Below are 72,089 nucleotides of genomic sequence, written 5' to 3' on the forward strand. Positions count from 1 at the left end.
AAGATGAGATGGGATGTTGAGCATTTTATTGCTCGCTGCACTACATGTCGAAAAGCTAAGTCACGACTCAATCCTCATGGTTTATATATGCCTTTGCATGTACCTAGTGTTCCTTGGGAGGATATATCTATGGACTTTGTTTTAGGTTTACCTCGAACAAAGAAGGGGAGGGATAGCATATTTGTTGTCATGGATAGATTCTCGAAAATGGCATAGTTTATACCATGTCATAAAAGCGATGATGCTGTTAATTTTGCTGATTTGTTCTTTCATGAAATTATTCGCTTGCATGGTGTGCAAAATACTATTGTTTCCGATCGTGATACTAAGTTTGTTAGCCACTTTTGGAGATGTTTATGGGCTAAGTTGGGGACCAAACTGCTTTTTAGTACTACTTGTCACCCCTAAACTGATGGACAAACTGAAGTAGTCAATAGAACATTGTCTACTATGCTTAGGGCTATTTTGAAGAATAATAAGAAAATGTGGGAGGAATGCTTGCCTCATATTGAATTTGCTTATAATCGTTCATTGCAATCTACTTCTAAGATGTGCCCTTTTGAAGTTGTGTATGGTTTCCTACCTCGTGCACCTATTGATTTGTTGCCTCTTCCATCTTCGGAGAGGTTTATTTTGATGCTAAACAACGTGCTGAATTGATTTTAAAAATGCATGAGTTAACCAAGGAAAACATTGAGCATATGAATGCTAAATATAAACTTGTTGGAGATAAGGGTAGAAAACATGTTGTGTTTGCACCTGGAGATCTTGTTTGGTTACATTTGCGTGAGGATAGATTTCCTGATTTGCGCAATCAACGCTAATGCCACGTGCTGATGGTCCCTGAGGGAGTCCCGGACTAGGGGGTGTCCGGATAGCCGAAGTATCATCATCGGCCGGAATCCAAGACTATGAAGATACAAGATTGAAGACTTCGTCCCGTGTCCGGATGGGACTTTCCTTGGCGTGGAAGGCAAGCTTGGCGATACAGATATGTAGATCTCCTACCTTTGTAACCGACTCTTTGTAACCCTAGCCCTCTCCGGTGTCTATATAAACCGGATGGCCTTAGTCCGTAGGACGAACAACAATCATACCATAGGCTAGCTTTTAGGGTTTAGCCTCCTTGATCTCGTGGTAGATCTACTCTTGTAACCCACATCATCAATATTAATCAAGCAGGACGTAGGGTTTTACCTCCATCAAGAGGGCCCGAACCTGGGTAAAAACATCGTGTCCCTCGTCTCCTGTTACCATCCGCCTAGACGCACAGTTCGGGACCCCCTACCCGAGATCCGCCGGTTTTGACACCGACATTGGTGCTTTCATTGAGAGTACCTCTGTGCCGTCGCGATCAGGAAGGATGCCTTCTCCAGTATTTAAAGACGGCACCGTCATCAAGAGAGCTTTGGCCGCCGGCCAAACTGTCCGGCTAGGTGGTTTTCTTATGACCGCCTGTTCGGCCACCGCTCTGACGATGACCTCGCAGGTCATCAAAAGCGATCTTCACGTCAGCCCGGAATTCGCCGAGCAGTTAGATCCGATTGAGCTCTCCTCTGTAAACGAGCTCTTGGATCGCATCGCCGCCCTGGGAGTCGCTACAGACTACGATCAGATTGGGCTTAAACCCGATCTGAGAGAGATTAACTCTCCTCAGGCCACCCACCACGTTGTCGTGGTAGAGGAACAATGCGGCAACCCTTCTTCTACGTTGAAAACCAACTATGTCCTGATTCCCAATCCCTCCAAGCCGGATTCCCGCGAAGGGACGGACGCTAATCAAATACTGAACTTAGAGTTAGGCATCGGACTAGATTCGTTGGAAAGCATCCAGCAAGTCAAGCTTCCAAATCCAGAAACTTCTTGGCCTTTGAGCCTCAGATCGGGCGGGGTTCCGAACTTGATTCCACCCGCCCACCCAAACATAAGAGATCTATCTCGAATACGGCAAGAGCCCGTTGAAACAGTACATCATTACTGGGCCAGATTCCTCCTGGTTATGAACAGGATAAAGGACTGCTGCGAAGAAAGCGCGATTTCAATTTTCTGCAACAATTGCACGGACAAGGGAATCATGAACGCCATAAGTCGTCGCGAAGTTACACGCTTCATCGACCTAGCGACTATCGTACAAAAATACTGTGCGGTAGATAGTGCCAGGAACACCGAATCTAGGTTTTGGGACAGTCCGGCCTTGACCAAAACCCTAGTCCGAAGTAAAAGGGTGCGACATACTCAAGCACCTGGGTTAAAAACCAAAAAGCAAAGACCCCCTAAAGGGCATGGAACCGTACTGGAGGGCTGGCTCAACGGACCCTGCAAAATCCACAGTATGGAGGGCGCCACTCCAACACACAGCCTTCGAGCATGTTGGATACTACGGAAGGTGGCCAAAAGTGGCGAAGGCTTTTTAGCCCCGGGCAAACAGCCCAGCAGTACCGGTACGGTATTAACAGTCTTCGAGACTTTCGCATCAAATAACATGCGAAAACGAACAATCCGCGGCCTCGCCGAAGTCTACCAAGTAGCAACAGCAAATCCATGGAGTGACACAGCTATCACCTTCAACGCCAGCGACGAACCTAAATTCCGAACAGCTAGAGCACCAGCCGCATTGGTCTTCAGTCCGATAGTGGACAGCTTTTGCCTTACCAAGGTACTCATGGATGGCGGCAGCGGATTAAACCTCATCTACGAGGAAACCCTTCAAAAAATGGATATTGACTGGAGCCGCATCGAGCGAAGCAGCACAACCTTCAGAGGGATAATCCCTAGTCGAGAAGTACGCTGCACAGGAAAAATCACACTAGATGTAGTGTTCGGCTCACCGGACAATTACAGGTCCGAGGAGGTCACGTTCCAAGTGGCCCCATTCGGCAGCGTATATCACGCTTTGTTAGGGCGAGAGGCATTCACAATCTTCCAAGCTATACCCCACTACGGGTACATGAAGCTCAAAATGCCTGGACCCAATGGGATAATCACTCTTGCCAGTGATCCAGATACAGCACTCCGCGCTGAAAATAAGACAGCCGCACTGGCTCTAGAGGCATTGTCCGAAGCCCTAGCGGCAGAGGAACTAACTACGCTGCACTCCACGGTGGATAGGGACGATGTGATACTCGATAAGAGGTCCAAGTCCACCTCTTTTAAACCAGCAGATGAAATAGTCAAATTTCAGGTCCATACAACGGACCCCACAAAGACGGCCTCCATTGGGGCACAATTAAGTCCTGATGTCGAAGCCGCGTTACGAGAATTCCTTCAGGAAAATTGGGACATTTTTGCCTGGCACCCTTCAGACATGCCAGGAATCCCACGCAGGCTGGCAGAGCACAGCCTAAACATCCTAAAAGGATTCAAGCCGTTCAAACAAGCTCTTCGGCGATTTTCCGAACCCAAAAGACAGGCAATGGGAGAAGAGCTAGCCAAACTCTTAGAAGCCGGATTCATTAGAGATATAAAGCATCTGGACTGGCTAGCCAATCTAGTTATGGTACCAAAAAAGGACAAATCCTGGCGCCTCTGCGTCGATTTTAAAGACCTTAACAAGGCCTGTCCAAAGGACCCTTTCCCCCTCCCTCGCATCGACCAAATCATCGTTGCTACCGCAGGGCACGATTCATTGTGCTTCCTCGACGCATACTCCGGATACCATCAAATCAAGATAGCGGAGAAAGACCAGGCCGCAACGGCATTCATTACTCCATATGGGCCATTCTGCTTCAACACAATGCCCTTCGGACTCAAAAACGCCGGCGCAACATATCAGCGCATGATTCAAACATGTCTGGCTACCCAGATAGGCAAAACAGTAGAGGCATACGTAGACGATGTGGTCGTCAAGACCAAACACGTCGAAACTCTAGTAGAAGACTTGAGGGTGACATTCGACAACCTCCGAGCATATGACATTAAGCTCAATCCGGAAAAATGCGTCTTCGGCGTACCAGCCGGAAAGCTCTTGGGCTTCATCGTATCCGGTAGAGGAATTGAAGCAAACCCGGCCAAAATCCGAGCTCTGTCACAATTGGATATTCCAAAAGACCTCAAGCAAGTACAAAAACTAACCGGATGCGTAGCGGCTTAAGTTGCTTCATCTCCCGTTTGGGAGAAAAGGCTCTGCCCCTCTACCGCCTCCTCCGGCGCACCGAACATTTTGAATAGACAGATGCTGCCACAGCCGGACTCGAAGAAATAAAGGCCATACTGGCAACAAATCCGGTCCTGGCCGCGCCCAACCTGGGCGAACCTATGTTATTATATATCGCAGCAACACATCAAGTCGTCAGCGCGGTACTCGTCGTCGAGCGAGAGACAGAAGGGCACATATTCCCTCTTCAAAAACCAGTGTACTACGTATCCACTGTTCTAACTCCATGCAAGTCCCGGTACCCACATTATCAAAAGATTGCATATGCGGTGTTCATGGCATCCCGGAAGCTGCGACACTACTTTCAAGAGTGTTCCATAACGGTGGCCTCCGAAGTACCTCTCAACGATATTATAAACAATCGCGACGCAACGGGCAGGATTGCAAAATGGGCTATTGAGCTATTACCATTTGACATAACCTATAAACCACGGCGAGCTATAAAGTCGCATGTTCTGGCCGACTTCGTCGCCGAATGGACCGAAGCCGAACTCCCTAAAGAGTACGGCGCATACTCCAATTGGATCATGCATTTCGACGGATCCAAAATGTTGGCTGGCTTGGGGGCTGGCGTCGTCCTGACGTCCCCAACTGGAGACACAATCCAATACGTACTTCAAATAATGTACATGGACTCCAATAACGCAGCCGAATACGAGGCCCTTCTACATGGCCTCCGGATGGCAATCTCCATGGGCATTCAAAGCCTAGAGGTGCGCGGGGATTCAAACCTCGCAATATCCCAAGTAAATGGAGACTTTGATGCCAAAGATCCAAAAATGGCAGCTTACCACAACGCCGTCCTAAAAATGTCAGCTCGGTTCGAAGGACTTGAATTCCACCATGTAGCCCAAGATAATAACCAGGCAGCAGACGTGTTAGCACGCATCGGTGCGAAACGAGACGCTGTCCCTCCAAACATCTTCCTGGAACGGCTCTTCAAGCCATCCTTGTTATGGGAAGAGGAGTCCGGAAATAACAATCCGGAGCAAGCTGCATCACCGAACTCAGACCATTCTGACACAATCGGCGGCTCAGCCAACAAAATAACACCTTCAGCTCACGAAATAATGGCAGTAATTGCCCCGTGGACAGAACCATTCCTAGCCTACATAATTCGGCAGGAACTTCTCGAAGACCAAAATGAGGCCCGCTGCATAGTTCGGCGATCTAAAGCCTACAAGGTCCATGAGGGAGAACTTTATAAGAAAAGCACAACTGGAGTCCTTCAAAGGTGTATCTCCGAAGAGGAGGGGCGGAATCTCCTGGCTGAAATTCACGCCGGACTCGGCGGGCACCACGCTACAGCCCGGGCACTCGTAGGCAAGGCCTTCCGTACAGGATTTTATTGGCCGACAGCCTGGGCAGATGCTCAGGACTTAGTCCAACGATGCGTCCGTTGCCAGCTCTTTGCTAATCAGAGCCACATGCCACCCACCGCCCTCAAAACTATACCCATTACTTGGCCGTTCGCGGTCTGGGGGCTTGACATGGTTGGACCCCTTAAAGGGGGAACCCACAAGCACAAATACTTATTGGTCATGGTGGACAAATTCACCAAATGGATTGAGGCCAAGCCGGTTAAAACGGCAGAATCCGGACCGGTGATAGACTTCCTATCCGAGGTAGTACACCGTTTTGGCGTCCCCCACAGCATCATCACTGATAACGGCACGAACTTCACTGCCGACGAGGTTAAACTCTGGTGCAAAAACATGGGCATCAAGCTCGATTATGCTTCAGTCTATCACCCCCAAACTAACGGTCAAGTCGAGCGAGCAAATGGTCTAATCATGAGCGGCATCAAACCCAGACTAGTGCGGTCCCTCAAGGAATCTAACACGCACTGGGTAGAGGAGCTCGACTCCGTACTCTAGGGGCTGCGGACCACGCCAAACCGAACTACTGGATTCACACCATTTTTCATGGTGTATGGCGCAGAGGCAGTTCTGCCTTGCGATATAATTCATGACTCACCTCATGTGCGCATGTACGAAGAAAGAGAAGCCGAGTTGGATCGGCAGGACAGTTTGGACGCCTTAGAGGAGGAGCGGGATGTGGCAAAGGCTCGTTCCGCATTCTATCAGCAGCAGGCTCGAAGATATCAAAGCAGAGAAGTACGGGCCAAAACTTACAATGTCGGCGAACTTGTTCTACGCCTGCCGGACAAGAAAAAGGGCAAACTTAAGCCCAAGTAGGAAGGTCCCTTCATCATCGACCAAGTCCTGATCGGCAGAGCATACCGTCTACGAAAAGCATCTGACAACCGACTCGAGCCGAACCCATGGAACGCAGCCCGTCTCCGAAGATTCTACGCCTAAACACCAGACTCAGAGTTCGTCTCACTCCCCCATCCACCTTTTTATATTTTTTACTGTCTCTTGTCCCCCTCCTTCTTCCCACTTTTTTTCAATAGCTTTTATAGGCTAATTTGCGCTTTGTTCGCGCACACTTGATGTGCTCCTAGCACTCATTATACCTGGGGGCTTCTTTACCAGAAGCTTATTAATACGGGCTTCACGCCCAATACATGTGTCGTACTTCCGCATGTACCTTTTATTCACCATTATATGCATCGATATGACTTAAGTTTTGGCCAAGATGGGTTGCCTGGCTCCTGTGCTTACCCCTATGTTCCCGATTGTTCGGCTAGGAGGTAAAGGGAGCACCTTTGCGATTGTTACTGCCGGGTCAACTGGATGTGTACCTCAGACTGGGTGAAGCCGAAAGCTAGCGTTCTTAAGAGAATATTCGGTCGGTGACTTGAAAGATGATTTATTACTTACTTATTTATAAGCCCCCAGATGCTTTTTCTGCTATTTTTGCAGTCCGGCATTGCACCTTAGGGCATGCCTCCCAGGGAAAGGAACCCTTAACGGAACTATTCTCCCTGGAAGATATTTCTTACTAACCATGTAATATAACATAACTAGTTGGGCACTTGTCTGATAAAGCAATTATGACCCCGACGCCTTGTCTCCATGCATGCCCTGGTTCTTTTATAACCGTAGGGGTATTCGGACACACTCCGGACTGTTGGGTCCCGAGGTTGAAGCGAAACGGTCCGCAAAGACAAACGATCTACAATCTGGCTAGAAGGCATCTTACATGTCATTTCAAATTACATCGTCAAACCGACTGATTGTACTCCTCCTCAATCCCATCTAACAGGTTGTCTAATTTACAGTCCTGTTGGGAATATTTCGCGGCCAGTTTTACTTGGCCATACATCAAGCTCACAGAGATCTCCTTCCCATCAGGCCCCGCAGGTCCGACCTCGGCCATGTGGTTTGGGTCAGCCTTCGGGTAGCGCGTCTTCACCATGGCCCAGGCCTCCCTGGCGCCCTGACGGCAGGCCGATATCTTCCACAAACGGAGTCGTCGCCGTGCTCCCTAGAGCTTCTCAGCAAGCTCACCAAGGCCCTCGGGTAGGGAGACGGATGGCCATACAGCCTGAACGATGCCACTCATCGCCTGCCGAACACGTTCGAACAATTGCACCAGCTCGGGAAGTTGGTCACCTGTTGACCCAGGCATTTCCTCCACAGGGCGACCTGTGAGCACACCTAAAGACATATTTTTGTCAAACGACTTCCTCGCCGAATTCTTCTTTTCAAAGGAATTTGCTCAAGCACTTACTATAAATGCCGCGACGAAGTCGCTGATTCTCCTTCAAGGAGCCAGACAGCTAGGCCCGAACACCTTTCATCTCTTCTCCTAGCTGGGTGTGGGCATCTTGGAGCTTGTTTCTCTCCTACTGCACCTTCATAAGCACCCTCTCGCCAGCCTTTAGCTGACGCAGTAGCTGTTGCTTGTCCGGATCTAGTCCGGCGCCCTCTGCAATATTATTGTCAGATTCACGCCGCACTTTGTTAATTAATTATCTTTTCAAAGTACGTCTTACCAGTGGGGGTCTCTGTGGCTCCCCCTGTGGCGGCCAGTGCGGCCTCAAGTTGGGCCTTGCACTCTTGGAGCTCCTGGGACAGATGGGTATTCTTCTCCGTAAGATCCTGCATAAAAATTGATCCTTAAATCAGTTATTTTAACCATTTTAAGTCTCGGGGGCTACTAGCATATATAACTATTAAAATTACTTACACGTATGTCTTTCACATACTGCTCCATGGCGCTGGTTAACCCATCTTGAGCGGCACGGAGGTGCGCGTTTCCCGCATCAAAGGCATTTAACGCCTCCGGGGAGAAACACGCGTCACGAAGAAGTGTCCGGCGATGCCTGTGACCGAGTGGCGGACAGCCTGTCGGCATCCTCCGTCGGAGGAGCGTCCGACTCATGCCTTGTATTCGCCTCCCCTTCCAGGCCATGCGTTGGAGCATGGCTGGCGGAGGCTTGATTGGCAACCTCTCCGGACACTGTCCGGCGAGCGCTCTTTCTGGAAAAGTTATGAGCATTAATATACCTCCTGGGAATCCTTCCCTTAAAAAATAGCGGTGCTCCGTACCATTGCGGCGACGTTTCAGTTCGCGTCGCACTCCTCTTCCGCCTGCTGGGCCCGATTGACCCTTGTTGGCCTGTGGCCGCGGGCTCGACTTCCTGCCGTAAAGGCGCTTCCTGTCGAACACCATTGGTGCACGGTGGTCAGAACTAAGCATTAAAGAAGTAACTGCGCCAGGACTTCGGTCGTACTCACCGGGGAAGTCGGACACAAACCGGGGTAGTCAACCATAATGGCGACTAAAGCATTATCTATGCTGAGCTGGTGGTACACCCCGTCGATCAGTTCCACCGCTAAGTCCGGATCCTCTTCGGAGGCCGGATCAAGGGACCTTTCTGGTTCTTTGGGTTGTGGGGCTGGGCTTTTTATGCCCTCCACATCCCGACGCAGTTCCTGTGTCAAAATCATACAATAAGACAATTGCCTTTAAAGGCACGGTTCAGATATGCATGCGACCGCTTACCGAGCTCCGAGGGTTGTTCATGGAAAATCCGTTCAGAGGATTCATGCGGAGGAAGTCCTCCTTCTCCCCCTTGTACAAGTCGGACAGGATCTTCACTAGATCGTCGGCCGAGCCAGGTCCCTTGCGGCCGTGACGGGTGGCGTCGTCGTCTCCATTGAAGTCCCACATGGGGTGGCCCCTATATTGGAGCGGCTGCACCCCACGCATAATGCATGTGGCCATGACTCCGATCATGGTTAATCCGGAATGGGCTAGCAGCCGTATCCGGCCCATCAAGTAATGGATGCTACTATCATCTTCTCGTCGAGGGCTCCGTGGGCGCCAACTTAGGCGTTTCTTCAGGGGAGCGTTGCTGAACTCCGGAAGGACGATCCGGACTGGATCCGGCAGCGGAGCGTCCTCCATATAAAACCACTCCGAAGGCCAATCTTCGGACGCCTTCTTCAGTGTCCCGGACAGGTATCCGGTCCCGGCGATGCGCCATATTTCGGCTCCTCCCACTTGATATATCAACCCCTTGTGAGAGCGGGGTACGAGGCAGAACAGCCTCTTCCATAGCGCAAAATGGGGCTCAATGCCCAAGAACAGCTCACACAGAGCTACGAAGCCCGCGATGTGCAAAATGGAGGCAGGTGTAAGGTGATGAAGCCGTAGTCCGTAGAACTCCAGGAGCCCCCGGAGAAACGGATGTATAAGAAATCCGAGTCTCCTTATTAAGTAGGAGACGAAGCACAACCGCTGTCCTTTGGAGGGATTGGGGGCACTCTCCGCCTGCTTCCCACCTTTGTAGGTGGCCAGTCTGGCTCGAATCGGAACCATGAAAGCCGGGGGAAGATATCCCTCTACTTGGAGCGTCACTAACTCGCTGTGCGGGACTGAGCATCTCCTCCAATCTCCTGGCTTAGGGCTGGGAGCGCGAGAAGAGGAGCCGCGTCGATTGTCCATGTTGGAATGGGTTTGGTGTCAGATGCGCCTCGATGAGTGCTTGCGGAAGGAGGGTGATGTGATTTGGATCTGGATCCTCGCCTCTCTTATAGGCAGCTTATTTGCGCAGCTAGGGGGTAAAACATAAAAATAACCTGGCTTTTCGCATTCGTGCGACGCGTGGAAGAAGACCATTATTGGACGCGGAAGCCAAGGAGCGCAACATTTATGAAGCAACCGGACACTATCCGGCAAACACATGGAGCATGAAGAAGAACCCGCCTTGCAAACGCCAAAGACAACATACGCGCCGGATTCGTCGTTATTGAAGCCTGGTTCGGGGGCTACTGAGGGACTCCCGGACTAGGGGGTGTCCGGATAGCCGAACTATCATCATCGGCCGGACTCCAAGACTATGAAGATACAAGATTGAAGACTTCGTCCCGTGTCCGGATGGGACTTTCCTTGGCGTGGAAGGCAAGCTTGGCGATACGGATATGTAGATCTCCTACCTTTGTAACCGACTCTGTGTAACCCTAGCCCTCTCCGGTGTCTATATAAACCGGATGGCCTTAGTCCATAGGACGAACAACAATCATACCATAGGCTAGCTTCTAGGGTTTAGCCTCCTTGATCTCGTGGTAGATCTACTCTTGTAACCCACATCATTAATATTAATCAAGCAGGACGTAGGGTTTTACCTCCATCAAGAGGGCCCGAACCTGGGTAAAAACATCGTGTCCCTCGTCTCCTGTTACCATCCGCCTAGACGCACAGTTCGGGACCCCCTACCCGAGATCCGCCGGTTTTGACACCGACAGTCCCTTTAAGGTGTTAGAGAAAATAAATGATAATGCATATAAACTTGAGCTGCCTTCAGATTTTGGGGTTAGTCCCACTTTTAACATTGTAGATTTTAAGCCTTATTTGGGTGAGGAAGATGAACTTCCGTCAAGGACGACTTCATTTCAAGAAGGGGGGGACGATGAGGACATCAATACCATTGTTACACCCACCTCCCCTGCTGCTATACATACTGGACCATTTACTAGAGGCAAAGGTGTCCCGTCTTTCGATGAGATGATGGATATCACTTTGGTGGAAGTCGACTTTGACGATCCGACTACGAACGTGCGAGGACGTCGCGCCTTAGAAATCGCTAAACCAACTCCGAGAGGTTATTGACCACGCCGGAGCATGTTCAACCTGACCACGAAGGTCTGTTTCCTGCAGGCAAACGAAGAACAGGCAAGAAACTAAGATTACAATCTGGATATTGCGAATATAAGAGGAAAGCTTTAATGATCAAGGTGGGGTTCTGTGACGCCTTTGTCTGGTCGTTGAACACAAACGAAGTACGCGAAGTTGCAGCTATGGCAAACTTTTAATCCAAACAAAACCCAAAGTCTAAACGACGCCCTAAGGGCTGTGTATATGGAGGAAGAGGGGGGAATTTCGTGGCCTTTGGGGAAGGGGTCCGAAACCAACCCTATCTCTTGTTTCCCCACTTATACGGACTCTAAAAACAGCCTATACTCAAGTATTTCGAAAATACATGGGCCTGGCCCAATAATCAGGTGACGCAGCACCTAGAATATCCTCTGGATGAAAATTATGAGGTAACATCTTGTATATTTCGTCCAAGGCTTCATGCACTCATTATGGTGGCTTCAACGTCTTGAAATCATCACTTGTAACTCCGTTCTTGTTCCCCTTGCGCAAGCCATCATCTCCATGCTTTTTCTTGCTCTAATGTTCATCCTTCTCCAAGCTAGGCCCTTCATTTGTAAGCAAAACAAATGTATGCAATTTAGGCAGCATCATATTCTCATGAACATTAGAATCATTACCAACAAACGAAAGTACTTGGTAATTTAATTGGCTTGCGCGAGCTCTTGTAATTGGTCCAGTATGTATAGCAGCAGGGGCTGTGGGTGTAACAATGGTATTCATGTCCTCATCATCCTCCCCTTCTTGAAATGAAGTCGTCCTCGATGGAAGCTCATCTTCCTCACCCAAATAAGGCTTCAAATCTGCAATGTTAAAAGTGGGACTAACCCCAAAATCTGTAGGCAGCTCAAGTTTATATGCATTATCATTTATTTTCTCTAACACATTAAAAGGACCATCAGCACGTGGCATTAGCTTTGATTTGCACAAATTAGGAAATCTATCCTTGCGCAAATGTAACCAAACAAGATCTCCAGGTGCAAACACAACATGTTTTCTACCTTTATCTCCAGCAAGTTTATATTTAGCATTCATACGCTTAGTGTTTTCCTTAGTTAACTCATGCATTTTTAAAATCAATTCAGCATGTTGTTTAGCATCAAAATTAACCTTCTCCGAAGATGCAAGAGGCAACAAATCAATAGGTGCACGAGGTAGGAAACCATACACAATTTCAAAAGGGCACATCTTAGTAGTACAATGCAATGAACGATTATAAGCAAATTCAATATGAGGCAAGCATTCTTCACACATTTTCTTATTATTCTTCAAAATAGCCCTAAGCATAGTAGACAATGTTCTATTGACTACTTCAGTTTGTCCATCAGTTTGGAGGTGACAAGTAGTACTAAAAAGCAGTTTAGTCCCCAACTTAGACCATAAACATCTCCAAATGTGGCTAAGAAATTTAGTATCACGATCTGAAATAATAGTATTTGGCACACCATGCAAGCGAATAATTTCACGAAAGAACAAATATGCCACATTAACAGCATCATTGCTTTTATGACATGGTATAATGTGTGCCATTTTTGAGAATCTATCCACGACAACAAATATGCTATCCCTCCCCTTCTTTGTTCGAGGTAAACCTAAAACAAAGTCCATAGATATATCCTCCCAAGGAACACTAGGTACAGGCAAAGGCATATATAAACCATGAGGATTGAGTCGTGACTTAGCTTTTTGACATGTAGTGCAGCGAGCGACAAAGCGCTCAACATCCGTCTCATCTTTGGCTCTCATCTTTGGCCAAAAGAAATGTGTAGAAAGTACGTCCTCCGTCTTCTTCACGCCAAAGTGCCCCATTAGTCCTCCTCCATGTGCCTCCTGCAACAACAAAAGAAGAACGGAGCTAGCTCGAATGCATAGCTTGTTAGCACGGGACACAAATCCGTGATTAACGACGAACTTGTTCCATGTTCTTCCTTCTTTACAATTCTGCAATACATCTTTAAAATCAGCATCATGCACATATTGATCTTTGATGGTCTCCAAACGAAATATTTTGAAGTCAAGTTGTGAAAGCATAGTATAGCGATGAGACAAGGCATGAACAATAACATTTTCTTTACCCTTCTCGTGTTTAATGACATAAGGGAAAGTCTCAATGAATTCAACCCATTTAGCATGTCTACGATTCAGTTTAGCTTGACTTCCAATATGTTTCAAAGATTCAGGATCAGAATGTATAACAAATTCTTTGGGCCATAAATAATGGTGCCATGTTTCTAAAGTCCGAACAAGAGCATATAATTCTTTATCATAAGTAGAATAATTCAGACTAGGCCCACTCAATTTTTCAGAAAACTATGAAACAGGTGTGCCATCTTGTAATAACACACCTCCTAATCCAATTCCACTAGCATCACATTCAAGCTCAAATGTCTTATTAAAATCAGGAAGTTGGAGTAAAGGAGCATGTGTCAACTTATCTTTCAACACCGTGAAGGCTTCTTCCTGTGCGGTACCCAAAACAAAAGGCACATCCTTCTTTGTAAGCTCATTGAGAGGTGCAGCAATGGTGCTGAAATCTCTCACAAAACGCCTATAGAATCTAGCGAGGCCAAGAAAACTCCTCACTTGTGTGACCGTTTTGGGCTGCGGTCAACTCTCAATAGCTTCAATCTTGGCTTTATCAACTTCAATTCCCTGTGGAGTAACAACATAGCCAAGAAAAGACACTCGGTCGGTGCAAAAGGTGCACTTCCAAAGGTTACCAAACAAACATGCATCACGTAGAGCAATAAAAACGGCACGTAAATATTCCAAATATTCCTCCAAAGATCTGCTACAAATCAATATGTCATCAAAGTAAACTACCACAAATCGTCCAATGAAAGCACGTAAAACTTCGTTCATTAATCTGATGAAAGTACTAGGTGCATTAGTTAACCCAAAAGGCGTGACTAACCACGCATATAATCCAAACTTAGTTTTAAATGTTGTTTTCCATTCATCCCCTAATTTCATACGAATTTGAGGGTATCCACTATGCAAATCAACTTTGGAGAATATTGTAGAGCCACTCAATTCATCAAGCATATCATCTAGCCTAGGAATAGGATGACGATAACGAATAGTAATATTATTAATGTGATGAGGACATCAATACCATTGTTACACCCACAGCCCCTACTGCTATACATACTGGACCAATTACTAGAGCTCGCGCACGCCAACTGAATTACCAGGAACGTTTGTTTCTTGGTCATGATTCTAATGTTCATGAGAATATGATGCTGCCTAAATTGGATATATTTGTTTTGCTTACAAATGAAGGGCCTAGCTTGGAGAAGGATGAACATTGGAGCTAGAACAAGCATGGAGATGATGGCATGTGCAAGGGGAACAAGAACGGAGTTACAAGTGATGATTTCAGGATTTTGAAGCCACCATAATGGGTGCATGAAGCCTTGGACGAAATATACAAGATGCCACTTCATAAATTTCGCTCCGAGGCTATTCCAGGTACTGCGTCACCTTATTATTGGGCCAGGCCCATGTAATTTCGAAATACATAAATATAGGCTGTTTTTAGAGTCCGTATGTGTGGGGAAACAAGAGATAGGGTTGATTTCAGACCCCTCCACCATGGGCCACGAAATCCCCCCCCTCTTCCTCCATATATACAGCCCTTAGGGCATCGTTTAGACTTCGGGTTTTGTTTGGATAAAAGTTCGCCATAGCTGCAACTTCGCGTACTTCGTTTGTGTTCAACGACCAGACAAAGGCATCACAGAACCTCACCTTGATCAATAAAGCTTTCCTCTTATATTCGCAATATCCAGATTGTAATCTTAGTTTCTTGCTTGTTCTTTGTTTGCCTGCAGGAAACAAACCTTAGTGGTCAGGTTGATTGTGCTCCGGTGTGGTCAATAACCTCTCGGAGTTGGTTTAGCGATTATTAAGGCGTGACGTCCTCGCACGTTCGTAGTCGGATCGTCAAAGTCGACTTCCTCCAAAACGATAGCCACCATCTCATCGAAAGACGGGACACCTTTGCCTCTATCAAGTGGTATCAGATTTGCAGGTTGCTCAGTGAGATTTTATAGTTTTTTGTAGTTTTGATCGAGTCTGTTCTTCATACCTATAGTCCACGAAAAAGAAAAAAAAATTAGGGTTAGTTCATCCCATCCGAACCAATCTGAGCCTTTGCATAATCTTTTCTGTATTTGCTTTGTTGAATTTGCGGTTGCATCATCGTGTCAAGTTGCTGGTCTTAGCGTCTAGTCCTTTAGAGTTTCGAGTTCTGTTCACAGGTTGTCATGTCGCCGCTGCCATATATCACCACTGCATCATCATCGTCGCTGCTGCCATATACCACCACCACATATTCACCGCCAATCCGAGTCCATATACGCCACAACATATCCGCCGCCATCACGCCAATCCGAGTCCACCTGCAACATATATCCGTCACCAGTCCGAGTTCCACCAGATTCATCCCCGCCACCAGTCCGAGTTCCACCAGTTTCATCTCCGCCACCAGTCCTATTCCGAGTCCAGTATTTTGTTACTCTATTTTGGATTTCCATATCACGCCATACTCCGAGTCATGACAAATAGGGACTCCCCAACTTCCGTGCTACCCGCAGTAGAGAAATAGTTCCAAACTCAAAAAAAACTAAGTCTGGAAAATTCTGGCTAGGCAGTTTTTAGACCATTTGTAGACTTTTTCAAAAAAAAAGGAGGAAAAAAATAGTGCAAAAAAGGAAAAAAAGAGAAAAAAATTCAGAGTGTGCTCCTCCCTTGTTTACGTGTCGCGCCGTGATTTTGTTGGTGTTCTAGCCTCGCGTCTCTAGCAAAGTCTAGCCTAGGACCAGCACAGTACCGTCGTTGAGCGTTTATTCAACTTGGCATCTCTCAATTGATTATTGCTGACTCTTTTTGCTACCATATTATAAGCCTTCCCAGCTCCACATACATCTACGTCGTCAGTTTGAATCTCCCTGGTAATCTCTCTATCCAAGCTTTGATAGTTTTGACTACAACGGTTGCCGATCACCGCCTGCTGCTGGGTAAGAACTGGTAAGAATTTGATATTTGCTTGACAGATTTGTGACACCCACCACCACCTCTTGTTAGTAGTCTGTAGGATCATATTCTTGTGTGTTTCTATTGCTGCTAACCATGCCAGGATCACAAGCCGACGAGACTGACTGGGAGAACATGACGAATAAGGAGTTGCATGATAAATTTCAGCAAATGATGAGTGGACAGGTGCAAGATGTGCTAAACAGATTTGAAGAGGCCATGGAGAAGATAGATGGCATGGAGAAGACGTTCGAAACAAATATCGATAACAAGTTTAATGAATTGCTCGCGCGTCTTCCACCACCACCACCCGCTGCACCTAACGCACCTCTACAACAACAACAACAACAACGACAACTACCTCCACATTGCGAAACAGCCCTCCGCCGAGCGGGCCGTGTCCCTCTTGCGTTTGACCAAACTGTTGGTACTGCTATTGATACTTCTGTGGCTCCTGCTGCTGATGCGGAGGAGGATGATTATGTGGGAGATTACGAGGATGAGGTTGATCAAAATCAGAACTATGTGCAACCACCTGCACCACAACCACCAGGTCATCCACATGCAAATAATCACAATGGTAGGGCTCTCCCTCAGGTACGAGATCATGACCATCTTCCTAAACTGAAATTGAATATTCCACCATTTGAGGGTAGATATATTCCTGATATATATCTTACTTCGGAGTTAGAAACTGAACAACGATTTACATGTCTACGATATCCTGAGGAGAGACGGGTTGCCGCTGCTGTTTGTGCTTTCACTAGTTTTGCATGTGTATGGTGGTCTGAACATTGTAGATTATATCCTATTCCAACTACTTGGGCTTCTTTGAAAACTTCTATGCGTACTCGTTGGGTTCCACCATATTATCAATGTGAATTGCTTCGAAAATTGCAGCGCTTAAGACAAGGGAAAAATTCTGTAGAAGAATATTATCAGGAATTACAAACTGGCATGATTAGATGTGGTATTGTTGAGGAGAATTAAGCTATGCTTGCATGTTTTATGGGTGGATTAAGTAGAGAGATTCAGACCATTGTAGAGTATAAGGAGTATACTAATATCACTCGTTTATTCCATCTTGCTTGTAAAACTAAACGTGAAGTGCAGGATCGACAAGCATTGGCGCGAACTAACTTTTCTGCAGGCCGACCTTCATCATGGACACCACGTGCATCTTCCACTTCAACTGCACCAGCACCTCCATCAGGTGCCACCTCTAGCCGTGATACAAGAAAGCAGGCACAACCACCATTATCTGCCAAGAGCGCACCTGTCGGGCCTCCACAGAGTTCTTCTTTTTCCATGGCATCAACAGGGAACACAAGTGACATTATTTGTCGTCGTTGTAAGGGAAGAGGTCATTATGCGAGAGAATGCAAATCTCAGTGTGTGATGATTGCTACTGAGGATGGTGGGTATGAGTCCGCTAGTGACTATGATGAGGAGACTTTGGCTCTTATTACACGTGAAGAACAAGGTGGAGATGATTCTGATCATGAGACACAATACATGGCTCCTGAAGACACTGACATGTATGAATGTTTAGTTGCTCAACGTGTTTTGAGTGTGCAGGTCACACAAGCTGAGGAAAATCAGAGGCACAATTTGTTCCATACAAAGGGAGTAGTGAAGGAACGTTCTGTGCGCGTCATCATAGACGGAGGGAGCTGCAATAACTTGGCTAGCATGGAGATGGTGGAGAAGTTATCTCTCACCACAAGACCACATCCACATCCTTACTACATCCAATGGTTCAACAACAGCGGCAAGGTTAAGGTAACACGTACTGTTCGTGTGCATTTTAGTATCTCTACATATGCTGATTGTGTTGATTGTGATGTGGTACCTATGCAAGCATGTTCCTTATTACTTGGTCGACCATGGCAATTTGATAAAAATTCTGTACACCATGGTAGAAACAATCAGTATAATCTTGTTCATAAGGATAAAAATATTACTTTGCTTCCTATTACTCCTGATTCCATTTTGAAAGATGATATTAATAGAGCTAATAAAGCAAAACAGGAGAAAAATAAGATGACAATCAGATTGTGGCAAAAGAATTTGAGCAACAAATGAAGCCTAATAGTAAACCATCTAGTGTTGCTTCTGAAATTAAATTGAAAAGTGCATGTTTACTTGCCACTAAATCTGATATTGATGAGCTAGATTTTAACAAAGCTGTTTGCTATGCTTTTGTGTGCAAAGAGGCATTATTTTCATTCGAGGACGTGCCTTCCTCTTTGCCTCCTGTTGTCACTAACATTTTGCACGAGTTCGCTGACGTCTTTCCATAAGATGTGCCACCGGGATTACCTCCCATTCGAGGGATGGAGCATCAGATTGACTTAATTCCCGGTGCATCATTACCTAACTGTGCACCATACCGTACGAATCCAGAGGAGACGAATGAGATTATGCGTCAAGTACAGGAGCTGCTCGACAAAGGTTATATACGCGAATCCCTTAGTCCTTGTGCTGTTCCTATTATTCTAGTGCCGAAAAAGGATGGTACATCACATATGTGTGTTGATTGTAGAGGCATTAATAATATTACTATTCGTTATCGTCATCCTATTCCTAGGCTAGATGATATGCTTGATGAATTGAGTGGCTCTACAATATTCTCCAAAGTTGATTTGCGTAGTGGATACCATCAAATTCGTATGAAATTGGGAGATGAATGGAAAACAGCATTTAAAACTAAGTTTGGATTATATGAGTGGTTAGCATGCCTTTTGGGTTAACTAATGCACCTAGTACTTTCATGAGATTAATGAACAAAGTTTTACGTGCTTTCATTGGACGATTTGTGGTAGTTTACTTTGATGACATATTGGTTTATAGCAGATCTTTGTAAGAACATTTGGAACATTTACGTGTTGTTTTTATTGCTCTACGTGATGCACGTTTGTTTGGTAACCTTGGGAAGTGCACCTTTTGCACCGACCGAGTATCTTTTCTTGGCTATGTTGTTACTCCACAGGGAATTCAAGTTGACAAAGCCAAGATTGAAGCTATTGAGAGTTGTCCGCAGCCCAAAACGGTCACACAAGTGAGGAGTTTTCTTGGCCTCGCTGGATTCTATAGGCGTTTTGTGAGAGATTTCAGCACCATTGCTGCACCTCTCAACGAGCTTACAAAGAAGGATGTGCCTTTTGTTTGGGGTACCGCACAGGAAGAAGCCTTCACGGTATTGAAAGATAAGTTGACACATGCTCCTTTACTCCAACTTCCTGATTTTAATAAGACTTTTGAGCTTGAATGCGATGCTAGTGGAATTGGATTAGGAGGTGTGTTATTACAAGATGGCAAACCTGTTGCATACTTGTCTGAAAAATTGAGTGGGCCTAGTCTTAATTATTCTACTTATGATAAAGAATTATATGCTCTTGTTCGGACTTTAGAAACATGGCAACATTATTTATGGCCCAAAGAATTTGTTATACATTCTGATCATGAATCTTTGAAACATATTAAAAGTCAAGCTAAACTGAATCGTAGACATGCTAAATAGGTTGAATTCATTGAGACTTTCCCTTATGTCATTAAACACAAGAAGGGTAAAGAAAATGTTATTGCTGATGCATTGTCTCGTCGCTATACTATGCTTTCACAACTTGACTTCAAAATATTTGGTTTGGAGACCATCAAAGATCAATATGTGCATGATGCTGATTTTAAAGATGTATTGCAGAATTATAAAGAAGGAAGAACATGGAACAAGTTCGTCGTTAATGATGTATTTGTGTTCCGTGCTAACAAGCTATGCATTCCATCTTGCTCCATTCATCTTTTCTTGTTGCAGGAGGCGCATGGAGGAGGAGTAATGGGACACTTTGGCGTGAAGAAGACGGAGGACGTACTTGCTACACATTTCTTTTTGCCAAAGATGAGACGGGATGTTGAGCGTTTTATTGCTCGCTGCACTACATGTCAAAAAGCTAAGTCACGACTCAATCCTCATGGTTTATATATGCCTTTGCTTGTACCTAGTGTTCCTTGGGAGGATATATCTATGGACTTTGTTTTAGGTTTACCAAGAACAAAGAAGGGGAGGGATAGCATATTTGTTTTCGTGGATAGATTCTCAAAAATGGCACACTTTATACCATGTCATAAAAGCGATGATGTTGTTAATGTTGCTGATTTGTTCTTTCGTGAAATTATTCGCTTGCATGGTGTGCCAAATACAATTGTTTCAGATCGTGATACTAAATTTCTTAGCCACTTTTGGAGATGTTTATGGGCTAAGTTGGGGACTAAACTGCTTTTTAGTACTACTTGTCACCCCCAAACTGATGGACAAACTGAAGTTGTCAATAGAACATTGTCTACTATGCTTAGGGCTGTTTTGAAGAATAATAAGAAAATGTGGGAGGAATGCTTGCCTCATATTGAATTTGCTTATAATCGTTCATTGCATTCTACTACTAAGATGTGCCCTTTTGAAGTTGTGTATGGTTTCCTACCTCGTGCACCTATTGATTTGTTGCCTCTTCCATCTTCGGAGAAGGTTAATTTTGATGCTAAACAACGTGCTGAATTGATTTTAAAAATGCATGAGTTAACTAAAGAAAACATTGAGCGTATGGATGCTAAATATAAACTTGTTCGAGATAAGGGTAGAAAACATGTTGTGTTTGCACCTGGAGATCTTGTTTGGTTACATTTGCGTAAGGATAGATTTCCTGATTTGCGCAAATCAAAGCTAATGCCACGTGTTGATGGTCCCTTTAAGGTGTTGGAGAAAGTAAATGATAATGCATATAAACTTGAGCTACCTGCAGATTTTAGGGTTAGTCCCACTTTTAACATTGCAGATTTGAAGCCTTATTTGGATGAGGAAGATGAACTTCCGTCGAGGACGACTTCATTGCAAGAAGGGGATGATGATGAGGACATCAATACCATTGTTACACCCACAGCCCCTGCTGCTATACATACTGGACCAATTACTAGCGCTCGCGCACGCCAACTAAATTACCAGGTACTTTCGTTTCTTGGTAATGATTCTAATGTTCATGAGAATATGATGCTTCCTAAATTGGATACATTTGTTTTGCTTACAAATGAAGGGCCTAGCTTGGAGAAGGATGAACATTGGAGCAAGAACATGCATGGAGATGATAGCATGCGCAAGGGGAACAAGAACTGAGTTACAAGTGATGATTTCAGGACTTTGAAGCCACCATAATGGGTGCACGAAGCCTTGGACGAAATATACAAGATGCCACTTCATAAATTTTGTCCCGAGGCTATTCTAGCTGCTGCGTCACCTTATTATTGGGCCAGGCCCATGTAATTTCGAAATACATAAGTATAGGCTGTTTTTAGAGTCCGTATGTGTGGGGAAACAAGAGATAGGGTTGATTTCGGACCCCTCCACCAAGGGCCACGAAATTTCCCCCCTCTTCGTCCATATATACAACCCTCAGGGCATCGTTTAGCCTTTGGGTTTTGTTTAGATTAAAGTTCGTCATAGCTGCAACTTCGCGTACTTCGTTTGTGTTCAACGACCAGACAAAGGCGTCACAGAACCCCACCTTGATCAATAAAGCTTTCCTCTTATATTCGCAATATCCAGATTGCAATCTTAGTTTCTTGCTTGTTCTTACTTTGCCTGCAGGAAACAGACCTTCGTGATCAGGTCGATCATGCTCCGGCGTGGTCAATAACCTCTCGGAGTTGGTTTAGCGATTGCTAAGGCGCGACGTCCTCGCACGTTCGTAGTCGGATCGTCAAAGTCGACTTCCTCCAAAACGATAGCCACCATCTCATCGAAAGAGGGGACACCTTTGCCTCTATCATAATGCCTCTACAATCAACACACATACGTGATGTACCATCCTTTTTTGGCACTAGAATAATAGGAACATCACAAGGACGAAGGGATTCGCGTATAGAACCTTTGTCGAGAAGCTCTTGTACTTGACACATAATCTTCTTCGTCTCCTCTGGATTGGTACGGTATGGCGCACGGTTTGGCAGTGAAGCACCGGGAATTAAGTCAATCTGATGCTCAATCCCTCGAATAGGCAGTAATCCCGGTGGCACGTCTTGTGGAAAGACGTCAGCGAACTCGTGCAAAATGTTAGTGACAGCAGGAGGCAAAGAGGAAGGCACGTCCTCAAATGAAAATAATGCCTCTTTGCACACAGAAGCATAGCAAATAGATTTCCTAAAATCTAGCTCATCAATATCAGATTTGGTGGCAAATAAACATGCACTTTTCAATTTAATTTCAGAAGCAACACTAGATGGTTTATTATTAGGCTTCATTTGTTCCTCAAATTCTTTTGCCACAATGTAATTTTCACTATTATTCTGCTCCTATTTTGCTTTATTAGCTCTATTAATATCATCTTTTAAAATGGAATCAGGAGTCATAGGAAGCAAAGTAATATTTTTATCCCTATGAACAAGAGTATACTGATTATTTCTACCATGGTGTATAGAATTTTTATCAAATTGCCATGGCTACCAAGTAATAAGGAACATGCTTGCATAGGTACACGTCACAATCAACATAATCAGCATATGTAGAGATACTAAAATGCACACTCAAAACATGTTGAGCAACTAAACATTCATACCTGTCAGCATCTTCAGGAGCCATGTATTGCGTCTCATGATCAGAATCATCTCCACCGTGTTCTTCACGTGTAATAAGAGCCAACGTCTCCTCGTCATAATCACTAGCGGACTCATACCCACCATCCTCAGTAGCAATCATCACACGCTGAGAATTGCATTCTCTTGCATAATGACCTCTTCCCTTACAATGACAACAAATAATATCACTTGTGTGCCCAGTTGATGCCATGGAAGAAGAAGAGCTCTGTGTAGGCCCGGCAGGTGCGCTCTTGGCACATAGTGGTGGTTGTGCCTGCTTTCTTGTATCACGGCTGGAGGTGGCACCTAATGGAGGTGCTGGTACAGTTGAAGTAGAAGATGCATGCGGTGTCCATGATGAAGGTCGACATGCAGAAAAGTTAGTTCGCGCCAAGGCTTGTCGATCCCGCACTTCACGTTCAGCTTTACAAGCAAGATGGAATAAATGAGTGATATTAGTATACTCCTTATACTCTAGAATGGTCTGAATCTCTCTATTTAATCCACCCACAAAACGTGCAAGCATAGGTTCATTCTCCTTAACAATACCTCGTAATATTCTTCTACAGACTTTTTTCCTTTTCTCAAACGCTGCAATTTTTTAAGCAATTCACGTTGATAATATGGTGGAACCCAATGAGTACGCATAGCAGTTTTCAAAGCAGCCCAAGTAGCTGGAATAGGATATAATCTACAATGTTCAGACCACCAAACACATGCAAAACTAGTGAAAGCACAAACAGCAGGAGGAACACGTCTCTCCTTAGGATATTGTAAACATGTAAATCATTGTTCAGTTTCTAACTCCCAAGTAAGATATATATCAGGAACATATCTACCCTCAAATGGTGGAATATTCAGTTTTAGTTTAGGGAGATGGTCATGATCTCGTACCTGAGGGAGAACCCTACCATTGTGATTATTTGCATGTGGACGACCTGGTGGTTGTGGTGCTGGTGGTTGCACGTAGTTCTGATTTTGATCAACCTCATCCTCTTAATATCCCGCATAATCATCCTCCGCATCAACAGCAGGAGCCACAGAAGTATCAACAGCAGCACCAACAGTTTGGCCAGGCGGAAGAAGGACACGGCTCGCTCGGCGGAGGGCTGTTTCGCGACGTGGAGGTAGTTGGTGTTGTTGTTGCAGAGGTGCGGCAGGTGCAGCCGGTGGAAGACGCGCAAGTAGTTCATTAAATCTATTATCGTGCTTTGTTTTTAAAGTCTTCTCAAGGCCAGTGATCTTCTCCATGGCCTCTTCAAAATTGTTCAGCACATCTTGCACTTGTTGAGTCATCATTTGCTGAAACTTATCATGAAGCTCCTTGTTCGTTAAGTTCTCCCAGTCAATCTCGTCGGCTTCTGATCCTGGCATGGTTAGCAACAATAGAAACACACAAGAATATGATCCTACAGACTACTATCAAGTGGTGGTGGTTGGTGTCACAAATCCGTCAAGCAAAACTCAAATTCTTACCAGTTCTTACCCAGCAGCAGGCGGTGATCGGCAACCGTTGTAGTCAAAACTCTCAAAGCTTGGATAGAGCGATTACCAGGGAGAGTCAAACACACGACGTAGATGTATGTTGTTGTAAGGTGGAACCCTAAGTGAATATCTTTCACAAATTGGAGGGGGAATCCCCAAGAACAAGATGAACACAAGAGGGAAAACAATAGGAATACTCAAGAACAAGTCCAAATCACACATCCACTAGACTAACAAACAGATAAGATCCACAAGGTACATGAACAATCAAAGGGAAATAAGATACATGGTAGAGTTCATCCCAAATCCTATGAAGGAGATGAGGGCTTGATGATCTAGGTAGATCCTTCCCTCAAGGGGGGCTTGAATCCCTAGGGATCTTCTCCAATGGAGGTCATGATCTCCATGAGGAGGAAGATGAGCAAAGCTCTCTCTTTGTCTATCAAATACTTTGCTATCCCTCTAAATGAGCTAGGGAAGGGGTATATATAGTCTAGGGACCAAATAAGAGGAGAAGGGGGGATACAAGGGTAAAAACCCAAAGAGGCACGTAGGCCCTCGGAGTGGTGCGGGCACCCGGGGCAGGGCTGGTGGCTGGCGCGGTGTAGGCCGGGCACTCGGGGCCGAAGGGCCGGGCACCCGGGCCGGTCAGGGAGCCTTGGCCGGGGCGCTGTAGAGGGCCGGGCACCCGGTGGTTGAGAGCCTAGGCACCCGGTGGGGGGGGCTGGGCCGTGCCTAGAAGAGGCCGGGCACCCGGGGGTGATGGCCCGGGCACCTGGAGTGGTGCTGGCAGGGGCCGGGCACCCGGGGGTGGCGATCCGGGCATCCGGGGTGGGTAGCTCCAGCGACCAGGCGGGCAGGGCCGGGCACCCGGGGCCTCCTAGACGGGCACCCGGGGTGGCCAGGGCCTTGGCCAGCCGGCGGCTGGTGGCCGGGCACCCGGGGTGGTCCGCGACCACTCTTGCTTCACGCCTCGCGCGTCCTTCTTCCTTGTCCTTCACCATAGGTGCATGTGTCTCCGACCTCACCTCTTCACGGTTCTCTTCTTGGTACCTATAAGTGCATAAAGTTTCCATTTGAGGTAGAATCCGACTCTCGAGTGAATCCGAATGAAACTCGAAGCGGAATGAGTTAACCTCGGGTTTGACGGTGCGTGCACGTGCTCTTGTCATCGGTCCTCGAGGTGCTTCACGAGTTGTAGTAGAGTCCATGGGGATGAGCGAGGGATGCTCCGCATCATCTCCCCCCCTCCTTGGGAGAGATCCGTCCACGGATCGTGATCTTCATCACCATGGGAAAGAGAGGGCGTCACCGTGTAGAAGTTGACAACCACCAAGTACTCATCATGTTGAAGCTCGAAGTGGGCACTCTCCAATGTCGCACCGTCTTGTAATCCCTTCAAAAGGAGGAAAGATAACAAGCACTTGGAAAAACAAATGTGGTTGGCATTAAAGCAAAACCAAGCATTCCAGAGGTGATTCACCCAACAAGTGTTGTCATCAAGTATAGCATGTGGTGTGACAAGGGATTGTGACACGTCATGTAAGCACATAAATTTAGCACATGGAGGAGCATCATGGAAACAATCATGCAAGGGTGAGGTAAAGGTGCTAATATGTGGGACAAGTGAACAAGCATCTACCTCAAGATCATAGTAAACATGCATAAGCACTCAACAAATGGTCGATGGTAAGCATAAGAACCATTCACAACACCAAAGAAGATGATATGTCTAAACACATGCAAGTGCAAGACAATCCAAGTATAATGTGTATATGGTGTGGTGAAGATAATGTGTCACTCAACACAATGGAAAGAGCAATTGTTCATCATGTGTGAGGCAATCAAGGCAAGTATGTAGCAATCAATGGGACATGGCATATGTGAAGGAATGACATGGTTGCAACCAAACATGTGATAGGAGCGAGTAATCCAAGAATTGGATGCAACGTGAGAAAGCATAGAAATCAAGTCATGCAAACTAGTGGAGCGAAGATGCAACACACTAGAGGAAATCATGGCAATCATGTCATGTGAGCAAAGAGTAGGCATAGGCAATGCACATGGCATATCACAAGCACGATTACAAAGCAAGAGATCATCATAGTCATGGGGCTCATAGCAAACATGGCAATAACAAGCAATATCTCCACAAAGCTTGCAAATACACAAACAAGTAGTAGAGTCAATCATCATGTGTAATGCAAAGCATGGGTCACAAATGCATGGCAAAGGCATAGTAATGAGCATATAATGCAAAGTGAACATGGCGATATGGGCATAAAGTTAGAAGTGGTAAATAACCCATAACCAAGTGAGAGCCATGTAGAAGAAATGCGCGAAGTCCTTGCGCGAAGAGAGTGGTGGGAAAGACAATCCATGTGATCCCAAGTCATCGTTGCTCTCTAGAGCTCGTTTTGTCAACTCATGGGATTGTGAGGTTGACAAGTATTCACGGGTACCTACACAAAAGAAACACAAACCAAAGAAATTGTGCGTGTGGTAAATGTACACATCATTCATCATGATGTGTATGTGCACATGTGAGTTAGCACAAGATAAGCATCGCTCAAAGAAATTTGATGCATGGTATAAGAACATGTCATCCATCATAAAAGAATAGTTGTTATGTATGACACGATGTGGATGCAAATTGAGCATAGAAGTATATGGCACATCAATAGCATGTTTATTCATGGGAAGCATATTGTGCACACAATTATTGGGATCATGCAATGGATAGGATGAATCAAAATCTCCTAATATGGATGAGGAAACTATGGGGGTCTCCTCATGAGAAATAGCGGAAACATCATATGGAGAAAATGGAGAACATCCAAAACAATGCATATCCGAAGCTAGGTGGTCATGGCATGGCAAATGAGATAAATGATGCAAAGGGAGCATATCAATATCATCACAAGAAAAACAAATTGGGCTTGTCATCTATGCCATATGTGCAAATTGGGTTTATGTTGATGGCATATGCATAGTCACTATGAAGAGATTGCAAATATGACACATGGTTGATCTCATGCATAGCATATGATAAGTCAAGCGGATTATCAAACATGATGTGACCAAGAGAATTATCACAAGACATCCTATGTAACATGGCATCACAACTACTAGACTCCGCATGGAAATAATCAAACTCATCATAAATGGGTAAATCATCGCATGGGGAAATCATACTAGCATGGAGCATGGTAATAGGTGGGTCAACATCGTGCAAGAAATCAATGTCAAGAACGTCCACTAGTGGGACAAGAGAATCACCTTCACCTATGTTACCTTTCTCGTTCCATTCAAGTGGTGTAGGTGAGGTTGGAAAGACCAAAGCATGGTCAATGTCATCATCATGATGGAACCATGTGGGAGGTGCATCATAGTTCACCATGGCCATCGTCTTGTCCATAGGAAGGACGAAGTCATCGTGGATCGGCGCATCATCATTTATGGAACCTAGCACCAAATGAGAAGACAAAATAGAGGTAGAGGCCAAGTTGTTAGAAATGCAAATGGCCTCACTCTCTCTATGTGGTGGTGGCTCACTCACTCCCTCAAGGTAGGTGCACGCAATCTCACATATGGTGGAGTCACTCAAACCACTCAAGTGGTGGTGTTGGTGGCTCTCCTCAAATGGGAATTGGGGCAAATCGTCATATATGGGGCTAGTGGTGAGGTCACTCTCACTCTGAATATGGTGGCGCATGTCACTCATGTCATCATACGTCGCCGTGGTCAAAGGGAAGATCCCATGCTCAACCATCTCGTAGTCGTCGTCGTGGGTGAAGGCCGAAGATGACACATCATCTCTGTCGTCGTGGATGAAGGCCGAAGATGGCACATCATCACTCTCGTCCATGACTGAAGGGAAAATCCCATGCTCAATCATCTTTCTTGAGGGACTTCCGAAGATGGAAGTGTCGCCCTCGCTCGTATGTGGTCGCCTTGTACTTGAAGATGTCAGAGTAGGCGTACTCGTCGGATGTAGGCGAAGATGCCGTACGTCCAAAGGCGAAGATGCCTTGATAACACTTGGCGAAGATGCCGAAGTGGTGGTAGTAGTCGTAGCTCCGTCTTGGTGGTGCTTGTCTCGCGGTCTTCTCTTGTGCTCATGTAGTTTGGTCGTAGCTTGATGTAGAGCTTTTTGGGACTTGTAGGTGGACGCATCGCGAGCATCTTCATCTTGATGGTGTTGTAGTGATTGAGCTCGATGACATTCCGAAGATTGGCCACTTGAGCGTCGCCGCCTTGAAGATGACGAAGGGGAAGAAGACTTGTAGTTGGCCAACATGTCGCGTACTTGATCCCTTTGTTTGGCCAACTTGGTGTCGAGGTAGTCTCTTGTCCGTGCTTCAAGTTGATGAATGTCGGCGGTGAGTCGCTCAATGCCTCGCGTTGCTCGTTGTAGTCCGAAAATGGGCATTTTGGTGATGTAGTTGTTCATGCTGTCGTTGTCAGGGAACACCGGAGATGAAATGCCTTGCCTATCCATCACAAGACTCAAGTAGAGATGAGTAGGAAATGAGATAAACAATACCAAGTTACCTTTTCCCAAAGTTGAGGATGTATCCTGTTTCACTCAATGTGAGATGAAAGAATAGTGGAATTGGTACCAGACTTGTTCACTCACACCTAACAAGTAAAGCTTATAGTGGAGCTCGGTGAGGGTAGTGGCACAAAAATTTGATGCAAAATGTTAGCAAGAGTCAATAATGTTGGAAAAGATTCACAAATTCGCAAGTGAAACAAGTAGACCAATAGCATTATGTGGCACACGGAAACACACACACATAGATAGATAAATGGGGTTGTGCAACCAAGGAATGAGCACAAAATGTGGAATCCACGGAAAACGCTCGTGTTGCACAACTCAAGAGAGACGCTATCACGATTGCTCAATAGGCGGATACGACACTTGTGCACAACCTATAAGATGCAAGATGAATGAGCTTTCTATCCCAAGTATGCTATGTGTATGATGTTCTCGGTGTTTCGCACACGATGATCCAAGATGATCAATATGGTAGTATGGTATGCAATGTGGCGATGCTATGGCTCTTACTTACAAGCTCTTTGCTCTCTTTTTCTTTTTCTTAAAAGCGTATGCTTTTTTTATATGGCCACTTATGCAAAATGCACAAACCAAGATAGCAATTGTGTATATGCGGGAACGATCTTGTGACACAAGGGAAGATATGATGATACCAAGATGATACCAATATGATATGGTATGTATGCAATGGAAGGTATGGATCACTAATGTGCACAAGTAACGTTTCCGGCAATACTCAAATGGCTAGTCTCGATAGGAAAGTGATGCAAAATGGGCTAAGTGGTTAACAATGTAATGGCAAGAATGTACAATGAAGGGATACCATGATACAATTGTGATAAAGAGGTTACCGTTGTTGCTTACGGTTAGGTTGTCAAAATGGTGAAGTGGTCGATGTCGATGACGACCTCATGGTGATGATGAGTGACGGTGTTTTTGATGTAGATACCAAGCTGATGTAGACCTGTCCCTAAGTAGCCGAAACACCTTAGGAAACGGTAAAAAACCGCGAACTCAAAATCTCAAGGAAAATGTCAAATGGTGGTAGCGGAATGCGTTGTGGTTCCGGAGTTAGCAATGCGGAAGTGATGGTGGTGGGTGATGACAAAGCAACCGTCCCTAAGTACCCGAAACACCTTAGGAGACTCAACTCACCACTCAAGCAACCACAAATGCTATATGGAGCAAAAATGGGTTAGGTTGCGGAAAGTTATGGTGGTTTTGCAGATGATATGGTGGATGGCCTATGCAAAGATGCCAAAGTGCCAAATTTTTTATGGAGTCAAATGGTGTTGGAACCTATCTAGATGGATGGGGGATGTCAATAGCTACTCAACGAGCTAAAGAACTCGGAAATCGGACTCCGGGAGCAAAAGTTATGGCCATGGTCAGGGGCAAACAGCCCGGGGGTGCGGGTGCCCGGGGCTTGGGGTGCGGGCACCCGGGGGGGGGGGTCAGCGAGGTTGCGCGGGGGGTGGGGGGGTCCGGGTGCCCGGGGTTTGAGGTCCGGGTGCCCGGGGTTGACGGATTTGGGCGGAAATTCGTGGGGAGATGCAAGAAATTGGTAGATTTTGTGGAGGGAAAGGTGGAGATGGATGGGGGAATGCTAGATCCACTTGAAACCAAGCAAATCCATGTATCAAATCCAACAAAACCTCATCAAACTAACAAATCACAAAAAAAATTGGGGCTATTTTTGGTGGGGAATTTTTGAAATTGGGGAAGAACACACACAATTAGGCTAGAAAACAAAGAGGGGGGCTCCAATTTCGTGAGACACCATGGCTCATGATACCAAGATGTTGTAGGGTGGAACCCTAAGTGAAGATCTTTCACGAATTGGAGGGGGAATCCCCAAGAACAAGATGAACACAAGAGGGAAAACAAGAGGAACACTCAAGAACAAGTCCAAATCACACATCCACTAGACTAACAAACACACAAGATCCACAAGGTACATGAACAATCAAAGGGAAATAAGATACATGGTAGAGTTCATCCCAAATCCTATGAAGGAGATGATGGCTTGATGATCTAGGTAGATCCTTCCATCAAGGGGAGCTTGAATCCCTAGGGATCTTCTCTAATGGAGGTCATGATCTCCATGAGGAGGAAGATGAGCAAAGCTCTCTCTTTGTCTATCAAATACTTTGCTATCCCTCTAAATGAGCTAGGGAAGGGGTATATATAGTCTAGGGACCAAATAAGAGGAGAAGGGGGGATACAAGGGTAAAAACCCAAAGAGGCACGCATGCCCTCGGAGTGGTGCGGGCACCCGGGTCCAACCGGCCGGCCACCCGGGGCAGGGCTGGTGGCTGGCGCGGTGTAGGCCGGGCACCCGGGGCCGAAGGGGCGGGCACCCAGGCCGGTTGGCGAGCCTTGGCCGGGGCACTGTAGAGGGCCGGGCACCCGGGGGTTGAGAGCCCGGGCACCCGGTGGGGGGGCTGGGCCGCGCCCAAAGGAGGCTGGGCACCCGGGGGTGATGGCGCGGGCACCCGGAGTGGTGCTGGCAGGGGCCGGGCACCCGGGGGTGGCGACCCGGGCACCCGGGGTGGGCAGCTCCAGCGCCCAGGCGGGTAGGGCCGGGCACCTGGGGTGGCCAGGGCCTTGGCCAGCCGGCGGCTGGTGGCCGGGCACCCGGGGGTGTTGGTGACTGGGCACCCGGGGTGGTCCGCGACCACTCTTGCTTCACGCCTCGCGCGTCCTTCTTCCTTCTCCTTCACCATAGGTGCATGTGTCTCCGACCTCACCTCTTCACGGTTATCTTCTTGGTACCTACAAGTGCATAGAGTTTCCATTTGAGGTAGAATCCGACTCTCGAGTGAATCCGAATGAAACTCGAAGAGGAATGAGTTAACCTCGGGTTTGACGGTGCGTGCACGTGCTCTTGTCATCGGTCCTCGAGGTGCTTGACGAGTTGTAGTAGAGTCCATGGGGATGAGTGAGGGATGGTCCGCATCATATGTGGAGTTGGGAAGGCTTATAATATGGTAGCAAAAAGGATCAGCAATAATCAATTCAGAGATGCAAAGTTGAATAAACGCTCAACGACGGTACTGTGCTGGTCCTAGGCTAGTCCGTGCTAGAGACGCGAGCCTAGAACACTAACAAAATCACGGCGCTGCACATAGGAAAAGCACTCTCTGGAAAAAAAATTCGCTCTCTTTTTGCGCTCTATTTTTTTTTTGTGCTCCTTTTTTTGTGAAAAATCACTATAATGGCGAGTGTCTCAAAACTCTTCCTATGTCAAACTGACAGGATGGGCACGAAATTTTTTTGAATTTTTTTTTCGGAAATCAGGGCAGCGACGATGAAAAAGTGCGACAAAAAATCACTATGATGGCGAGTGTCTCAAAACACACCCTCGGTCATAAAAATAGGATAGGGAAAAAATATTTTCGGTCGCCGAAATTTTGGCCTAAAAACTGCCCGGGGGTCTCCAGACTCTTCTTTTTCGAAACCTACTCAGGCAAGGAAACACGAATCGGAAATTAGATGGATCTCGAAAACCAACCTAATATGCAAGGAACTCGGATTGGTGGTGGATATATGGTGGTTGTATATGGCAGCAGTGGTGGTATATGGATATGGATCGGTGGTGGTATATGGATACGGATTGGTGGTGGTATATGGATACGGATTCGGAGCGGTGGTGGTAGGTGGCAGGGGCGATGATGATGGTGTGGCAGCGGCGTGACAACTTATAACCAGAACTCAAAACTCTAAAAGACTAGACGCTAAGACAAGCAACTTGACGCGACGATGCAACCGCAAATTCAACAAAGCAAAATACTGAAAAGACTATGCAAAGGCTCAGACTGGTTCGGATAGGATGAACTAACCCTAATTTTTTTTGGCTTTTTCGTGGACTATAGGTATGAAGAACAGACTCGATCTAAACTACGAAAAACTGTAAAATCTCACCGAGCAACCTGGAAATCTGATATCACTTGATAGAGGCAAAGGTGTCCCGTCTTTCGATGAGTTGATTGATATCGCTTTGGTGGAAGTCGACTTTGACGATCCGACTACGAACGTGCGAGGACGTCGCGCCTTAGCAATCGCTAAACCAACTCTGAGAGGTTATTGACCATGCCGGAGCATGTTCAACCTAACAACGAAGGTCTGTTTCCTGCAGGCAAACGAAGAACAAGCAATAAACTAAGATTGCAATCTGGATATTGCGAATATAAGAGGAAAGCTTTATTGATCAAGGTGGGGTTCTGTGACGCCTTTGTCTGGTCGTAGAACACAAATGAAGTACGCGAAGTTGCAGCTATGGCAAACTTTTAATCTAAACAAAACCCAAAGTCTAAACGACGCCCTAAGGCCTGTATATATGGAGGAAGAGGGGGGAATTTCGTTGCCCTTGGGGAAGGGGTCCCAAACCAACCCTATCTCTTGTTTCCCCACATATACGGACTCTAAAAACAGACTATACTCAAGTATTTCGAAAATACATGGGCCTGGCCCAATAATAAGGTGACGCAGCACCTAGAATAGCCTCTGGACGAAAATTATGAGGTAGCATCTTGTATATTTCGTCCAAGGCTTCATGCACTCATTATGGTGGCTTCAACGTCCTGAAATCATCACTTGTAACTCCGTTCTTGTTCCCCTTGCGCATGCCATCATCTCCATGCTTGTTCTTGCTCCAATGTTCATCCTTCTCCAAGCTAGGCCCTTCATTTGTAAGCAAAACAAATGTATCCAATTTAGGCAGCATCATATTCTCATGAACATTAGAATTATTACCAAGAAACAAAAGTAGCTGGTAATTTAATTGGCATGCGCGAGCTCCAGTAATTTGTCCAATGTGTATAGCAGCAGGGGCTGTGGGTGTAACAATGGTATTGATGTCCTCATCACCAACTAAATTACCAGGTACTTCCATTTCTTGGTAATGATTCTAATGTTCATGAGAATATGCTGCTGCCTAAATTGGATACATTTGTTTTGCTTACAAATGAAGGGCCTACTTGGAGAAGGATGAACATTGGAGCAAGAACAAGCATGGAGATGATGGCATGCGCAAGGGGAACAAGAACGGAGTTACAAGTGATGATTCCAGGGCTTGGAAGCCACCATAACGAGTGCATGAAGCCTTGGCGAAATATACAAGATGCCACTTCGTAAATTTCGTCCAGAGGCTATTGTAGGTGTTGAATCACCTTTTTATTGGGCCAGGCCCATGTAATTTCGAAATACATAAGTATAGGCTATTTTTAGAGTCCGTATGTGTGGGGAAACAAGAGATAGGGTTGCTTTCGGACCCCTCCACCAAGGGCCACGAAATTCCCCCCTCTTCCTCCATATATACAGCCCTTAGGGCACCGTTTAGACTTTGGGTTTTGTTTAGATTAAAGTTTGACATAGCTGCAACTTCGCGTACTTCGTTTGTGTTCAATGACCATACAAAGGCGTCATAGAACCCCACCTTCATTAATAAAGCTTTCCTCTGTTATTCGCAATATCCAGATTACAATCTTAGTTTCTTGCTTGCTGTCCATTTGCTTGAAGGAAATAGACCCTCGTGGTCAGGTTGATCGTGCTCCGGCGTGGTGAATAACCTCTTGGAGTTGGTTTAGCGATTGCTATGGCGCGACGTCCTCGCACGTTCATAGTCAGATCGTCAAAGTCGACTTCCACCAAAACGATAGCCACCATCTCATCGAAAGACGGGACACCTTTGACTCTATCAATTTTGTACTTGGTTTGCCTAGAACTCAAAATGGAAAGGATTCCGTGTTTGTTGTTGTGGACCGATTTTCTAAAATGGCACATTTCATTTCTTGCAACAAGATAGACGATGCTTCACACGTTGCAAATCTCTTTTGTAGGGAAATCTTGCGCCTCCATGGAGTACCAAAGACAATCGTCTCCGACCATGACGTCAAGTTCTTCAGTTACTTTTGGAAGACGCTATGCGCCAAGATCGGAATCAAGCTCTTGTTCTCACCGGCATACCATCCTCAAGCCGACGGCCAAACGGAGGTGACGAACCGGGCGCTCTCCACCCTACTTCGCGTGTTGATCAAGAAGAACATCAAGGAGTGGGAAGCATGCCTACCCATCACCGAGTACGCCTACAACCATGCAAGACATTCGACTACCGGCAAGTCCCCCTTCAAGTTCGTCTACGGCTTCAACCCGTTATCCCCATTGGACATTCTACCTCTTCCTCTACAAGAGTGCACCAACATGGATGCGAGTGCATGGGAAAGCTACATCAAGAAGATGCATGAGGATACAAGGCACACCATCGAGCGCCAAGTACAACGACTAGGGACAAAGCTCAACGCCAACAAGCAACCCATGATCTTCAACATTGGCGATCTCATGTGGCTACACCTTCGTAAGGACCGCTTCCCCAACGAATGCAAGTCCAAACTTCTTCCTTGAGCCGATGGACCCTTCAAGGTGCTAGCACGCTACAACAACAATGCCTACAAGATTGACCTCCCATGAGACAAGTAAACGTGAGCGACATCTTCAACGTCAAGGACCTCGCGCCATACCATAGTGATGAAACTTTTGATCCAAGGTTGGATCTTTCCCAAGGGGGGGAGATGATGCGGAGCATCCCTCGCTCATCCCCATGGATGTACCTACATCTCCCTCAAGACCACTTGGACCCATGACAAGTGCTCGAGCAAAGGCTATTGAAGATAAGGTGAACTCGCTCCTCTCCGAACTCCCTCTCTCTACTACGAGACATGGCTACTACCTCATGCGGAGACTCTGTGTGTGATCAGGTACTTGGAGGAGAGCCACGAGACAATTACATGCAATGGCCAAGATGGCGAGGACACCAAGCGTGAAGATCAAGAGAAGGACTGCTTTGGAAGCTACAGGACCCGGAGGACCGGCCAGGCACGGACGTCCGACCCCTGGAAGGTGCTACAGCCAAGAGAGGAGAGGCAGACCCGAGCTCCAGGCTACGGACGACCGGCCCAGCCGGGACGACAGGACACTCCCAGGCTCCGGACGATCGAGCCCTTACGGACGTCCGTGCCAGCGACCACAGAATAGAAATTACGGAAATCCGAAGGCGTCCGGACGACCGTTCCAGCGACCAAAGAACAGAATCTACGTTCATCCGAGGAACCCCGGACGTCCGGGACCACGCGAGCCTCCGGACGACCGGTGCCCCACGGACGTCCGGACCCTGGCTGCGTCCAGCTGTGGGCTGAGGCCCATGTACCCCTTCACTTTGCCCCTCTTTTGCACTAAGACTATATATAGACCACTCCCACCTCCTAGATAGGGTTAGCATTGGTGATAGGGGCAAAGGTGTCCCGATGTTTCGACGAGATAGCAATCGTTTTTTGGAGGAAGTCAACTTTGACGATCCGACTACGAACGTGCGAGGATGTCGCGCATTAGCAATCGCTAAACCAACTCCGAGAGGTTATTGACCACGCCGGAGCACGATCAACCTGACCATGAAGGTCTATTTCCTGTAGGCAAACAAAGAACAAGCAAGAAACTAAGATTGCAATCTGGATATTGCGATTATAAGAGGAAAGCTTTATTGATCAAGGTGGGGTTCTGTGACGCCTTTGTCTGGTCGTTGAACACAAACGAAGTATGCGAAGTTGTAGCTATGGCGAACTTTAATCTAAACAAAACCCAAAGTCTAAACGGTACCCTAAGGGCTGTATATATGGAGGAAGAGGGGGGGGGGGGATTTCGTGGCCCTTGGTGGAGGGGTCCGAAATCAACCCTATTTCTTGTTTCCCCACACATACGGACTCTGAAAATAGCCTATACTTATGTATTTCGAAATTACATGGGCCTAGCCCAATAATATGGTGACGCAGCACCTAGAATAGCCTCGGGACAAAATTTATGAAATGACATCTTGTATATTTTGTCCAAGGCTTCATGCACCCATTATGGTGGCTTCAAAGTCCTGAAATCATCACTGGTAACTCCGTTCTTGTTCCCCTTGCGCATGCCATCATCTACATGCGTGTTCTTGCTCCAATGTTCATCCTTCTCCAAGCTAGGCCCTTCATTTGTAAGCAAAACAAATGTATCCAATTTAGGCAACATCATATTCTCATGAACATTAGAATCATTACCAAGAAACGAAAGTACCTGATAATTTAATTGGCGTGCGCGAGCTCTAGTAATTGGTCCAGTATATGTAGCAATAGGGGTTGTGGGTGTAACAATGGTATTGATGTCCTCATCATCCTCCCCTTCTTGAAATGAAGTCGTCCTCGACGGAAGCTCATCTTCCTCACCCAAATAAGGCTTCAAATCTGCAATGTTAAAAGTGGGACTAACCCCAAAATCTGCAGGCAGCTCAAGTTTATATGCATTATCATTTATTTTCTCCAACACCTTAAAAGGACCATCAGCACGAGGCATTAGCTTTGATTTGCTTAAATCAGGAAATCTATCCTTACGCAAATGTAACCAAACAAGATTTCCAGGTGCAAAAACAACATGTTTTCTACCCTTATCTCTAGCAAGTTTATATTTGGCATTCATACCTCAATGTTTTCCTTAGTTAACTCATGCATTTTTAAAATAAATTCAACACGTTTTTAGCATCAAAATTAACCATCTCCGAAGATGGAAAGAGGCAACAATTCAATAGGTGCACGAGGTAGGAAACCATACACAACTTCAAAAGGGCACATCTTAGTAGTAGAATGCAATGAACGATTATAAGCAAATTCAATATGAGGCAAGCATTACTCCCACATTTTCTTATTATCTTCTAAGCAACCCTAAGCATAGTAGACAATGTTCTATTGACTACTTCAGTTTGTCCATCAGTTTGGGGGTGACAAGTAGTACTAAAAAGTAGTTTAGTCCCCAACTTAGCCCATAAACATCTCCAAAAGTGGCTAAGAAATTTAGTATCACGATCTGAATCAATAGTATTTGGCACACCATGCAAGCGAATAATTTCACGAAAGAACAAATCAGGAACATTAATAGGATCATCGCTTTTATGGCATGGTATAAAGTGTGCCATTTTCGAGAATCTATACACGACAACAAATATGCTATCCCTCCCCTTATTTGTTCGAGGTAAACCTAAAACAAAGTCCATAGATATATCCTTCGAAGGAACACTGGGTACAGGCAAAGGCATATATAAACCATGAGGATTGAGTCGTGACTTAGCTTTTTGACATGTAGTGCAGCCAGCAACAAAGCGCTCAACATCCCGTCTCATCTTTGGCCAAAAGAAATGTGTAGCAAGTACGTCCTCCGTCTTCTTCACACCAAAGTGTCCCATTAGTCCTCCTCCATGCGCCTCCTGCAACAACAAAAGACGAACGGAGCTAGCTGGAATGCATAGCTTGTTAGCACGGAACACAAATCCATCATTAACGACGAACTTGTTCCACGTTCTTCCTTCTTCACAATTCTGTAATACATCTTTAAAATCAGCATCATGCACATATTGATCTTTGATGGTCTACAAACCAAATATTTTGATGTCAAGTTGTCAAAGCATAGTATAACGACGAGACAATGCATCAGCAATAACATTTTCTTTACCCTTCTTGTGTTTAATGACATAAGCGAAAGTCTCAATGAATTCAACCCATTTATCATGTCTACGATTCAGTTTAGCTTGACTTTTAATATGTTTCAAAGATTCAAGATCAGCATGTATAACAAATTCTTTGGGCCATAAATAATGTTGCCATGTTTCTAAAGTCTAAACAAGAGCATATAATTCTTTATCATAAGTAGAATAATTCAGACTAGGCCCACTCATTTTTTCAGAAAAGTATGCAACAAGTTTGCCATCTTGTAATAACACACCTCCTAATCCAATTCCAGTAGCATCACATTCAAGCTCAAATGTATTATTAAAATCAGGAAGTTGGTGTAAAGGAGCATGCGTCAACTTATCTTTCAACACCATGAAAGCTTCTTCCTGTGCGGTACCCCAAACAAAAGGCACATCCTTCTTTATAAGCTCATTGAGAGGTGCAGCAAATGGTGCTAAAATCTTTTACAAAATGCCTATAGAATCCAGCGAGGCCAAGAAAACTCCTCACTTGTGTGACCGTTTTGGGCTGCGGCCAACTCTCAATAGCTTCAATCTTTGCTTTATCAACTTCAATTCCCTGTGGAGTAACAACATAGCCAAGAAAAGACACTCGGTCAGTGCAAAAGGTGCACTTCCCAAGGTTACCAAACAAACGTGCATCACGTAGAGCAATAAAAACAACACGTAAATGTTCCAAATGTTCCTCCAAAGATCTGCTATAAATCAATATGTCATCAAAGTAAACTACCACAAATCTTCCAATGAAAGCACGTAAAACTTCATTCATTAATCTCATGAAAGTACTAGGTGCATTAGTTAACCCAAAAGGCATGACTAACCACTCATATAATCCAAACTTAGTTTTAAATGTTGTTTTCCATTCATCCCCCAATTTCATACGAATTTGATGGTATCCAGTATGCAAATCAACTTTGGAGAATATTGTAGAGCCTCTCAAGTCATCAAGCATATCATCTAGCCTAGGAATAGGATGACGATAATGAATAGTAATATTATTAATGCCTCTACAATCAACACACATACACGATGTACCATCCTTTTTCGGCACTAGAATAATAGGAACAACACAAGGACTAAGGGATTCACGTATATAACCTTTGTCGAGAAGCTCTTGTACTTGACGCATAATCTCCATCGTCTCCTATGGATTGGTACGGTATGGCGCACGGTTTGGCAGTGAAGCACCGGGAATTAAGTCAATCTGATGCTCAATCCCTCGAATAGGAGGTAATCCCGGTGGCACGTCTTTTGGAAAGACGTCAGCGAACTCCTGCAAAATGTTAATGACAGCAGGAGGCAAAGAGGAAGGGACGCCCTCAAATGAAAATAATGCCTCTTTGCACACAAAAGCATAGCAAACAGATTTGCTGAAATCTAGCTCATCAATATCAGATTTGGTGGCAAATAAACATGCACTTTTCAATTTAATTTCAGAAGCAACACTAGATTGTTTATTATTAGGCTTCATTTGTTGCTCAAATTATTTTGCCACAATCTAATTTTCACTCTTATTCTTCTCCTGTTTTGCTTTATTAGCTCTATTAATATCATCTTTCAAAATGGAATCAGGAGTCATAGGAAGCAAAGTAATATTTTTATCCTTATGAACAAGAGTATACTGATTGATTCTACCATGGTGTACAGAATTTTATCAAAGTTTCATGGTCTACCAAGTAATAAGGAACATGCTTGCGTAGGTACCACATCACAATCAACATAATCAGCATATGTAGAGATACTAAAATGCACACGAACAGTACGTGTTACCTTAACCTTGCCACTATTGTTGAACCATTGGATGTAGTAAGGATGTGGATGTGGTCTTGTGGTGAGAGATAGCTTCTCCACCATCTCCATGCTAGCCAAGATGTTGCAGCTCCCTCCGTCTATGATGACGCGCACACAACATTGCTTCACAACTCCCTTTGTATGGAACAAATTGTACCTCTGATTTTGCTCAGCTTGTGTGACCTGGACACTCAAAACACGTTGAGCAACTAAACATTCATACCTGTCAGCGTCTTCAGGAGCCATGTATTGCGTCTCATGATCAGAATCATCTCCACCATGTTCTTCACGTGATAAGAGCTAAAGTCTCCTCATCATAGTCACTAGCGGACTCATACCCACCACCCTCGGTAGCAATCATCACATGCTGAGATTTGCATTCTCTTGCATAATGACCTCTGCCCTTACAAAGACGACAAATAATATCACTTGTGTGCCATGTTGATGCCTTGGAAGAAGAACTCTGTGCAGGCCCAACAGGTGCGCTCTTGGCAGATAGTGGTGGTTGTGCCTACTTTCTTGTATCACGGCTGGAGGTGGCACCTAATAGAGGTGCTGGTGCAGTGCAAGTAGAAGATGCACACGGTGTCCATGATGAAGGTCGACCTACAGAAAAGTTAGTTCACACCAATGCTTGTCGATCCTGCACTTCACATTCAGCTTTACAAGCAAGATGAAATAAATGAGTGATATTAGTATACTCCTTATACTCTAGAATGGTCTGAATCTCTCTATTTAATCCACCCATAAATAGTTCAAGCATAGCTTCATTCTCCTCAACAATAGCACATCTAATCATGCCAGTTTGTAACTCCTGATAATATTCTTCTGCAGAATTTTTTCCTTGTCTTAAACGCTGCAATTTTTGAAGCAATTCACGTTGATAATATGGTGGAACCCAACGAGTACACATAGCAGTTTTGAAAGCAGCCCAAGTAGCTGGAATAGGATATAATCTACAATGTTCAGACCACCATACACATGCAAAACTAGTGAAAGCACAAACAACAGCAACAACCCGTCTCTCCTCGGGATATTGTAAACATGTAAAATGTTGTTCAGTTTCTAACTCCCAATTAAGATATACATCAGGAATGTATCTACCCTCAAACGGTGGAATATTCAATTTCAGTTTAGGAACATGGTCATGATCTCGTGCCTGAGGTGGTGGTGCAGGCCTGCCGTTGCGAATAAATACCTGAGGTCAACCTGCTGGTGGTGGTGCTGGTGGCTGCACGTAGTTCTGATTTTGATCAACCTCATCCTCGTAATAGTCCCCCACCTCTGCAGTAACAGCAGGAGTTACAGAAGCACCAACAGCAGTAGCAGTGGCACCAGAATTTTGTCCTGGCTCAATAGGAACACGTTGTGCTTGCCCTACTGTATCGCGGCGTAGAACTGGTTGTGGGAGACGTTTGAGTAATTCATACAACTTGGCGTCCAACTTGGTGTCAATTGTCTTCTCAATGTCATCCATCCTCTCTAATGCCTTTCCAAAATTGGCCATCATGTCTTCCACCTGTTGACCCAACATCTGATGAAACTTATCATGAAGCTCCTTGTTTGTCATGTTCTCCCAGTCAATCTCGCCGGCTTGTGATCGTGCCATGGTTAGCAGCAATAGAAACACAAAAGAATATGATCCTAAAGACTACTAGAAAGCGGTGGTGGTGGTGGTGGTGGTGTGTCACAAATCCTTCAAGCGAATCTCAAATTCTTACCAGTTCTTACCCAGCAGCAGGTGGCGATCGGCAACCGTTGTAGTCAAAACTCTCAAAGCTTGGATAGAGCGATTACCAGGGAGAGTCAAATGCACGATGTAGATGTATGTGTAGCTGGGAAAGCTTATAATATGGTAGCCAAAAGGGTCAGCAATAATCAACTCAAAGATGCAAAGTTGAATAAACGCTCAACGGCGGTACTGTGCTGGTCCTAGGCTAGATTGTGCTAGAGACGCGAGCCTAGAACACTAACAAAATCACAATGCTGCACGGAAACAAGGGAGAAGCTCACTCTGAAAAGAAATTCGCTCTCTTTTTTGCGCTCTTTTTTTGCGCTCCTTTTTTTTGCCGAAAATCACTATAATGGCGAGTGTCCAAAACTCTTCCCAAGTCAAGATAATAGGATAGACACGAAATATTTTCGACCAATTTTTTTTCGGCTGCCCGGACCCAAAAACTGGAAACGGGTTAAAAAAACTTTCTATAACGGCGACTGTCTCAATACGCTTGCAAACACCTAAAAATAGGATAGCCAGATTTTTTTTAGTCAAGTGCGTTTTTGGAAAATTTTGGGCCTAAACGGAGGGTGGTTTCCAGACTCTTTTTTTTGGAAACCAACCTCTTCTATGGACGACAAAAGATTGCTGGAATCCGAGACCTACTCAGACAAGGAAAACCCAAATCTGGAAATAGATGGATCTCAAAAGTTAACCTAATATGGGATGGACTCGGAGTGGTGGTGGTATATGGATGTGGGTCAATGGTGGTATATGGACTCGGATCGGTGTTGGTATATGGACTCGGAGCGGTGGCGGATAAGCGGTGATGGTAGATGGCAGGGACGACGTATCTGGTGTGGTGGTGGTATATGGCAATGTATGATGATTGTGCAGCGGCGGCGTGAAAACCCGTGAATAGAACTCGAAACTCTAAAAGACTAGACGCTAAGACCAGCAACTAGACACGGTGATGCAACCAAAAATTCAAAAAAGCAAAATACTGAAAAGACTATGTAATGGCTCAGACTGGTTCGGATATGATGAACTAATCCTATTTTTTTGTGTGGCTTTTTCGTGGAGTATAGGTATGAAGAACAAACTCGATCTAAACTATGAAAAACTGTAAAATCTCACCGAGGAACCTGAAAATCTGATACCACTTGATAGTGGCAAAGGTGTCCTGTCTTTTGATGAGATGGTGGCTATCGTTGTGGAGGAAGTTGACTTGTACGATCCGACTACGAACGTGCGAGGACGTCGCGCCTTAGCAATCACTAAACCAACTCCGAGAGGTTGTTGACCACGCCGGAGCACGATCAACCTGACCACGAAGGTCTGTTTCCTGCAGGCAAATGAAGAACAAGCAAGAAACTAAGATTGCAATCTGGATATTGTGAATATACGAAGAAAGCTTTATTGATCAAGGTGGGGTTCTGTGACGCCTTTGTCTGGTCGTTGAACACAAACGAAGTACGCGAAGTTGCAGCTATGGAGAACTTTAATCTAAACAAAACCCAAACTCTAAACGGTGCCCTAAGGGCTGTATATATGGAGGAAGAGGGGGGGAATTTCGTGGCCCTTGGTGGAGGGGTCCGAAATCAACCCTATCTCTTGTTTCCCCACACATATGGACTCTAAAAATAGCCTATACTTATGTATTTCGAAATTACATGGGCTTGGCCCAATAATATGGTGACGCAGCACCAAGAATAGCCCCGGGACGAAATTTATGAAGTGGCATCTTGTATATTTCGTCCAAGGCTTCATGCACCCATTATGGTGGCTTCAAAGTCCTGAAATCATCACTTGTAACTCCGTTCTTGTCCCCCTTGTGCATGCCATTATCTCAATGCTTGTTCTTGCTCCAATGTTCATCCTTCCTGATGCGGAGCATCCCTCGCTCACCCCATGGACGTTCCTACATCCCCCTCAAGACCACTTGGACCCATGACAAGAGCGAGAGCAAAGGCTATCGAAGATAAGGTGAACTCGCTCCACTCCGAACTTCCTCTCTCTACTCACGAGACTTGGCTACTACCTCATATGGACACTATGCGTGTGATCAGGTACCTAGAGGAGAACCACGGGACAGCTACACCCAATGGCCAAGGTGGCAAGGACGCCAAGCATGGACATCAAGAAGAAGGGCCATTTGTGAAGCTACAGGCACCGGACGACCGGCCGGTCACGGATGTCCGAGCCCTGGGAGATGCTACAGTGAGGGAAGCAAGACAGGACAGAGCTACAGGCCACGGACGACTGGCCCTACCCGGACATCCGACGACTCCCAGGGCCCCGGACGACCGGTAGCTGCGCACCCGAGAGGAAATTAACGGAAGACCGAAGCCACCGGACGACTGGGCGACCAGCACCCGAGCCAAAATTAGGGAAGTCTGACAGCCCCGGACGTCCAACGCCTTCCGGACGTCCGACACCTGAGTGACCGCACCCTCGGGCAGAATCCCTTGTACCCCTTCACCTTGACTCCTAATTGCACTACGACTATAAATAGGTCTCTCCCACCTCCTAGCGAGGGTTAGCATTGGTTTAGCTCATATTTTGTGTGAGAGCCTTGCTCATCCACTTGGTTACTTCTCCTCGGAGCTCACGACCTCTTCGGAGAAGATCCCCCAAGCGGATTCAAGACCCCTTGAAGGGAAGACAACCAAGACCTCCTCATGGAGAAGAACGGCTACCTTTGTATCTTTCCTTTGTTGATTTTGAATCTTGTGCCACCTTATGTGTTTGATGATCTAGCCCTTGTGTGATTGATTACTTGTCGTTTTAGAGTTTCTCTTGTTCCTCCCCGTGTTTTTCCTTGTGTTCTTCTGCTTGTTTGTCGTGTTCTGTGTAGGATCCACTCCAAACGTGAAAGATCGTCCACATAGGGTTCCGCCCTACATCATCTTGGTATCATGAGCCACGTTCATCACGTTTTTGGAGTCCCTACCGAGTGTTTTCTAGCTTGATTTTGTTGTTTTCATCCTAAATTCGAAAATTCCCCACCAAAAATAGCCCCAAATTTTTGTTGTGATTTGTTGGTGAGTTGAGATTTTGTTGGATTTGGTCCATGGATTTGAGTTGCTACGTGTGGATCTAGCTTTCCCCACCCTCCACACCCTTTTCCGTCCACCAATCCGCTCGATTTCGACCTCAACATCCTCCTCCACCCCGAAATCGCGTAGTTCATCCCGTGCCCGAATTTCGCCCAGGTACCGGACGACCGGACCCTGCCGGACGTCCGACGACCGGACGACCGTAAAAACCGGACGTCCGTGAAACTCTGACGAAACTGAAATTTTTAGTTCGGCCACCACCACAACCCCACTTTCCACCACCTCTTCCAAACCCACATGCACCACCATCTTCCACAATGCCTCCTATGACGATTTTGACATGTTTTGGTCCTTGAGATTTTGAGTTGTGTCACCCGTGTCCTATTGTGTTTCGTCTATTTAGGTACGGTTCGACTTCATCATCACCACGGCTCATCTTCGCAAGGGTCTCATCATCGCCAAGGATGGTAACATCGATGACATCTTTGTCATACCTTGCAAATTCATTGCTACCCCACATGGCCTTACTTTTGTGTAGCTTATCCATCGAGACTAGCCATTGAGTATTGTCGGCAACGTGACTTGTGCACATTAGCGATCATACTCTATAGCATACATACCATACCACCGTGATGCATATCTTGGCATCAACTTGTGTGTCACAAAGTTGTCATCGCATACACAATTGCTATCTTGGTTCATGAAGTTTTCCATGAGAAAAGAGCTCAAAAGTGAAAGAGCCACCCAAGCTTTTAAGCAAAGAGGAAAGATAAGCAAATAACTTATGAGCAAGAACCATAGCATCATACTACATTAACATTGTCATATCGGATCATCTTGGATCATAGCACCGAAATACCATACATATAGCATACTTGGGATCGAGATCGTTGCATTTTTTCCTAGTAGGTTGTGCACAAGTTCCGTATCCGCCTATTGTGTAATCGTAATAGCGTCTCTCGTGTATTATGCAACAAGAGCATTTTCGTGGATTCCACATTTTGGCTCAATTTTGGTTTGCACAATCCCATCTATCTATTTGCGTGTTTGTTCCCGTGTACCCCTTCTTGATTGGTCTACTTGTTGCATTTGCAAATTTGTGAATCATTTCCAACATTATTGAAGCTCAGTTACTATTGCATCAAATTTTTGCCACCATCCTAACCAAGCTCCACCATAAGCTTTTACTTGTGTAGGTGTGAGAACCGACAAGAATTGGTACCAATAGTGCTATTTCCTTGTCCGCATTTGAGTGAACTTGATTCATCTTCAACATCGGTCAAGGTACATTGGTATAAGTTCTTCTCCTTCTACCACTCAAATTTTGCTTGGAATGATGGACAGGCCGAGTACTTCTACCAACCCACTCTTCATCGAGCAAGACGAGAACATGTCATCATACGCCACCAAGAGCCACCGCTTTGGTGCACAACGAGCGTTGCATCAAGAGCAACAAGCAATGAACGACCGCATCGACAACCTCGCCACCGACTTGCGACTCTCCGAGCACCGTACACGAGACTACTTCAACAACAAGCACGACGCGCACAAGCAAGAGAACGATGCAAGAATGGACAAGATCCGTGCCGTGTTGGTGGACCGGCCTCCTTCAACTTCTTCCTACTCAAGACGGAGCCACTCAAGTCGATACTCCAACGACTCCTTCTCCGGCTCAAGTACACCGTCATAGAACACTCTTCGACGAGCCGCGCGTCAAGACCGTCATGCATCTCGCAACCCGCTACACGTCAAGCATTCACAAGAGCAAGCCGATGAGCAAGTCCTTCATCCTCTATTAAATCAAGTCACTTTTGTCCAAGCTCAAGAACGACAACGTCTTCGTCGCCAAGAAGAAGAAGAAGAACGAGCGCGTCTACACCAAGAGCTACAAGACGCCAAGGCTCAACATCTTCCACAACGACTAGGTGAAGCGCAAGCTCTTGAGGCGCAACGTGCCCTTCAAGAATCAAGCTGAGCTATCGCCAACCGCAATCGCGAACGGCGCAATCAAGAGGAAGCCCTTCGAGAAGAAATCCCTCTCTTGTTTTGTGATGAAGATACGAGCCCCTCTCTTGTTGTCTCCAAGGTCATGACTCTTCAATATCAACAATAAGAAGACCAACGATGCCATATCTTCCACACCAAGTCCGGCATCAATGGAAGGTCTGTCAAGGTCATCATCGATGGAGGTAGTGGCCACAACTTGGCAAGTGAAGAACTATGCTCCAAGCTTCAATTGGTAAAGAAGAAGCACCCGCACCCTACAAGGTTCAATGGCTAAGTGACTCCAGCACTATCCGCGTTGAGCATACGGTCCAAGTCTCCTTAAAAATTGGTGCATATGACGACACTTTGGAGTGTGATGTGGTCCCAATGACCATTTGCCACCTCCTTCTTGGTCGACCATGGCAATTCGACCGTGGTGTCATCCACAATGGGCGCACCAATCACTATAGCTTCAAGATGAAAGGGAAGGAATATGTGCTAAGACCTATGTCTCCTAGTCAACTGATAGCCGACAAGCAAGCCACCAATCATGGAGAGAAGAGTGAGAAAGTGATCCACCAAAAAGTTAGTGAGAGCCACCAGCCAAACTTGAGCGCCTCTTTGCCTAGAGAGAAAAACCTCATACTATTTGCCACAAAAAGTGAGATGAGAGAAGTGTGTGAGAACCCATCGAGTGTGATGCACTTTGTCGTTGTGTGCAAGGATGGGGAACCTAAAACTAACACCCCTCATGAGCTACCTTTAGTGTTTCAATCTCTTTTGCAGGAATTCCAAGATGTTTTCCCCGATGAGCTACCTCCAGGTCTACCTCCTCTACGAGGCATTGAGCATCGAATCGACCTCATCCCAGGTGTGCCACTTCCAAACAAAGCTCCATACCGTGTCAATCCCGAAGAAACCAAGGAGATTCAACGGCAAGTACAACAACTAACCGACAACGGTCATGTATGTGAAAGCTTAAGCCCTTGTGCCGTTCCGGTTATACTTGTGCCTAAGCCCGATGGAAGTTTCCTCTTGTGTTCCGATTGTAGACCTATAAATGCTATTACCATTCGCTATAGGCATCCCATTCCTCGCTTAGATGATATGCTTGATGAACTTAGTTGAGCCAACTTTTTCTCAAAAATTGATCTTAAAAGTGGCTATTACCAAATCCGCATCCAAGAGGGTGATGAATGGAAAACTGCTTTCGAAACCAAATTTGGCTTATATGAGTGGTTGGTTATGCCTATGGGTTTATGGGAGGCTCCCGGTACTTTCGTGCGTCTCATGCATTATGTGCTTCATCCCTATATTGGAGTCTTTGTTGTGGTTTACTTCGATGATATTCTTGTGTTTAGCAAAACCATGAAAGAACATCTTAATCATGTAAGGGCTGTTTTGCAAACCCTTTGCAAGGAAAGTCTTTATGCAAACATGAAAAAGTGCACATTTGGTGTTGACAAAGTGGTTTTCTTCGGTTTTCTTGTGTCTTCAAAGGGTGCCCATGTTGATGAATCTAAAATGGAAGCAATTAAAACTTGGCCCCAACCCACCAATTTGCAACAAGTGCGTAGTTTTCTTGGTCTTGCGGGTTTTTATCGTCGCTTTGTGAAAGATTTTAGCACTATTGCCGCCCCTTTGCATGCCTTGAGTAATAAGAATGCTCCTTTTGTTTGGGGATCTTTGCAATCCACTGCTTTTGATGAGCTCAAGTCTTTGCTTACTCATGCTCCGATTCTTGCCTTGCCCAATTTTGACAAAACTTTTGAGGTTCATTGTGATGCAAGTGGTACCGGAATTGGCGGAGTTTTGATGCAAGAAAAACGAGCGATTGCATATTTTAGTGAAAAACTCTCCGGTGCTCAACTTAACTATCCCATATATGACAAAGAATTGTATGCTTTAGTGCGTGTGCTACATGTTTGGGAACATTATCTTAGACCTCATGAGTTTATCATACACACCAATCATGAAACGCTTAAGTACTTAAAAGGTCAAACTAAGTTGAGCAAGCGTCATGCAAAATGGAGTGAATTTATTGAATCTTTCTCCTATGTGATCAAGTACATGAAGGGTAAGGAAAATGTAGTTGCGGATGCGCTTTCACGCATATGCACGCTTGTCACTAAACTTGAGTTGAATGTTATTGGTTTTGAGCACATCAAAGACTTGTATGCTAATGATCCATATTTTGCTATTCCTTATGCTAAGTGTTTGACACATACTTCTTGGGAACAATATTATATCAAGGATGCTTATCTTATGAAAGCTAACAAACTATGCATTCCTGAGTTTTCTCTTCGTTTGCTACTTTTGCAAGAGGCTCATGGAGGAGGACTCATGGGACACTTTGGACGAGATAAGACATTCGCCACGCTCTCCAAGAACTACTTTTGGCCCAAGATGTTTCGAGACGTCTCACGCTTCACCACCCGATGCTCTACATGTCATAAAGCTAAGTCTAAAGCTCAATCTCATGGTCTTTACATGCCTCTTCCTATTCCTTATCAACCTTGGGAAGACATTAGCATGGATTTTGTACTTGGTTTGCCTAGAACTCAAAATGGAAAGGATTCCGTGTTTGTTGTTGTGGACCGATTTTCTAAGATGGCACATTTCATTCCTTGCAGCAAGATAGACGATGCTTCACACATTGCAAATCTCTTTTGTAGGGAAATCTTGTGACTCTATGGAGTACCAAAGACAATCGTCTCCGATCTTGACGTCAAGTTCTTGAGTTACTTTTGGAAGACCCTATGCGCCAAACTCGGAATCAAGCTCTTGTTCTCATCCGCATACCATCCTCAAACCGACGGCCAAACGGAGGTGACAAACCGGACTCTCACCATTCTACTTCGTGTGTTGATCAAGAAGAACATCAAGGAGTGGGAAGCATGTCTACCCATCGCCGAGTACGCCTACAACCGTGCAAGACATTTGACTACCGGCAAGTCCCCCTTCGAGGTCATCTACGGCTTCAACTCGTTGTCACCATTGGACATTCTACCTCTTCCTCTACAAGAGCGCACCAACATGGATGCGAGTGCATGGGCAAGCTACATCAAGAAGATGCATGAGGATACAAGGCACACCATAGAGCGCCAAGCACAACGACTAGCGACCAAGCTCAACGTCAACAAGCAACCCATAATCTTCAACATTGGCAATCTTGTGTGGCTACACCTTCGAAAGGACCGCTTCCCAATGAACGCAAGTCCAAACTTCTCCCTCGAGCCGATGGACCCTTCAAGGTGCTAGCATGCTACAACGACAAAGATAGACCTACCACGAGGCAAGTACAATGTGAGCGACATCTTCAACGTCAAGGACCTCGCGCCATACCATGGAGATGAAGCTTTTGATCCGAGGTCGGATCTTTCCCAGGGGGGGGGGGGAGATGATGCGGAGCATCCCTGGGTCATCCCCATGGACGTACCTACATCCCCCTCAACACCACTTGGACCCATGACAAGAGCGAGAGCAAAGGCTATCGAAGATAAGGTGAACTCGCTCCTCTTCGAACTTCCTCTCTCTACTCACGAGACTTGGCTACTACCTCATATGGACACTCTATGTGATCAGGTACCTGGAGGAGAGCCACGGGACAGCTACACCAAATGGCCAAGGTGGCAAGGACGCCAAGCATGGACATCAAGAAGAAGAGCCATTTGTGAAGCTACAGGCACCGGACGACTGGCCGGTCCCGGACGTCCGAGCCCTGGGAGATGCTACAGCGAGGGAAGGAAGACAGGACAGAGCTACAGGCCACGGACGACCGGCCCTACCCGGACGTCCGACGACTCCCAGGGCCCCGAACTACCAACGCCCTCCGGACGTCCGGCAGCTGCGCACCTGAGAGGAAATTAACGGAAGACCAAAGCCACAGGATGACCGGGTGACCAGCACCCGAGCCGAAACTACGGAAGTCCGACAGCCCCGGATGTCTGGACCGTCCCGGAGCCCCGGACGTTCGACGCCTTCCGGACGTCCGACACCTGAGTGACCGCACCCTTGGGAAGAAGCCCTTGTACCCCTTCACCTTGACTCCTATGTGCACTACGACTATAAATAGGTCTCTCCCACCTCCTAGCGAGGGTTAGCATTGGTTTAGCTCATATTTTGTGTGAGAGCCTTGCTCATGCACTTGGTTACTTCTCCTTAGAGCTCACGACCTCTTCGGAGAAGATCCCCCAAGCGGATTCAAGACCCCTTGAAGGGAAGACAACCAAGACCTCCTCACGTAGAAGAACGACTACCTTTGTATCTTTCCTTTGTTGATTTTGAATCTTGTGCCACCTTATGTGTTCGATGATCTAGCCATTATGTGATTGATTACTTGTCGGTTTAGAGTTTCTCTCGGTCCTCCCCGTGTTTTTTCTTGTGTTCTTCTGCTTGTTCGTCGTGTTCTCCGTAGGATCCACTCCAAATGTGAAATATCGTCCACATAGGGTTCTGCTCTACATCACTTCTCCAAGCTAGGCCCTTCATTTGTAAGCAAAACAAATGTATCCAATTTAGGCAGCATCATATTGTCATGAACATTAGAATCATTACCAAGAAACAAAAGTACCTGATAATTTAATTGGCGTGGGCGAGCTCTAGTAATTGGTCCAGTATATGTAGCAGTAGGGGCTGTGGGTGTAACAATGGTATTGATGTCCTCATCATTCCGCGCGTTCTTCGTGTTTCCCCGTAGGATCCACTCCAAACGTGAAAGATCGGCCCCTAGGGTTCCTCCCTACATCAGTGTGGTTGAGGAAGAAGTACTTGCTCGTCGACTTGGTCTTGTGAATGCTTGTTGTGTAGAGGATTGCGAGATGCATGACGGTCTTGACGCACGGCTCGTCGAAGAGTGTTCGATGTCGGTGTACTTGAGCCGGAGAAGGTGTCGTCGGAGTGTCGACTTGAGTGGCTCCGTCTTGAGTATGAAGAAGTAGAAGGAGGACGGTTCACCAATAAAGTGCAGATCTCGTCCATCCTTGCATCGTTCTCTTGCTTATGCGCATTGAGCTTGTTGTCGAAGTAGTCCTTTGTATGTTGCACGGAGAGTCGCAAGTCGGTGGCGAAATTGTCGATGCGGTCTGTCATCGCTTGTTGCTCTTGATGGAACGTTCATTGTGCACCAAAGAGGTGTCTCTTGGTGATGAATGATGACATGTCGTCGTCTTGCTCGATGAAGAGTGGGTTGGTAGAAGTACTTGGCCTATCCATCATTCCAAGCAAAAGGTGAGTGGGAGAAGGAGAAGAACTTATACCTAATGTACCTTGACCAATGTTGACGATGAATCAAGTTCACTCAAATGCGGACAATGAAATAGCACTATTGGTACCAATTCTTGTCGGTTCTCACACCTACACAAGTAAAAGCTTATGGTGGAGCTTGGTTAGGATGGTGGCACAAAATTTGATGCAATTGTAAGCGAGCTTCAAAAATGTTGGAAAGGATTCACAAATTTGCAAATGCAACAAGTAGACAAAGCAAGTAGATGTACACGGAAACACACACGCAAATAGATAACTGGGATTGTGCGAACCAAAAGTGAGCCAAAATGTGGAATCCACAAAAATGCTCTTGTTGCACAATACACAAGAGACGCTAGCACGATTGCACAATAGGTGGATACGTAACTTGTGCATAACCTACTGGGCAAAAATGCAACGACCTCTATCCCAAGTATGCTATAAGGCAAAAATACGTAACTTGTCTATGGTATTTCGGTGATATGATCCAAGATGATCGGATATGAAAATCTTAATGTGGTATGATGATATGGTTCTTGCTTATAAGTTCTTTGCTTATCTTTCCCTCTTTGCTTAAAAGCTTTGTTGGCTCTTTCACTTTTGAGATCTTTTCTCATGCAAAACTTCACGAACCAAGATAGCAATTGTGTATGCGATGACAACTTTGTGACACAAAAGATGATGCTAAGATATGCACCACTATTGTATGGTATGTATGCTATGGAGTATGATCACTAATGTGCACAAGTTACGTTGCCGGCAATACTCAATGGCTAGTCTCGATGGGTAAGCAACACAAAAGTAAGGCCATCTGGTTATCAATGCAATTGCAAGGTATGACAAAGATGTCGTCGAGGTTACCATCCTTGGAGATGATGAGTCCTTTGCGAAGATGAGTGGAGTTGATGATGATGTCGAACCGTACCTATGTAGACGAAACACAATTGGACACGGGAAACCACAACTCAAAATCTCAAAGACCAAAACGAGTCAAAATCGTCATAGGAGGTATTGGGGGATGATGGTGGTGTATGTGGGTAGCTGTGGTGGTATGGGGGTTTGGAAGATGTGGTGGAAAGTGGGGAAGTGGTGGTGGCCGAACTGTAAAAATTCAGTTTCATCAGATTTTCTCGGACGTCCGGGTGGTCACGGTCGTCCGGTCGTCGGACGTCCGGCGGGGTCCGGTCGTCCGGATCCTGGCGAAAATCGGGCACGGGATGAACTGCACGTTTTCGGGATGGATGGAAGTGGTGATGTCAAATTCGAGCGGATTTGTGGATGGAAAAGGGTTGGGAGGGTGGGGAAAGCTAGATCCACATGTGGCAACACAAATCCATGGACCAAATCCACAAAAATTTCAACTCACCAACAAATCACAAAAAAAATTGGGGCTATTTTTGGTGGGGATTTTCGGATTTAGGACGAAATCAACAAAATCAAGCTAGAAAACACGGGGTAGGGGCTCCAAAAACGTGATCAACATGTCTCATGATACCAAGATGATGTAGGGCGGAACCCTATGGGGCCGATCTTTCACGTTTGGAGAGGATCCCTATGAGGAACACGAACAACGGGCGGAAGAACATGAGGGAAATCACGGGGGAACACTAGAGAAACACTCAACCGACACAAATATGATCACACAAGTGCTAGATCATCGAGGCACAAAGTAACACGAGATCCAAAGTCGACAAGGGACGATACAAGAGTTACCGTTCTTCTCCGTGAGGAGGTCTTGATTATCTTCTCCGGATGGAGGTCTTGAATCTGGGTGAATGTTCTCTTAAGAGGTGCGGTCCCTCACGAGGAGTAGATCCGGTACGGATGGGCAATGCTCTATCTCAAATGAGCTAAACCAATGCTTACCCTATCTAGGAGGTGGGAGTGGTCTATTTATAGTCATAGTGCAAATGAGGGGCAAAGTGAAGGGTTACACGGGCCTCAGCCCGCAGCAGGACGCAGCCAGGGTCCGGACGTCCGTGGGGCGTCGGTCGTCCGGAGGCTCGCGGGGTCTCGGACGTTCGGGGTTCCTCGGATGTCCGTAGATTTTGTTCTATGGTCGCTGGCACGGACATCCAGACTTCCTCGGATTTCCGTGATTTTGGTTCTGTTGGCAGGTGCACGGACGTCCGGAAGGGCTCGGTCGTCCGGAGCCTGGGAGTGGCCGGTCGGCCGGGCTGGCCCGGTCGTCCGGGGCCTGTACCTCTGGCTGGCTTCTCTTTCCTTGGCTGTAGCGTCCTCCAGGGGTCAGACTTCCAGGCCAGGCCGGTCGTCCAGGGCCTATAGATTCCAAAGCAGCTCTTCTTCTTCATCTTCACGCTTGGTGTCCTCGCCATCTTGGTCCTTGCATGTAGCTGTTACGTGGCTCTCCTCCAAGCATCTGATCACACATAGAGTTTCCGTATGAGGTAGTAGCCCTGTCTCGTGAGTAGAAAGAGGGAGTTTGGAGAGGAGCGAGTTCACCTTATCTTCAATAGCCTTTGCTTGATGATGTAGGGTAGAACCCTAGATGCCGATCTTTCACGATTGGAGCGGATCCCTATGAAGAACACGAAGAACACGGGGAAGAACGGGGAGAAATCACAAGGGCAAACACTCAAGAACAAGTCCAATCACACATCCGCTATACAATCAAACACACAAGATCCACAAGTGTACATGAACAACAAAAGGAATGATACAAGATACAGTTCATCTCCAAGAGGAGGTCTTGATGGTCTCCTCCGTGAGGAGGTCTTGATGATATCCCGCAGGATCATCTCACATGCAGGTCTTGAACTCCATGGGAGTGGTGGTCTCTCTCTCTCTCAAGAGAAGAGTAGGAGTAAAGCTCACATATAAATGAGCTATCACTTTGCCAACCCTCAAAATGGGGAGGAGGAGGTCTATTTATAGTCTAGGCAATGAAGGGGTAAGTGAGGGGGCGGAATGGGTACATGGGCCTCGGCCGGAGGCATGCATGCAAGCAAAGCCCGGATGATCCGGATGGGGGTCCGGATGATCCAGGAGGGGACCCGGATGATCCGGCTTCACACGAGGCCTTCGGGTGTCTTCGTACGGAGTTATCCGGATGATCCGAAGGGGGACCCGGATGATCCGGACGGCGGTCCGGATGTCCGGCCTGGCTCCTGCAGCTGCTCCTCTTCTTCTCCTTTCTTCCATCTTGATGCGGAGCATCCTTCCATCATCCCCATGGACTCTACACCGACACATCCAACCCCACGAGGACCCATGACAAGAGTTAGAGCACGTGCTTTGGAAAACGAGGTGAACTCCTTCCTACTAGACTTGCATATGGACACGAATGGAACATGTTTACTACCTCACCAAGATATGCTATGCCTCCTTAGGTATGAAGAGGAGCATCACCAAGAAGCTCAGGAGCATCACCAAGGAGAAGGAGGACCACCCCAAGGCCGTGCGAACCAAGAAGAAGGACAACAGCAGCAGCACAGGAGGCTCCAGGCGACCCCGTGCGCACTGGCCCCCGAGACTGTGGCCACAGACTACACAAGAAGTTGGCGCTGGAGCACCCCTGCGCACGGGACTGTACCGTGCCCAAGGGACCCCCATGCGCACGGGCCCAACTTACCCCGTGCGCACGGGCCTCCCAGGATGGCCGGCTGAGATTGCATCTTTGGCTCCTCATCATCTCCTTTGACCCCAAGGCTATATATTTTGTACCAAGGACCATGTTTAGGGTTAGCAAAGTATTAGATGAGATATTTGTGAGCTTTGCTGCTTCACCTTCCCTCTTGGAGGATCAAGACCCCCTAGGGAAGAATCCTTGTGGATTTCAAGACCTCCATAAGGAGAAGACTATCTTCAAGCCCCCATCTCCTTTGGATTTGGGATGAACTTTGCCATTGTATCTTTCCTTTGATTGTGTTTGTGACTTGTGGATCTTGTGTTGTTATCCTAGTGGTTGTGTAATCGGGAATTGTTGGAGTGATTTCCTCTTTGTGTTCTTGTTGTTTCTCTCCTTTTCCCCCTCCAAGTGTGAAAAGATCCCTCTTAGGGTTCTACCCTACATCATCTTGGTATCATGAGCCACGTTGATTCACATGTTGCAGTCCCTACATTCCACTTTCTAGCTTGATTTTGTTGTTTTTCATCCTAATCCGAAAATCCCCACCAAAAATAGCCCCAAAATTTTTCTTGCAATTTGTTTGATCTTGTGAGATTTGGTTGTTTTGATCCACGAATTTGGTGTTTGGCAAGTGGATCTACCCCTCCACCTTCGTCCCCACCCTTGGACCGTTCGAATTTGGCCAAAAACTTGGGAATCACCACGGGATCGGAGCAGTTCATCTGCTCACAGAGGACCCCGTGCACATGGGACCCCATGCACACGGGACCCCGTGCACACGGGCCTCACTTACCCCGTGCGCACGGACTACCCAGGGAGTTTCAGCCATTTTTTGTTTTTCCTCATTTAGTTTCCCCACCACCTCTTGTGTTCTTCCACACCATTCCACGTGTTTGTTTGAGTTTTGGGTTGCGGTTTCTCTCATGTCCTACGATGTTTCGGCTACTTAGGCGCGAGTTGTTATCATCATCATCATCACCAATCATCAACTCGGAGAACACATCGGCTTCGACAAGATCATCTTCATCATTACCGTAAGCAAGGACAGTAACCCCGACGACGCCTTGTATTCCCTTGCCATTAACTTGATCGCTTCGTGCCCTTTTGCGTAGCTTACCCATCGAGACTAGCTTGTTGAGTATTTCCGGGCCACGCCTTAGTGCACCATTAGTGTTCCGTCCACCCCGTGCATCTACTACTTGTTACCTCGTTGTGTGGCTCGTATATCAAGCATCGTGGCATAGTAAAAAAAAAGCTTTTAAGCAAAAGAGAAGAGAAGCAAAGAGCTTATGAGCAGTAGCATCGAGACCCTAAGCATACGTGCATCATCTTGGTCATCACATACATAAGCATACTTGGGATAGTGAGACGAGCGGTTTCTCTATTAGGTTGGTGCATTAGTGTATCTAGCCCATTAGTGCAATCGAGCTAGCCTCTCTCTAGTATCCGTACGACAAGAGCTTTTCCTGTGGTTCGACATCTTCGAGCTCACCCCTTAGTTGTGCGGATCCAATTTATCTTCCGTGTGTGTGTTCCTCGTGTTATCTTTGGAGGTTGATCTATTTGTCTTACTTGCCATTTGTGAATCTTCTCGACTTTATCAACATCTTGACTAACATTTGCTTGAATTATCTGTGACTTTCCTAACCAAGCTCCTCCATAGACCATTTACTTGTAGGTGTGAGAAACAATTCCCGGTACCAATTCCCCTATTATAACATCACGTGGGATCATACTTTTTACATCCACAATCTTCGGGAAAGGTAACTTTGGTTTTGTTCTCTCATTTTCCAACTTACCGCCACTTTCATCTGATGGACAGGCCAAGTTCCTCTACCAACCCACTCTTCATCGAGCAAGACGACGACATGTCATCATTCGTCACCAAGAGCCACCTCTTTGGTGCACAATGTGCGCTACATCAAGAGCAACAAGAAATGAACGACCGCATCGACAACCTCGCCACGGACTTGCGACTCTCCGAGCAACGTACACGGGACTACTTCGACAACAAGCTCGACGCGCACAAGCAAGAGAACGATGGAAGAATGGACGATATCCGCGCTTTGTTGGTGAACCGGCCTCCTTCAACTTCTTCCTACTCAAGACGGAGCCACTCAAGTCGACACTCCGACGACACCTTCTCCGGCTCAACTACACCGTCATCAAACACTCTTCGACGAGCCATGCGTCAAGACCGTCATGCATCTCGCAACCCGCTACACATCGAGCATTCACAAGAGCAAGTCGATGAGCAAGTTCCTCGTCCTCACTCAAACCAAGACGCTTTTTCTCAAGCTCAAGAACGACAACGACTACGGCGCCAAGTGGAAGAACGAGCGCGTCTACAACAAGAGGAACAAGACGCCGAGGCTCAACGTCTTTAACAACAACAACGAGAAGCGCAAGCTCTTGAGGCGGAACGTGCCCTTCAAGAATCAAGTCGAGCAATCGCAAACCGCAATCGCAAACGGCGCAATCAAGAGGAAGCCCTTCGAGAAGAAATCCAAGAGAGGAACTATCAACCACGTGTGCACCGTCAAGTCCCTCAAGCTCTTCCACAAGCTCGTCAAGCTCCACCTCAACCTCAAGTTCAACAAGAGCAAGTTGATCATGGACTTCCTCCACGCCAAGAGAAATATGAGGATGATTACCCTCCACGTCATGGGCGTCATCATCACCATTGCCAACACCACAATGACGAGCAATGCTACGGCAAGCTTAAATTCACCATGCCCAAGTTCAATGGAAGCAATGAACCCGAAGAGTACCTCTCATGGGCATTGAAGGTCGACAAAATCTTTCATTTGCACAACTATGAGGAAGAGAAGAAGATCGCTATGGCATCACTTGAGTTCCAAGACTATGTGCTCATATGGTGGGAACAAGTCCTTGAGCGCCGAGAAGCAAGAGGTGGCCCTCCAATCACCAGTTGGGCTCAAATGAAGGATGTCATGTGAGCATGATTTGTTCCCACCTACTACAACCGCGATCTCTTCAAGAAGCTACAACTCCTCAAGCAAAGTACAAAGAGTGTTGAAGAATACTACAAGGAGATGGAGATAGCCATGATTCGAGCCAATGTCAAGGAAGATGATGAGCAAACAATGGCATGATTCTTGAATGGACTCAATCATCCAATCAAGAAGATCGCCGACTTCCAATCCTACTCCAACCTCATTGAGCTCGTGCATCAAGCGACCAAGGCAGAACGTCAAGTGCAAGATGACTTCAAGTATGCCAAGTACTCATCCAAGACATACGGCTTCTCCAACAACCAAGCTTCAACAACTCCTCCAACATCTACATCAACCAAGACTTCTCCAAGCAACGACGACAAGCCAAGTTACAAGAAACCTTTGTCAAGTTCAAGTTGCCTTCCTCCTACCACAAGCAACCACAAGCTGCATGCTTCTTCATCTACTACGATCGATGAGACCGTCAAGACGAGCTCCTTCAAGTGGTTCCCTTGCGGCGGCCGATGCCACAAGTCCTATGAATGCACAAACAAGCGGACCATGATCCTCAACGACGATGGCACCTATGACTCAATGAGTGAAGATGAGATGGAAGCCCTTGAGCAAGTGGCCATACACTGGCGCGTGAATGAGGATGAAGATGATCGAGTCTTTTGTGATGAGGATTCGAGCCCCGCTCTCGTTGTCTCCAAAGTCTTGACTCTTCAACATCAACAAGAAGACGACCGACGATGTCACATCTTCCACACAAAGGCCGGCATCAATGGAAGGTCCGTCAAAGTCATCATCGATGGAGGTAGTTGCCACAACTTGGAAAGTGAAGAACTATGCTCCAAGCTTCAATTGGTCAAGAGGAAGAATCCGCACCCCTACAAGGTTCAATGGCTAAGTGACTCCGGCACTATACGAGTTGAGAATACGGTCCAAGTCTCCTTCAAAATTTGTGCATATGAGGACACTTTGGAGTGTGATGTGGTCCCAATGACCGTTTGCCACCTCCTTCTTGGTCGACCATGGCAATTCGACCATGGTGTCATCCACAATGGGCGTACCAATCACTATAGCTTCAAGATGAAAGGGGAGGAGTATGTGCTACGACCTATGTCTCATAGTCAAGTGATAGCCGACAAACAAGCCACCCATCATGGAGAGAAGAGTGAGAAAGAGAACCACCCAAAAGTGAGTGAGAGCCACAAGCCAAACTTGAGCGCCTCTTCGCCTAGAGAGAAAAACCTCATACTATTTGCCACAAAAAGTGAGATGAGAGAAGTGTGTGAAAACCCATCGAGTGTGATGCACTTTGTCCTTGTGTGCAAGGATGGAGAACGAAAAACTAACACCTCTCAGGAGCTACCTTGAGTGTTTCAATCTCTTTTACAGGAATTTCAAGATGTTTTCCCCGATGAGCTACCTCCGGGTCTACCTCCTCTTTGAGGCATTGAGCATCAAATCTACCTCATCCCCGGAGCGCCACTTCCAAACAAAGATCCATACTGTGTCAACCCCGAAGAAGCTAAGGAGATTCAACGGCAAATACAACAACTCATCGACAACGGTCATGTACGTGAAAGCTTAAGCCCTTGTGCCGTCCCCGTTATACTTGTTCCTAACCAAGATGGAAGTTTCTGCTTGTGTTCTGATTGTAGACCTATAAATGCTATCACCGTTCGCTATAGGCATCCCATTCCTCACTTAGATGATATGCTTGATGAGCTTAGCGGAGCCAACTTTTTCTCAAAAATTGACCTTAAAAGTGGCTATTATCAAATCCGCATACAAGAGGGTGATGAATGGAAAACCGCTTTAAAAACAAAATTTGGCTTATATGAGTGGTTAGTTATGCCTATGGGGTTATTGGAGGCTCCCGGTACTTTCGTCCGTCTTATGCATTATGGGCTTCACCCTTATATTGGAGTCTTTGTTGTGGTTTACTTCGATGATATTCTTGTGTTTAGCAAAACCATGAAAGAGCATCTTAATCATGTTAGGGATTTTTTGCAAACCCTTCGCAAGGAACGTCTTTATGTCAACATGAAAAAGTGCATGTTTGCTGTTGACAAAGTGGTTTTCTTGGGTTTTGTTGTCTCTTCCAAAGGTGTCCACGTTGATGAATCTAAAATTGAAGCAATTAAAACTTGGCCCCAACCCACCAATTTGCAACAAGTGCGTAGTTTTCTTGGTCTTGCTGGTTTTTATCATCGCTTTGTGAAAAACTTTAGCACTATTGCCACTCCTTTACATGCTTTGAGTAAGAAGAATGCTCCTTTTGTTTGGGGATCTTTGCAATCAACCGCTTTTGATGAGCTCAAGTCTTTGCTTACTAATGCACCGATTCTTGCTTTGCCCAACTTCAAGAAAACTTTTGAGGTTCATTGCGATGCTAGTGGTACCGGAATTAGCAGAGTTTTGATGCAAGAAAAACGAGCAATTGCATATTTTAGTGAAAAGCTCTCCGGTGCTCAACTAAACCATCCCATATATGACAAAGAATTGTATGCTTTAGTGCGTGTGCTACATGTTTGGGAACATTATCTTAGACCTCATGAGTTTGTCATACATACCAACCACGAAACGCTTAAGTACTTAAAAGGTCAAACCAAGTTGAACAAGCGTCGTGCCAAATGGATCAAGTACATTAAGGGTAAGGAAAATGTAGTTGCGGATGCACTTTCACGCATATGCACGCTTGTCACCAAACTTGAGTTGAATGTTATTGGCTTTGAGCACATAAAAGATTTGTATGTTAATGATCCATCTTTTGCTACTCATTATGCTAAATGTTTGACGCATACATCTTGGGAACAATATTACATAAAGGATGGCTATCTTATGAGAACTAACAAACTATGCATTCCCGAGTCTTCCCTTCGTATGCACAAGGCTCATGGAGGCGGACTGATGGCATACTTTGGACGCGACAAGACATTCCCCACTCTCTCCAAGAACTACTTTTGGCCCAAGATGTTCCGCAACGTCTCACGCTTCACCACCCGATGCTCGACATGTCGCAAAGCTAAGTTTAAAGCTCAATCCGATGGTTTTTACATGCCTCTTCCTATTCCTTATCAACCTTGGGAAGACATGAGCATGGATTTTGTACTTGGTTTGCCTAGAACTCAAAATGGAAAGGATTCCGTGTTTGTTGTTGTGGACCGATTTTCTAAGATGGCACATTTCATTCCTTGTAACAAGATAGACGATGCTTCTCATGTTGCAAATCTCTTTTGTAGGGAAATATTGCGCCTCCATGGAGTACCAAGGACAATCATCTCCGACCGCGACGTCAAGTTCTTGAGTTACTTTTGGAAGACGCTATGCGCTAAGCTCGGAATCAAGCTCTTGTTCTCATCCGCATACCATCCTCAAACCGACGGCCAAACGGAGGTGACGAACCGGACACCATCCACTCTACTTCGCGTGTTGATCAAGAAGAACATCAAGGAGTGGGAGGCGTGTCTACCCATCGCCGAGTACGCCTACAACCGTGCAAGACATTCGACTACCGGCAAGTACCCCTTCGAGGTCGTCTACGGCTTCAACCCGTTGTCCCCATTGGACATTCTACCTCTTCATCTACAAGAGCGCACCAATATGGATGCGAGTGCACGAGAAAGATACATCAAGAAGATGCATGAAGATACAAGGAACACCATCGAGCGCCAAGTACAATGACTAGCGACCAAGCTCAACGTCAACATGCAACCCATGATCTTCAACATAGGTGATCTCCTGTGGCTTCCCCAACGAACGCAAGTCCAAACTTCTCCCTCGAGCCGATGGACCCTTCAAGGTTCTAGCACGATACAACGACAACGCCTACAAGATTGAACTCCCAGCAGACAAGTACAATGTGAGCGACATCTTCAAGGGTCAAAGACCTCTCACCTTACCATGGTGATGAAGTTTTTGATCCGAGGTCGGATCTTTCCCAAGGGAGGGGAGACGATGCGGAGCATCCTTCCATCATCCGCATGGACTCTACACCGACACATCCAACCCCATGAGGACCCATGACAATAGCTAGAGAACGTGCTTTGGAAACCGAGGTGAATTTCTTCCTACTAGACTTGCATATGGACACAAATGGAACATGTTTACTACCTCACCAAGATATGATATGCCTCCTTAGGTATGAAGAGGAACATTACCAAGAAGCTCACGAGCATCACCAAGGAGAAGGAGGACCACCCCAAGGCCGTGTGAACCAAGAAGAAGGACAACAGCAGCATCACAGGAGGCTCCAGGCGACCCCGTGCGCACGGGCTCCAGGCGACCCCGTGCGCACGGGCCCCTGAGACCCCATGCCCACGGTCTACACAGGAAGTTCGCGCTGGAGCACCCCGTGCGCACGGGCCTGTACTGGGCCCACGGGACCCCCATGCGGATGGGCCCAACTTACCCCGTGCGCACGGGCCTCCGAGGATGGTCGGCTGAGATTGCATCTTCGGCTCCTCTTCATCTCCTTCGACCCCAAGGCTATATATTCCATACCAAGGACCATGTTTAGGGTTAGCAAAGTATTAGATGAGATATTTGTGAGCTTTGCTCCTTCTCCTTCCCTCTTCGAGGATCAAGACCCCCTAGGGAAGAATCCTTGTGGATTTCAAGACCTCCATAAGGAGAAGACTATCTTCAAGCCCCCATCTCCTTTGGATTAGGGATGAACTTTGCCATTGTATCTTTCCTTTGATTGTGTTTGTGACTTGTGGATCTTGTGTTGTTATCCTAGTGGATGTGTAATCGGGAATTGTCGGAGTGATTTCCTCTTTGTGTTCTTGTTGTTTCTCTCCTTTTCCCCCTCCAAGTGTGAAAAGATCCCTCTTAGGGTTCTACCCTACATCACATCTTCTCTTCCACGCTTCCCTCGCGGATGGTGTAGTCATTCCTTGGCGCTTGCACTCCTCCTTGACAACCGTGAAGCTCCGGCAACACCTCTGCATGCACACGAGAGAAGTGTAAAGTAGTACAGCATCCTTGAAGGGGTCAAGTGAGCACGTGTAAAGGAGACGATTCACCTTTGTGTATGCGAAGTAGATGTTGCACGTGTCACTTGCCAAACGGACTCTTGACATGGTGATGTCTGTAGGATGCTCCGCATCATCCCCTCCCCCTTGGGAAACATCCGACCTCAGATCGAAAACCAAATCACCATGGGAAAGAGATAGCTTCACCGTGAAGAAGTGGACGTTCACCAAGTACTCGTCATCTTGAAGCTCGCAATGGGCACTCTCCAATGTCGTACCGTCTTGGGATTCCTTCAAAATGAGCAAGGACAACAAACACTTGGAAAAACAAATGTGGTTAGCGTTAGTGCGAAACCAAGCATTCAAGTGGTGATTCACCAAACAAGTGTCGTCATCAAGCATAGAAAATGGTCTGACATGGGATTGTGGCATGGCATGTAAGCATATCAATCGAGCACAAGCAAAGATATCATGGGGACAAGTATGCAAATGTGAGGTAGTGATGAAAATATGTGTGACAAGAGAACAAGCATCTACCTCAAGATCATAACAAACATGCCTAAAGCGCTCGACAAATGGTCGATGGTAGGCATAGGAATCATTCACAACACCAAATACGATGAGATGTCTAAACACATGGGTCAAATGCAAGACAATCCAAGCATAACGTGCATATGGTGTAGTGAATATAGCATGGCACTCAACACAATATAAAGAGCAATTGTTCATCATATGTGAGGCAATCAAGTCAAGCATGTGACAAACAATGGGACATGGCATATGTGAAGCAATGATATTGGTGCAACCAACCATATGATAGTAGCAAGTAGTCCAAGAATTGGATGCAACACACAAGGTGTATATGTCATGAAGCATGGAGATCTGGCAATCATGGGTGAAAGCAACATCTTGAACATGCGTGCAAATGGTGTAAGCAACACATGAAGTATGATCCACAATATCCAAGCTCAAGAAGGATGTCACCTTGAAAGCGTGTCCTTGTGCATTCTTCACAATGCCGAAGTTGTAGGAAATGTGGTGTAGAAGCGAGTCATGGTAGAATATATGAGGCTGGCTCTCAAGAGCTCGAATGGTAAACTCACGTGAAGTGGAAGTCGACACAAAGTCCAAGTATCCCACACATGCACACAACAAAACAAAGAAAGTATGCGCATGGTAGACAAACACATCATCCATCATGATGGTTATCATCTTTTGCACATAACAGTTAGAATCACAAGTGCATGAATAATATGATCCAACAATGGCGATATTCATGGCACTAGGTATATGGTGCAAAGAAGGAAGACAAGCATGCATCACAAGAAATATGTCAAAATCTCCAAACATATGCGAGAATGCTATGGGGGCAATCTCATGAGCAAGATGAGAATCATTGTTGCACTCAATACATGGAAAATCATCTAGCATGAGAGAGGCAATACATGGAGATATATGACAAGAAGCAATATGAATCATGTGCAAAGCATATAGATGGTTGTCAACAACTGCATGAAATGAGGAAGTATGAATCATGGGTGATGCAACATGAGCAAGCATAGAGATCAAGTCGTGCAAACTAGTGGAATGAAGATGCAACACACTAGAGTAAATCATGGCAATCATGTCATGTGAACAAATAATAGGCATAGACAATGCACATGACATATCTCAAGCACGAGCACAAAGCAAGATGAAAGTATCATCATAGGAATGGTACACGAAGCAAACATGGCAATAACAAGAGATATCTCCACCAAGATTGCAAATACACATAAAAGTACTAGAATCAATCATCATGTGTAATGCAAAGCATGGGTCACAAATGCATGGCAAAGGCATAGTAATGGGTATATCATGCAAAGTGAACATGGCAATATGGGCAAATGATACATACTGGACAATAAGCCATAACCATGTGAGGGACATGTAGAAGAAATGCGCGAAGAGAGCGGTGGTAAAGACAATCCACGTGATCCCAATTCATCGTTGCTCTCTAGAGCTCGTTTTGTAAACTCGTGGGACTGCGAGGTTGATAAGTATTCATGGGTACCTACACAAAAGAGAAACAAACCAAAGAAATTGTGCGCGTGGTAAATGTACACATCATCCATCATGATGTGTATGTGCACCTGTGAGTTAGCACAAGATAAGCTTCGCTCAAAGAAATTTGATGTGTGGTAAAAGAACATGTCATCCATCATGAAAGAATAGTTGTTATGTATAACACGATGGGGATGCAAATTGAGCATACATGATGAGGACATCAATACCATTGTTACACCCACTGCCCCTGCTGCTATACATACTGGACCAATTACTAGAGCTCGCGCATGCCAATTAAATTACCATGTACTTTCCTTTCTTGGTAATGATTCTAATGTTCATGAGAATATGATGTTGCCTAAATTGGATACATTTGTTTTGCTTACAAATGAAGGGCCTAGCTTGGAGAAGGATGAACATTGGAGCAAGAGCAAGCATGGAGATGATGGCATGCGCAAGGGGAACAAGAACAGAGTTACAAGTGATGATTTCAGGACTTTGATGCCACCATAACGAGTGCATGAAGCCTTGGACGAAATATACAAGATGCCACTTCATAAATTTCGTCCAGAGGCTATTCTAGGTGCTACGTCACCTTATTATTGGGCCAGACCCATGTAATTTCGAAATACATAAGTATAGGCTATTTTTAGAGTCCGTATGTGTGGGGAAACAAGAGATAGCATTGGTTTCGGACCCCTCCTCCAAGGGCCATGAAATCCCCCCCTCTTCCTCCATATATACAGCCCTTAGGGCACTGTTTAGACTCTGGGTTTTTTTAGATTAAAAGTTCGCCATAGCTGCAACTTCGCGTACTTCGTTTGTGTTCAACGACCAGACAAAGGCGTCACAGAACCCCACCTTCATTAATAAAGCTTTCCTCTGTTATTCGCTATATATAGATTGCAATCTTAGTTTCTTGCTTGTTCTTCGTTTGCTTGCAGGAAATAGACCTTCATGGTAGGGTTGATCGTGCTCCGGCGTGGTCAATAACCTCTCGGAGTTGGTTTAGCGATTGCTAAGGCGCGATGTCCTCACACGTTCGTAGTCGGATCAGCAAAGTCGACTTCCACCAAAAAGATAGCCACCATCTCATTGAAAGACGGGACACCTTTGCCTCTATCAAGTGGTATCAGATTTTCAGGTTGCTCAGTGAAATTTTACAGTTTTTCGTAGTTTAGATCGAGTCTTTTCTTCATACCTATAGTCCACGAAAAAGCCAAAAAATAAATTAGGGTTAGTTCATCCTATCCGAACCAATATGAGCCTTTGCATAATCTCTTCTGTATTTGCTTTGTTGAATTTGCGGTTGCATCATCGTGTCAAGTTGCTGGTCTTAGCGTCTAGTCCTTTAGAGTTTCATGTTTTGTTCACAGGTTGTCACGTCGCCGCTGCCATATATCACCACCGCATCATCATCATTGCTGCTGCCATATACCACCACCGCACCAACTTCACCGCCGCTGCCATATACCACCACCACATATTCACCGCCAATCTGAGTCCATATACGCCACCACATATCCACCGCCATCACGCCAATCCGAGTCCACCAGATTCATCTCCGCCACCAGTCCGAGTTCCACCAAATTCATCTCCGCCACCAGTCCTAGTCCGAGTCCAGTATTTTGTTACTTTGTTTTGGATTTCGAGATCACGCCATACTCCGAGTTGTGACAGAGTAGGACTCCTGAACTGTCGTGCTACCCGCAGTAGAAAAATAGTTCCAGTTTCAAAAAAAACTAAGTCTCGAAAATTCTGGCTAGGCAGTTTTTAGTCCATTTGTAGACTTTTTTGAAAAAAAATTGTTGCGGAGCAATAAAAGGAAAAAAAGTGAAAAAAAAGAAAAAAACTTCAGAGTGTGCTCCTCCTTTGATTACGTGCCGCGCTATGATTTTGTTAGTGTTCTAGGCTTGCGTCTCTAGCACGGTCTAGCCTAGGACCAGCACCGTACCATCGTTGAGCGTTTATTCAACTTTGCATCTCTGAATTGATTATTGCCGACCCTTTTTCTACCATATTATAAGCCTTAGCAGCTCCAAATACATCTATGTCATGCGTTTGACTCTCCCTGGTAATCTCTCTATCCAGGCTTTGAGAGTTTTGACTACAACGGTTGCCGGTCACCACCTGCTGCTGGGTAAGAACTGGTAAGAATTTCAGATTCGCTTGACGGATTTGTGACACCCCACCACCACCATATTCCAGTAGTCTATAGGATCATATTCTTGTCTGTTTCTATTGCTGCTAACTATGGTAGGAACACAAGCCGATGAGATTGACTGGGAGAACATGACGAACAAGGAGCTTCATGATAAGTTTCATCAAATGTTGGGTCAACGGGTGGAAGACGTGATGGCCAGCTTTGGAAAGGCATTGGAGAGGATGGATGACACTGAGAAGACAATTGACACCAAGTTGGATGCCAAGTTCGATGAATTACTCAAACGTTTCCCACAACCAGTTCTATGCCGCGATACAGTAGGGCGAGCATAGCGTGTTCCTATTGAGCCAGGACAAAATTCCGGTGCCGCTGCTAGTGCTGTTGGTGCTTCTGCAGCTCCTCCTGCTACTGCAGAGGTGGAGGACTACTACGAGGATGAGGTTGATCAAAATCAGAACTACGTGCTGCCGCCAGCACCACCACCAGCAGGTCGACCTCAGGTATATATTCACAACGGTAGGCCTGCACTACCACCTTAGGTACGAGATAATGACCATATTCCTAAACTTAAATGGAATATTCCACCATTTGAGGGTAGGTCTGTTCCTGATATATATCTTACTTGAGAGTTAGAAACTGAACAACGTTTTACATGTTTGCAATATCCTGAGGACAGACGGGTTGCTGCTGCTGTTTGTGCTTTCACTAGTTTTGCATGTGTATGGTGGTCTGAACATTGTAGATTACATCCTATTCTAGCTACTTGGGCTGCTTTGAAAACTGCTATGCGTACTCGTTGGGTTCCACCATATTATGAACGTGAATTGCTTCAAAAATTACAGTGTTTAAGACAAGGAAAAAATTTTGTAGAAGAATTTTATCAGGAATTACAAACTGGCATGATTAGATGTGGTATTTTTGAGGAGAATGTAGCTAGGCTTACACGTTTTATGGGTTGATTAAATACAGAGATTAAGAGCATTCTAGAGTATAAGGAGTATACTAATATCACTCGTTTATTCCATCTTGCTTGTAAAGCTGAACATGAAGTGCAGGATCAACAAGCAATGGCGCGCACTAACTTTTCTTCAGTTCAACCTTCATCATGGACACCGCGTGCATCTTGTACTTCCACTGCACCAGCACCCCCATCAGGTGCAACCTCCAGCCGTGATACAAGAAAGCAGGCACAACCACCACCATCTGCCAAGAATGCACCTGTCGGGCCTGCACAGAGCTCTTCTTCTTCCATGGCATCAACAGGGCACACAAGTGATATTATTTGTCGTCATTGCAAGGGAAGAGGACATTATGCGTCATAGAGGCAAAGGTGTCCCGTCTTTCGATGAGATGATGGATTTCGCTTTGGTGAAAGTCAACTTTGACGATCTGACTACGAACGTGTGAGGACATCGCGCCTTAGCAATCGCTAAACCAACTCCGAGAGATTATTGACCACGCCGGAGCATGATCAACCTGACCACGAGGGTCTGTTTCCTATGAGCAAACGAAGAACAAGCAAGAAACTGAGATTGCAATCTAGATATTGCGAATATAAGATGAAAGTTTTATTGATCAAGGTGGGGTTCTGTGACGCCTTTGTCTGGTCGTTGAAAAAAACCGAATTACGCGAAATTGCAGCTATGGCGAAATTTTAATCTAAACAAAACCCAAAGTCTAAACGGTGCCCTAAGGGCTGTATATATGGAGGAAGAGGGGGGAATTTCGTGGCCCTTGGTGGAGGGGTCCGAAATCAACCCTATCTCTTGTTTCCCCACACATACGGACTCTAAAAATAGCCTATACTTATGTTCGAAATTACATGGGCCTGGCCCAATAATAAGGTGACGCAGCACCTAGAATAACCTCGGGACGAAATTTATGAAGTGGCTTCTTGTATATTTCGTCCAAGTCTTCATGCACCCATTATGGTGGCTTAAAAGTCTTGAAATCATCACTTGTAACTCCGTTCTTGTTCCCCTTGTGCATGCCATCATCTCCATGCTTGTTCGTGCTCCAATGTTCATCCTTCTCCAAGCTAGGCCCTTCATTTGTAAGCAAAACAAATGTATCCAATTTAGGAAGCATCATATTCTCATGAACATTAGAAACATTACCAAAAAACGAAAGTACCTGATAATTTAATTTGTGTGCGCGAGCTCTAGTAATTGGTCCAGTATATGTAGCAGTAGGGGTTGTGGGTGTAACAATGGTATTGATGTCCTCATCACAAACGCTGCAGTTTTTGAAGAAATTCACGTTGATAATATGGTGGAACCCAACGAGTACGCATAGCAGATTTCAAAGCAGCCCAAGTAGCTGGAATAAGATATAATCTACAATGTTCAGACCACCATACACATGCAAAACTAGTGAAAGCAGAAATAACAGCAGCAACCCGTCTCTCCTCGGGATATTGTAAACATGTAAAACGTTGTTCAGTTTCTAACTCCCAAGTAAGATATACATCAGGAATGTATCTACCCTCAAACGGTGGAATATTCAATTTCAGTTTAGGAACATGGTCATGATCTCGTACCTGTGGTGGTGGTACAGGCCTACCGTTGCGAATATATACCTGAGGTTGACCTGCTGGTGGTGGTGCTAGTGGCTGCACGTAGTTCTGATTTTGATCAACCTCATCCTCGTAATAGTCCTCCACCTCTGAAGTAGCAGGAGGAACTACAAAAGCACCAATATCAGTAGTAGTAGTGCAAGAATTTTGTCCTGGCTCAATAGGAACATGCTGTGCTCGCCCTACTGTATCGCGGAGTAGAACTGGTTGTGGTAGACGTTTTAGTAATTCATCGAACATGGCGTCCAACTTGGTGTCAATTGTCTTCTCAATGTCATCACTCCTCTCCAATGCCTTTCCAAAGTTGGCCATCACGTCTTCAACCTGTTGACCCAACATTTGATGAAACTTATCATGAAGCTCCTTGTTTGTCATGTTCTCCCAGTCAATCTCGTCGGCTTGTGTTCCTGTCATAGTTAGCAGCAATAGAAACAAAGAAGAATATGATCCTACAGACTACTGGAATATGGTGGTGGTGGGGTGTCACAAATCCGTCAAGCGAATCTCCAATTCTTACCAGTTCTTGCCCAGCAGCAGGTGGTGATCGGCAACCATTGTAGTCAAAACTCTCAAATCTTGGATAGAGTGATTACCAGGGAGAGTCAAATGCATGACGTAGATGTATGTGGAGCTGGGAAGGCTTATAATATGGTAGCAAAAAGGGTCAGCAATAATCAATTCAGAGATGCAAAGTTGAATAAACGCTCAACGACGGTACTGTGCTGGTCCTAGGCTAGACCGTGCTAGAGTCGCGAGCCTAGAACACTAACAAAATCACGACACGGCACGTAATCAAGGGAGGAGCACACTCTGAATTTTTTTATCTCTTTTTTACTTTTTTGCACTTATTTTTTTAAAAAAGTCTACAAATGGCCTAAAAACTGCCTAGCCAGAATTTTCCAGACTTAATTTTTTTTTTGAAACTGGAACTATTTTTCTTGTATGGGTAGCGCGGAAGTTGGGGAATCCGACTTGTTCACGACTCGTAGTATCGCACGCTGTAGAACTTGAAGATAAGGGAACGAATACTGGACTCGGACTAGGACTGGTGGCGGAGATGAATCTGGTGGAACTCGCACTGGTGATGGTATATGAATGTGGTATATGTGGACTCGGATTGGTGGTGGTATATGAACTCGGATTGGTGGTGGTATATGGACTCGAATCGGTGATGGTATATGGACTCGGATTGGTGGTGGTATATGGACTCAGATCAGTGGTGGTATATGGACTCGGATTGGTGGTGGTATATGGACTCTGATCGGTGGTGGTATATGGTCTCAGAGAAGTAGCGGATAAGCGGTGGTGGTATATGGCAGGGCGATGATGATGGTGCGGCGGCGGAATGATGACTTATGAACAGAACTCGAAACACTAAGAACTAAACCTAAGACCAGCAACTTGACACGACGAAGCAACCGCAAATTCAACAACGCAAATACAGAAAAGATTATGCAAAGGCTCAGATTGGTTCGGATAGGATGAACTAACCCTAATTTTT

The sequence above is a fragment of the Triticum dicoccoides genome, chromosome 3B, assembly GCF_002162155.2.
Source record: "Triticum dicoccoides isolate Atlit2015 ecotype Zavitan chromosome 3B, WEW_v2.0, whole genome shotgun sequence".
NCBI lineage: Eukaryota > Viridiplantae > Streptophyta > Magnoliopsida > Poales > Poaceae > Triticum > Triticum dicoccoides.